Genomic DNA, 72,089 nt, shown 5'->3' with positions numbered 1-72,089 from the left:
TCACTAAACAAACCTATTAATTCCTCACTATCTATAATTCTTCACACTAAATATTTTGAAAACTTTCACTAACAGTCTCCTCTTTAAATGTGTCTTTAATAGTAAGTGAAAAATATCTAATTTATTGTCTATTTAAAACATCTTCCACTCTAATAAGACATGCAGAAGTCATTTTAAGAAGTTCTTCATCAATAGAGCATAAATTTGTTACTGATTCTAAAATGTTTGGCTTATTTAATTTTCCAAAAAAATCAGTCTGGCTGCAAAACAACCCTGCTGAGTTGGATTTGCAAGCTTAAGCTGTTTCTATAACATTTTTCACAACCTAGATACTAGCAGCATGACCAAAAGTTGCATGCTCTGATGTCACATAAAACATTTTCATCCAGGGCCCAGTAAGAAGTTTCCTAAATACTGCAAGCACAAACATTTGTTTGATTGCGGTTGTGCTACACAATGCTTCTCGAAGAGTTGCTTGCAAACTTTTACACAATACAGTTCCAGTTGTAAGATGTTGTTTAAAGTCACTGTAATAATAATACAAGTACGGAAAAGAGCACGAAGGTGATTTCCATGATATCTTGGAATAATACCTCATTGTAATTCATTAGTCCAAAAAAATTTACTAAACTTTGTGGATCACCTTTTACGACTTTATATCTCATTTTGCTTATAGCCAGAATAATCAAGGTTGCCATGCAGTCATTTCAACATAATTTGCAACTCTCATCGGTTGCAACTTTAAGATGCAAATCAAGTAAAAATATGTAGTTATACATATTTAGTATAAATATCTAATATGAAATAAAAAATATGTATAAGTATTGTATAAAAACTTTATACAATACTTATACATATTTTCATTTGATTATACTATAAAATGGTATGTAAAGATGATCTTAAAGTTTACTAATTGTTGCATTTACTAAAAGCAACAAATAGGAAACTTTAGGATCATCTTCAGTTAAGTTAAAGTTTACATTTATTGCCATTTATTAACTTAAACTAAAATTTAAGATAATGCAAGGAAACATTAAAAATACTTAGTTAACTTTATATTAAAATAAGTAAAATTTTTATATTTCAAGTTAGATATGAATTAAATAACATGTTAAGCCTTCAATTACTTTACTTTTGTTTAATCTAAATCAAGTATAAAATAAAATAAAACAATAAATTGGCCCCTTTGTCTCCCAAAAAGACATCAGGTAAAAAAAGAATTAGGTACCAAAAGTGTGACTAAAAAAAGATTGCCTGTCACAACTAGGAATTCAATGAAATTTGGCAAGTGCCTGGATAAATAAAAACTAAAATGAAAGGAAAGTTAGAAAAAAATTTGTTCATATCTTCGACATTAATTTCATCTTAGAAATACAACCAAATTTTTGACAGCAATAAAGTTAATGTATTTATAAACCACACAGTAATAAAGTTCAACTATTATAGTTTTTAAAAATACTCTATGTTGGTATCAAATTCTAAAAAGTTTTCCAACAAAACAAATCTTCACCTCAAAACAGACTTCAAAAAATGTGGCACAAAATTTTAGCACATAAGTTGGTTCCGTTCCATTTTCTTTACTATTTTTATCTAAATTCATATTCATCAACAAATTTCAAGTTTCATGCAATAATCTCTTGGTGTTCAGTTTTTATGACCCTGCAATATTTACAGCCCCTTCAAATTGAGGGAGTTAAAGCATTATATGGTCATAGTTTTAAAAAAATAAGAGAAATGCCCAAAAATTAGGGTTTTTTTGTTCCCAAGTTCCAATCACCCCAATTCTTTGCAAAACATTCTTTTTTCATATAAGCATAAACATACAAAAGTTTGGAGTTTGCACAATGCCTGTTAGTGTCAAAACTCAAACATCTAAAAATCCAGTGTACACCACTGATATATATATATATATATATATATATATATATATATATATATATATATATATGTATATATATTTTTTAAATAAATCAAATGTTATAATTATTTATTTTTTTTACTATATATATACATATTTTTTTTTTAAATAAATCGAATGTTATAATTATTTTGTTTTTTTACTATATATATATATATATATTTTTTTTTTTTTTAAATTAATCGAATGTTATAATTATTTAGTTTTTTTACTATATATATATATATTTTTTTTTTTTAAATAAATCGAATGTTATAATTATTTAGTTTTTTTACTATATATATATATATATATATATATATATATATATATATATATATATATATATATATATATATATATATATATATATATATATATATACATATATACATATATACATATATACATATCTACTATGTGTATATGGATAACAAATTGTTACTAGTTTTTCCTATCTTTATAGCATACAGCATTTTTAGAAAAAGGACCAAAGAGCAAAAAATAAAGAATAATAAAAAAAAGATTTCTGCTGCATGCCAAACCTCAATCGATGTAGCAGCACTCTATTGTAGCAGCAGGCTATCAGATAGTTGATGTATGTACTGAAGCTCCTAGCAGTAGGGTATTTAGTGTGACATCAAAGATGTTATCTAAATACGCAGTTATTTTTAAATAACCGTATGTCTATATATATATATATATTTACATATATATTTATATAATAATAAGTATATATTTATTATTAAATATATGTTTATTCAATTATTAAATATATATTTTTTCATATATAATATTGATTGAAGGCAGAAGTTTGTGTAATTTTAAGTTTAAATGTTTATTAAATCATTATTATGTCCATCAAAGAACTTCCTATATCTACAAGTACGAAATGTCACTGAAGTTGTATCTGTCAAGTTAAAACCCCCAACAAAAAATAGTTATAAGCGAACAAAAATAATTGATCGAATTCGTATTCATGTAAGAGGTGGTAGTGGTGGACAAGGTTCTCAGTCAACAGGTCTTATTGGTGGAGATGGTGGTAATGTGTACATCAAATGTTTAAATGGAGGTTCCTTATCAACCTTTTCAAATAAAGAAAATCGAAGAATTGTTGCTGGGCATGGATTTCCTGCTAAACGAAATCAAGTTAGAGTGAAAGATGGAAACGATGTTTATATTATTGTTCCACCAGGAACTGAAGTTAAATCTAGTGAGGATGTTCTTATTTCAGATCTAAATGAAGAAGGTCAGACTTTGAAAGTTGTGAATGGTGGAGCTGGTGGTTCCGCTAAATATGAAAATTTTAATGGTCAAAAAGGTGAAAAACGAAATATTGTACTTGAGTTAAAAAGTATAGCAGATGTAGCTCTCACGGGCTTTCCAAATGCTGGTAAATCATCACTTTTATGTGCTTTATCTCGAGCACGTCCTAAAGTTGCTGATTATCCTTTTACTACCATTAATCCTATGGTTGGATCAATATTCTATTCAGATAATACACAGGTTTGAAGTTAATATTTGAAAAAATTACTATTTAAGTTATATATGTATATATTAATATATATATATATATATATATATATATATATATATATATATATATATATATATATATATATATATATATATATATATATATATATATATATATATTAATATATATCAATATATATCAACCCTGGAAGTTAGGAAAAATGAGGTCGTTGTTGTTGAGGAAAAATGAGGTTTTGAACCCTGATTCAAAAATGAGGTCGGCAATAAATTGCCGACCTCATTTTTGAATGTCGAATGCCGACCCTAATTCTGAAGGTCGATATATATTTATATGTATATATACATACACACACATATATATATACATATACATATACAGGGCTCAAATTATTGCAAAAAAATCTAATCACCAAAAATTTTTTTTTTGCCCCAACCCCCCTTCCTCCTCAACCCCTAGTGCTGCTTTGCAGTAAGGGGGGTAATAATATACATTTTCATAAAATTACCCTTTAAAATTACTCTTTTAATTACTCTTTAAAAATAAAACACATTTTATCTTTAAAGAGTATTAAGTTGCTATTGTAAAAAGCTATAAAACGACAGTAAAACAATACTGCAAAGTTGTTTGTCAATATAAAGAGCTTTTGTTAATATAAAACATCTTTGTAACATTGTTTAATTGCTGTTCAATTCAGTTTACAACAATAATAACATAAAGCATGTTTAAAATAAAAAAATTAAATAAAATTGTTCTTATTAATAAATTAAAACATTATTGTGATAAAATTTTAAACTTATTTGTGCAAAAGCATGCTATATCTATAGATTAAACAAGTAAGATGAAAACAAAAAAACATTAGATACCACATTTTCCCTAACTTATTTCTTCTTGATCTAGTGTGCTATAAGTATAAATACTGTTTTCATTCAAATGATTTTTAAGTTGGTGTTTTTATTCAATTTTTTTGTTCAAATTATTTACTAATAAAAAGTGAGAGTAAAAGATTTGGTTTAATAAGTCGAATTATATTACCATAAGTTTAAGTATATGTTCAAGTTTTTTTTTCAAAAAAGTTTATTTTTGAACAAGCTGTAAAATAATTTATGTTTTTTAATTTAATTTTTTATAATTTAATTTTTTTTTCAATGTTTGCAGTAATCACTGGTTTAATGTTTGCAATAGAATGTTTCTGCTTTTGAAACTGTTTTCAAGTAATAAAAAACAATAACACCTTTACAAATAATATTTAACTATTCAAAATGTTTACGATTTAAATAAAACTTTCTTCCTCACTTGCATTATCTTCTAAATTTGATATTGATACTGTAAGCTATATCTATGTTTGAATTTCAGGAATGATCCTCACTATCCCACTGGGCATCATGGATGTCACTGCAATTAAATTTATAAATAATGTCAAGTTCTTTAAAATTTTAAAATTTTTTGTTAAATTTCAAATTTCATTCTTAAAATTATTCAAATAAGAGAGTTTTAGAACACTGAGGTTCTCTTCGAATAAATTTCTTTTAAAAATTCCTAAAAAACAACTAGCATATTTATAGAAAGTGTTTAATCTTTAAATAATTGAAAATATAAAAAAAAATTTATTGCGTCTTTTATATTCTATTCGTTCTTTCTTATTAAAATAAATTTACCAAATTAAGTAAATTTAATAGTTGAATAACTTAACTCTAGTAACTTAACTGGTTGCTTTGGTTTAGTTTACAGGGGACGACAAATTGTTTTTTTTTTAATAAACGTTGACGTTCGCATCTTTATTTATTGACGAATTTCTAATTTAATAGGTATATGTCAGATAAGGGAGTTTTATTTTAAAATAATTTTTTTATTTAAATAATCTCTTATTCAATTATAAAGGAGATTTATTTTAAAATAACTTTTATTCTAGTTAATGAATTATTAGATATATCAAACAAGCTTATTGAATTTATTCAATTTTTTCTTATTTCAATATAATATTTCATGCATTTGCAAAGTGCCTGCAAATTAATGATAATTAAAGGCTGTTTTCCACAAGGTGAAAAAAATCTAGGGTTCAGAAAATATGCGCATATCTGTGTAGACGTCAACGCCGATGTCTGCGCAGACACTTTAACGGAAACGAAAAATTTAAATTATCTGAATCAAATGTCTGAAATTATTTTTGCATAATTTAATTATGCAAAATAATTTCAGACATTTGGAAAAACTTGTAAAAAGTAGATTATTATGATAGTTATCTACTTTTTACGAGTTTTTCATTACTTATCTGTTTCTTTTTGGTTCGAGCTATGTATAATCAATCGATATAAACTTTGTAAGTGTCTTTACTACAATTTAAAGTTTTCTAGGCGTAATTAAGAGGCATCACATCTATACAATGATTCTCAGCAACTTCTGACTACGTCTGATTCACCGACGCAGCGTGTACATCCACCAATTAATGAAGAGCTCAAAAATGATATTAACACGAAGCTTGATAATTTTTTTTCCGTACGGGTATATTATTTTGTTCAGTCGAATCGGAGGTCTTTAAGGATTTCGTTAAGTCACTCAATCCATTGTATGCATCTGTCATCCCGAATGCTAAAGCCTTATCAGGATCTCTGCTCGACAAACAATACACAAAATGTTCTACTTCTGTAAATGAAATTTTGAATTCTGAAACAAACTTAACACTGATGTCTGACGGCTGGACAAACATAAAAGGCGATCACATAGTGAATTTATGTATTAAAGCGCCCAATCAGAGGCCTTTTTTTTACAACTCAATAAATACATCCGGAATCATTCAAAATTCATCTGCAGTTGCCGCGGCAATCTTGCAAGTTATTGAGAAGATTGGCGCTCCTGTTATGAAATCAGTGTGGAGGATCATTGAGGAGAAATATCCACACATCTCGGCTAGCGGATACGGAGCTCATGGAGTCAACTTGCTTGTGAAGGACATAGTTTCTACAACTGAGGCCATAAAAACAGTCAAAGATGCAGAGAAAATCATCAAATATGTGAAAAATCATTACATCGTGAAAGCAAAGTTTGATGAAAGAGGTATTGCAACAAATATTTCTCATTGTCCATGCCTGTATCTACACGATGGTTTAGTTAATATAAATCAATGAGCAGTCTCCAGCTATCAAAATAGGTTCTTATTAAGTTGGTAGAAGAAGAAAGTAAATTACTGAAGGAAATTCAACAAAAAAATACATTTGCTGATGTTATGGCGTTGATAAAATCTAACCCATTTTGGGGCCGTCTCTCTAAGCTTGTCAAAAGCATTGAATTTCCTTCCAACGTGATCGGAAAAATTAGAAATTGATGAAGCTCCATTGTCTCTTGTGTATGATTACTTTGCTGATGGACACAAATGACAAGACTGATTGCATTCTTGAAGAAGGTGCAATTCTCAATGAAATTAAATGTCAAGAAATCACAGAATAGACGATAGCATTATATTTTTTTATTACTGTAAGAATCTTTGTTACTAATCACTGAATTTATGATAAAGTTTAAATATTACTTAAAACATTTTTTAAGTTTAAAACTTTTTTTGTTGATTTCAAAAAATCGTCTGCAAAGCAGTAAATTTTGTCGGTGCTGACGTCTGCGCAGACAAGTTACACTGTCTGCACATATCTGCGCAGACAGTCCGAACCCTAAAAAAATCGCATGAAGCGAATTTTTTTTTCATGATGAAAAATGCCGTTTTGATTTCCACCTTATTTTCACACTAATATTTTGTTATCAATAAAAAATAGCAGCTATAAGTTTACATTGTATGCTTTTGAAAAAAAATATATATATATAAATATAAAAAATTGTTTTTGATTTATACCTGTATTGTATTTTTTTCAAATGTTTAAGAAAATAAATGCTAACTTCTTATAGGAACACTTCTATTGAAAAACTGTTACTGCAAGAAGTAATAGATGGTTAAACTCTGAGAGGAAGATAAACCTACATGTGAAGTGAAACTTTCTTTTTTTTTTGCTACAGCAAATTGATCAGCAATATTAGCAAAAATGTTTTATCTGTGCATGTTTATCGATGAAAAAATCTTGAAAAAGACTTGTGGAAAATGACCTTTATGATATTCAATAACTTTATGATTATAAATGGTTATCTATATAAATACAAAATAGTGAACTTTTCCTTATTTAGTTCACTAAATTTATTTACTTATAAAAATGTATTAACTTGAGGAAATTAAAATAAAAGGGAATAAAAGAGAAATAAAAATAAAATAGAAGTTGTATTGACTTTTCTTTTTTTAAACCTTTGATAAGTTATTATATTAAGTTATTATTAAATACTTAATATGAAATTATTATATTTATTATAAAATTTTGCAGGCTTTAATAAAAGCATGTAAAAACCATGCTAAAACAAAATTACTTTCTTTAATAGCATACTTGTTATTTAACTTAAAAGTAACACAATTAAAGTAATTCTGTTTTATCAAAAGCGATTCTGTTTTAGCTTGGTTTCTTTTAAAGCCATTGAAAATGCGTTTCAAATTTTAGTAACTAATCGTTTTTTATTATAAATAAAAAACTATCAATTAATTGTAAATCACAGTAATACTTTACATAGTAAAAACTTTATATATATATATATATATATATATATATATATATATATATATATATATATATATATATATATATATATATATATATATATATATATATATATATATATATATAGTTCAAACTTTAAAATGTGAACTAAACAACCATAATTATGTTTTATATTGTAAGAGGATGTTGGCTTTAAAAATTAGCTTTCAAAAAATATATTTAAGGTTACTTTAGTCCTTTGATATTATCAACAAAAAAATTATTTAAAAATGTGTCTAATTATGTAATTTTAAAAATAATCATTTTATGAAAAAAAATTATAAAAATACATATCTTTAATTTTTAGTTAAAAAACACTTTGCTATGTCTGGAATAAGACTGGAATAAAATTTACTAGTTGGGTTATAGATAAAAAAAATTATTTTCTCTAAAAGTGCCGTTAAAATCTGTATTTTTTTATTTTTATTTGTACTCACTATGTTCTTTAGGTAAAAGTTGTTGATCTTCCTGGTCTTATTGAAGATGCCCACTTAAACAAGGGTATGGGTCATCGATTTCTGCGTCATATAGAACGAACCAAACTAATTACTCTTGTGATTGATGTAAATGGGTTCCAATTAAACTCTGATGTACTACACAGGACACCATTTGACACAGTGTTATTACTTCTTAAAGAACTAGCCTTATATGAAGATCTTTTATTAAAAAGACCTTCATTTATTGTGTTAAACAAAATGGATTGTTCGGACTCAAAAATGAAAGCAGATTTGTTTTTGGAGCAGCTTTCGTCTGCAACTATTAATCATCCATTTTTAGAAAATAACAATTTTGCTGAAGTTATTTTAAACAATTTAAAAAGTTTTTGTGAAAATGGTTTTGAAAAAGTTTTGTTTATATCTGCAAAAGAACAAATAGGATTGGAGACTTTAAAAACAAAACTTTATGAAAGTTTACCAAAACATACATTAGATTTTGATGAAGAAGACACATGACATGTATCTTTTTTTTAAAAAAAAAAATAATAATAATTAATGAAAATTTAATAAACGTATCTATTTATATTTTGTGTTATATTTTAGTCTGATTTTTTGTTTGATTTGTAGGTAATAAGTTATATATTATTGTTCTAGGCTTAAATTATGAGTAAAAAAGTTTTTACTGATAATTTAAATCGATAAATATCAGTTTACTGGTACAATTGAGAAACATCAACTTTTTATTAATATCAGTTTAGATCAACTGCAAAGATTAGTAAAGAAAATTAATGGCTTGGGCAAATACAAGACAAGCATGCATTAATCCCATTATTGTTTATTTTTATATAAACAATATATATTGTTTATATATATATATATATATATATATATATATATATATATATATATATATATATATATATATATATATATATATAATGATTATTTTACACGCACATATAAAAATATGTCTTTGTATGATACTAAACTGATCAACGCAGGTGATGCTCTTGATGTTGTCTTGGTGAAGCCAACTTAGAAAAAAAACTTTGATATAAACTTTAAAATGTTGACATAAATTCTGAATTCACAGGCTGCAAAATTAAAATAGTTTTTATTTATAATCTTGTGAGAGAATTTTTGCTTAGCTTGTCATCTCTATCTCTGATTTGGGTTTTTAATAAAGAGACTGATAACAAATATTTTGTTTGCTTTATATGTCTTTAAAATGCAGAAGAAACAAAGGAAGCCAATAAGTTGTTTCAAGCTAATAATAAAGTGGCAAACCAGACATCATAGGTTTATCAATACAATTCCAATGAAGATTATTTGATTTTGATCGTCTGTTTTAATATCTGATTTTGTTTTTGGTGTTGGAGAAGAGGTTAGAATTAGTAGAATATTTCTAGTGTGAGATGTATGCTTCTCTTTGGCAGTATATGCTACCCACTTCTCTACTTTCCAGCTCACAACTTGTATCCTTTAATAATAGTTTTTTACTCATTTTTTCTCAGTTTCTATTTAAACCATAAATAAGCAAATATATAGATTAAAAGGAACTATTGCTTCTTTAGATGTTTTGATAAAAGTGAATTAGCGAAAAGTAATCTTTGTATATAAAGGTTTCAGAATATTTGTATATCAGTATAATAACTAGTTATTTATTTTATTTGAGCAATACAGTTTGAACAACACAGAGGTGCTGAACACACAAACCTTAGCTGTGTTAAGTGGGGTGTTAGCTTTTCTAGAAAAAAGATATTTTTAAAGTTAATTCTTCAAAAAATATTTCCTTATAATAATCTTATATTTATTATTCATGATATCAAAAATAAATAAAAGAGCATAAAATAAAATAAAAAGTAGTAAAAAGTAGATAAAGTTCAATTGAAATACAAAAAACAAAAAAAAAACATTAGATTCCTTCTTAGATCAATGATGCTGATGGGCTTTCTAAAGAAATTAAAATTTGTAACTTTGAAAAAAAAAAAAATATGTATTTTAGTCTTAGTTCTAAAGTGTCTACACCAAAAAAAAATCACAGACATTCATACCATTTAATATAAACTATTAACCTATAAAATGATAATTATTGAAAACTATAGCTAAGAATATTTAGAAATACAACACTGTGTAGTACTAATTAAATTACAATAAGCTGGCTACACATTTAAAATTTGTTTAAATACCTAAAAAGAAAAATACCTAAAAATTAAATTATGTGTGTACAAACTATTAATAATATAGTTACAGAAAGTACAATAAATATACATAAGTTAATAAATACACAATATATATGTATAATGTCATTGGTAATCAAAAAGTGTAATTTGGTCATAATAAACTTGTTTATTTGTGTCAAGTTTTAACTGTTCTATGAACATAGTTTTTTTAAGTTTTAACTCAAACTTATAATAATGCCAAATCTAAGATCGAAAAGCATTTTCATTAGCACGGGGATGTTTATAGATAGGACTTTTGTCCCTTGTAACATTCAGATGTTCGCATCTTAAGATGGAGAATATTATTGCCTATATAACAGGAATAATAGTACTGTATAAATTATGTTTAACTTAGAAAAATTTCTTATAGAGACTTATATATAATTGGAAAGATAATTTTGTCAGCTTTTTAATGACTTACACTTTAAAAAAATTTTTCAAAGTGTTACTCGGATGCCCCTCTGTCCCCCTACTCCCTCCAACTACCAGTTGCCACAATTCATGTTCAAATAAAAAATAAAATAGCCTAATATTTATAAGAAACACAAAATAATCAAACACAATACTTTTTTTAATATGTATATATATATATATATATATATATATATATATATATATATATATATATATATATATATATATATATATATATATATATATATATAAAGGTTATAATTAAATATGTTGCTGTCAATTAATCTTTCATATCCGAAAAGCATTAAGAAAATGCCTTTCTTCCTCTTCAATGTTTACTTCCGCAATAATATTTGGATCAGTATTTGCATGATCAGATGCCACCATTTTGTCATATTTATGTTTCCTGATCTGTTATAGATTGAAACAAGATAAATGAAGGAGCTCAAAAAAATAAATAGCTCCCTTGCCAATATTATCAGTTGAAATGTTTTCCTGATAGAATATATTTGCAGTAGATTTCAATTCATTTGAATTTTTTAACTTCGTAAAAGTTGTAGTTTGGTGAATGTGTGAGCAAATAATAAGTAATCAAAAACAGTTATTTGTGTTTACAATATTCTGAATTTTATAACATACTCTTTGATCTGTAGCATTATTTTGTTTCAATGTTTTTAAAAATGGTTGCCTTAAGGCAACCTTTTTACATACTAGAACACAACCTCCTATTTACATACTAGAACACAACCTCAAGTTTGTGTTCTAGTATGTAAATGATGCATCAAAAGACATGGAATATCAGTATCATCCAAATAAATTGTGACGGACTCAATGTTGTTAATCTCAAGCTCTAGCTTAAAAATACTTGTGTCTGCATCACTGGGACAGCAAATAACTTTGAAACCATTATTTTGTAACTTCATTTTGTAACTGCTAAAAAGTTGACAAAACTTTCTTTGTTTTTGTAGTTAGTAAAAAAAATATTTCTGCTGGACATGGATTGTGATCATTGGTATCTACTATTTGTAATGTCTTACCAGATCACTTCTGGTGGGTACTATCTTTAGTGGACAGCAGATAACGTCAAAAATGATCATGTCAACTTGTAAGTTTTGAGAAAAATCTTTTTGGCTTCTAAAAAATCTTGCATTTAGGATACATAATGAGTTCCATAGCCTTAATATAAGCCATGTTAAACAGTTCTTCTAATGCTTTTAAAATTTTTTTTCTTTTTTTTTGCATTTTAAGTCTTAGTTGTATGGGTTATGTTTGATTTTTTTCAAATATTTTTATTATTGTGTATAATAAAAGTGTCCAATTATCAACCAAACCTGAGTCCAAAATAACAAGTTAATCTCCAACTATGAATTGATTATGAGCAAAAAATCATGGTTGTGTTTTAAAGTCATCGCATTTCATTCTTCCAGGATACATTTCTGTGTTTGTCAACAGATTTATGTGGAGATAATAGTATGCATCACTTCTGCACATCAATGTAGTGTTTTTGTCCACACCCTCAACACATTTTTAGTCAATCCTACTAATAACCCTACCTCTACCTTTCAGTGACTTCATCAGAATCTGTTCAATTGCTAGATCTGTCCCTATCCCTGACCAGTTTTTTCCGGTTCTTCTAACAATGTGATTGCCTGCCATTAATTGTTCATAAATTACAAAAACCATTAAGATGATTTTTGTGAGTTTGATGAAAGAGAATCTAGCCAGATCATTACTTTCTTGAACACAAGGATCTTGTGAACCATAAATTTCTATAAAATGTTTCTGCTCACTATCATTTAAATCATCCCAAAACTTCTTTAATATAAGTGAATTTATTGCTGATGCACATAAAAAAATGGCCACGTACAGCGCGTCAAAATGCTTTTCCTGTTTGCATGTGTCCTACTATTAAAGAGGCATATACACTTTCGAGAGCGCACATAAAGCCACTCCTTTTCATCATACATTTAATCAAACCTAGAAAACTTATAAGATAATGGAAACCTAACCAGCTTGAATGTTTTCATTAAATGAAATAAAAATACATTTTAAATCTGATCATTTTTTTTTTAATATAAGCTATAGAAAGCTGTTTTAAAGTTATTTAAAGGTAGATGGGTTTCTTCAGTTTTTAGAATGTCCTCCTTAGAAGGATATGCGTTGGAATTGTGATCATGATTTTTTATGACATTTTTCAAAAGGTTTGCAGCTGTTAAAATAACATGCTCCCTCTTGTCATTTGCATTTGTTTTTTTTCTTGATATTATTTTTCACTTAAAATGCATCTTACACTATCCAACAGAATTAGATTACTTCTACCATCTCTTTTGGCAAAGTCTAAAGACTCACCATAGATTTCCTTTAACTTTATTTTAGTCATTTTTATTGAATGTGTTATCATTCATTGACATCATTTTTGAATGAAATTGACCTGTACAACTCTTCTGACAACGTGTACAACGTGTACGTCTCTTCATAACATTATTAAATGCTTTACACATTATTAAATGCTGTCATTTTGTCAATGTCCAGGAATTCAATATTTTGTTAGGGGGGCCATCCATAAAGTATGTACGCAGCCATGGGGGGGGGTTCCCAAACGGGTACAAGGAGGTGTTAAAGACAGTGAGTATGTACGTGGTTTGACTATCTCTCCTAAACTTGATTTTTTTTTTTTTTTTAATTATTTAATTTTGCATGTGTAACAAATCAGTATTGTGTTTTTTTTCTGACTTAAGTCACAATTTTCTTTAAATTTCTTTACAAATAATGAGGAGAGAAGAAAGAAATCGAGCGACAATGATTCCAAATAATATTTTTTTATTTTTGCAACTTGATTTGATTAGTAGTAAAATGAAAAGCATAAAGGCGTCAAATAAAAGCAAACTTTTTTTGCATTTTTTTTTTTAATTTGCTGTACCCTAACTGGTTTTTATCATTTCTCTAAAAATGTTAAAATATTTTGTAACATTTTAAGATTTAAATAAGTACATTAAGCAACATTTTTTAATTAAGTACAGAGAAATGTCAAATAAACTAAATGTTTTTTTATTTTATTTATAATGTTTTGAAATATTTATGCGTTGGGGAAGGAGAGGGGGAGCTTTATTTTGAAAAAAAAAGCATATGTATGTGGAGGGGGGGGGGATCATTGAAAGCGTACAGTAGAGTGTCTCAAAAATTTTTTTTTTTCAAAAATCAAAATAAAAGGGCATATAAAAGTTGTACATAATAAGTAAGTTTTCATTTCATTAAAGTTTATTTATTTTTCAATTGTTAAGTGACTTTTTTCAAATAATTTGTTAAGTGTAGATAATTATAATAAAAAACTACACGTGTATGCTATGTATGATACGCTTTTTTTTTTGCTTGGCAAAAAAAGTATTTTTTTAATATTATTATTTGCTGTTACGAAACAAACTACAGTACTTTAAGCTATATTTTATACTATAAATTTATAAATATATATTATTTTATAAACTATTAGCTATATTTTCAGACAATGGGTTTAGGAAAAAAATGCCACAATACAATACTAGAGCCAACTGAAGATTTGAGACAGGCTGCAAGAAAGCGTAGACAGTTTTATTTATTAGGCTTTCCAAAGCAAAGCCTTGCTCCAAATCGACTTCCAACGACTGGAGAAATGCTCAGAAGGTTTTACTGGCTCAACATTAGAAAAGAATTAGGTAACGCCTAAAAATTAGGTAATAGAAATTAGGTAATGTCTAAAAAATTTCTGAATTTTATCTGTTTTTTTTTACTTAACCATTTGGCATTTTCTTAGCATTACCAAGATGAACTGTAAAGTTGGATGTGCCCTTGCTTCTGGAAAAAGTTATCTGAAATGCAGCAAGTTAGCTGAAGGAATGTGTGAAGAGAATTGGCGACAGACAATCAGAGGTGTTTGCATTTTGAGAGAACTAGTAAACTTGTGGGGCAAAGCTGGATTCGACAACAATTTCATACTCACAGAGCAGCAAATTTGAAACAAAATTACCAACAAGATCAATGAGTACCAATCTCTAAAAAGACTCAAGATTTTAAGTCTACCAGAAGGAAGCTACTGCAAGAAAGTAAACAACTTTCTAAATGAAAGCAACTTTTTATTCCCAATTCATAAGGCCAACATCTTTAGCTTGATAAAGAGTGATCCATTGAGGAACAAAGAGGCTCAAAAAGAGGACATTGAATTTCTAAAGCACTGTCTCAAAGGACGCATGGTCAAGATGGCGGGTATTGATAACACATTTCAAAAAAATGCTTGTTTGGCTGTGGAGAAAATAAGAATAATAAAAGAAAAAATGCGCTCACAAGATGAAAAGCTCAGAAATCAAGAAAAAAAGAATAAACGGAAGGAAGAAGAACTAGAACAAAGAGAGTTTAAAGTTTCCTGGTACACAGACAGTGATAGCCTTCCAGACTCTGACAAAGCTTTTATGCCTCCAACAAAGACCTAAAAGATTTCAGGGGAAGTAAAAGTTAGTCTTCAGCTAAGTATGGATGAACTCCTAAACAATTGGATCCCAATCATGACAAGATATAGTATTGGTGTTCGACCAGGAACTTATTTATTGACATCTCTTTATAAAGCTGGTGGTATTAACATTGAGGAGTTTAAGATCTCAAGATTAACTCTGACTAGGAAAGCACACATTATAGTAGAGTCAGAAGCCTAGATGATCCGAGAGTATAACATGTACAAAGTAAGAGGCTTAAAGCTAGTGATTCACTTTAATACTAAAATTGTAAGGCAGTACACCAGTGAAGAAGCAACTTCCACAAGTCATGAGAGGATAGCTATAAGCATTTTTTCTCCTGAAGCTGACCCTTTAGATTTTCTGCTTGGTATTTTGAAAATTAAAAGCTCCAAAGGAAGCAACTAAGCTGTAGCCATTCAAAGTATCCTCCTATATTATGAGCTATCAGATCAAATTATTGGGGTGTGTGCTGACACCACAGCTAGCAACACAGGAAAGAACAATGGAGCTATAAGAAATGTTATTGTTCAAGTGCATTGTGCAAATACATTGTCAAATTTGATTGGTCTCAGGATGCACTTAGACCAGGTACTCTTTTTCACCAACTTGCAGTTGAAACTAAAGAATTTTGCACCACAGCACTTTTTTTTTTTTTTTTTTTTTTTTTTTTTTTTTTTTGGTTATTTCACCTCCCCAAGGCCTAGAAGGCCACTACAGATGAGGAGGCTACTTAATTGTGGTTATAACCCTCTCTCAACTCTATAACTCCGAAACACGAACCTTGACGAACAAGGCCGCTGCGCTGAGAAACAAGTTGAGCGCGGTACTACCAGGGACGTGGTGGGGATCGAACTCGGAACCTCTCGCTTATGAAGCGAGCGCTCTACCACTACACCACTACCGCATATAACTTCAGAGAAACACTTTCCAAAGAGGAGACTACAAGTATCTTTGCCAGCTACTGGCTTAATTCCTGGGTGCAGGTATATCTAATTTTTTCTTTAAGCAGCCAGGAGCTCACCATGAGGCTAGGTTTATGAGTGACTGTCTTTACCTTCTTGTTCTGCAGATGATACAAAACTATCATCCAAATGAAAAACAGTAGAGCCTGCTACTCTCAAGAACATAAACACTGCTACAAATTATATTGTGTTTTTCCATGGTCTATTCTCTCTGAAGAGTCCTATGGCAACTCAAGCTCCTTTAAATGACCTAAGAGCTTTTAAGATTACCAGCTCCAAATGTCAGATGATTACAAAGCCTATGCAGAGATTGGGAAAGTTCTCAACAAAAGCCTTCTACGGCACACTCGGTATATAGCTCCCCAGCTTGTAGTTTTGTCTCTTGCTGACAGGGATCTAGATACCGACGTTAAGAACAACATCCTTAACAAATTGTTGTCTTTTGCTGCTCCAGAAAAAGAATATATGGTGCTTGAGAAACCTGGAATCCAGCCAGTTGTTGTTCTAATGTCATCTCTTGATGATTTTGTCACTGAGTAAAGTTATCTTCTCTACTTTTTCTCCTGGAAATCACTAAAGAAGAGCTTTTGCTGTGGAGGGAGAAAGGTATAGCTGCTTGCAAAAGTGAGAGAGCCCCTAAGTCATTTGTCAAGTTTTCGGCTTGTGCAAATCAGCTTGCAGTGATAAATGATAGGGTAGAATGTCGCATAAAGCTGATCCAAGACTTTATTGGAAGGACACATAACGAGGATAGACTTCAGGATACTCTTCAGGTAATTACTAAACATTATTATACAGACCTGTTGTGTGTAATTTGTTAGGGGGAGGGGGTCGTTTTTGAAAAATTAGGCAATTTAGAATAGCAAACACACATCATGCTTATTTTTAATAGCAAATAAAGGAAGTCAATTGCATACACCTAACAACCACTTACCCCACCCAATGTACGCGCATGCTATGCAAAGTCTATATTTTTTTACGCAAAAAATATTTTTTTACGCAAAAAATATTTTTTTGCGGCATATTTCAATGGTGGAAGAAAGTTTTGCTGATTTTTCTGTAGGTACTTTTTCAAATTGAAAGTTGTGGCCTTAATTTTTACTGTCATGCATACAATCACCATCACAATAAAAACATTGTGTTTTGAAGTCAAGTCGTTCCATTTTGGCTATAGTAATAAGTTCTGTCTTGTTGTTGATATTTTAAGATTGATTTTTCAAGAAATTTTGACAGGATAAATGGATGTAATGTAATGGATGTTTGCTTTTGTTCAGTTTGAGCTTATCAACTTTGTTCATTTCAATATTCAATTTACAGTTGGTGGTGTACCCTATGGTTTTTTCTCAGTCAAATCAGTAATAAAATCTGTTTCAGTCGCCCGCAGAGCAACTGAAACAAATTTTATTTCTGATTTGAGTTGTCTGCTATGATAATCAGTAGTCCGGTGTAAAAGTTTTTTATTGTATTTTTTTTATTTAAAAAAATTTAGTTTGTGCAAAGCCGTGTACTTTGTTTTCAGTAAGCAAATTATTAGTTTGTTAGCAAAAAAGCTATAAAAAACAAAACATTAAACTTACAACTACAAAAGTAATAACACTCTAGTCACTAACTGCTATATAAAAGTAATAAAACTATAATAGTGTTATTACTTTTATAAAGCACTTATAATATTTAAAATTCATTCTTTGTTCAAACAACATTAGTAATTTCAAATTTTAATCTAAGTAGAAAAGCATCTAGAATAAATAAAGTGGATATTTAAATGTTATTAAAAATTTTTTTTTAAAGTTTCAGTCGCTCTAGGAGAAAAGAAGTTGTCCCGTGCCACTAAACTACCATGAGGGTATACCACTGACAGTACAGCTGTTTCAAACACAATGATAATTAAAATATTTTTTAATTGTTGTCCCATCAGCTAGAATTTCAAAGAAAAGTTCAGTTTTATAATAAATTAAATAGTTAAGCTTATAGCAATACTAAATTTCTATTGTTCAATTACTCAATAACGTATTTATATATATGCTATTAAACTACATTTTTTTCTTTTAACAATGAAACTAGGATATCTAAGATATCTAAGAACACTGTTTCATGTTTCTTAATTTTTCAAATATGATGAAAAAGCCTACATTTTTATTTTAATGCACCCTTTTTTTTTGTACTTAACTCAAAAAGCGTGATAAGTCTCTAAAAAAGTCACTATCTGTAGTTTGTTAAATGATTTATATATAAGTCTCTAAAAATTTTTTTCTAGGTTTCACTATTTTTTGGCCAAGTTCTACAGTACTATTATATAGATAAAACTATTTTTATATAGGCTTTACAGGTTTCCATAATGTCATTTGTATGACAAAGAAGAATTAAAGCAATTTTCTAAAACCAGATACCTTTTTAGCATTACTCTGTTTCGCAGATCTTTTTTATTGTGATATTACCTCTAAAAAGGTTACTATCTATGTAACGGTACTATCTTTGGTTTATGAGCTTCTCCTTTAACTACAATTAAATTGGGAGTTTTATAATAGACTTTTTCTTCTGTGTTAGTCTGTGTGTGTGTGTGTTCACCAGTAAATTTTGATTCTGCGCCATTTTATTTATATATTTAAAACTAGTTATAAGCTCAACATTAGACTGAAGACAATAATAATAATAATAATAATAATAATAATAATAATAATAATAATAATAATAATAATAATAATAATAATAATAAACACATTCAACTTTTATGCCATTTTTCAATTTTTTGTTTGTTTGCTTGTTTTAATTTTATTTTTTGTCATATTGCATAAAGAATGATTTTATCATTTTGGTAATAGTATTAATTAGTTATAATAAATTTCAATAATGGCTGATGCAAAGCAATTGGAACAGTTATCTCAAGTCCTTCAATATACATTATCTGCAGAAAAATCAGAGCGCAAACAAGCTGAATCTTATCTTGAATCAGTAGAGAGTACTGCAAATTATGGTGTTCTTTTACTGCAGATTTTAACTGCTAGTACTGCGTCTGATGTTATTCGAACAGCTGCAGCTGTTACATTTAAAAATTTTGTCAAGAGAAACTGGAGAGTTGTAAGTTTTTATTTGGTTACTACAATAAATTCCATATAAATCCTTAAATTTGTTTGGGCATAAAAATCTTATATATGTATTTTAAATGTATTGTATTAAGTTTTTTACCATGTTTTTGACAAAGATTTTTTTTAGCATCTTATTTTAATTCAAAGTTTAAACTTTTTAAATTATTGTTATTAGAATTTATATGTATTATTTTTCTGGTATATAATTATTCTAGGTTGTTTTTTTTTATCAATAGTCTGTTGTTTATTTATATCTTTTTATATCTTATATATAAATTATTTTTAAATAAATAATTTTCTTATAGATTACATTTTTAATATTTATATATATAATTTTCTTTTTTTAAATAAGAATACATAAGAATGAAACTAATGACAGTTAGAATAATCAAATATACTAGCAGTAAGCAACTTAATACAAGTTGTCAGTAAATAAATCAAAAATAAAAAACTAACTTGATATATTATCTGAAAGTTATTATAAAATACAAATTTATCTATATATAAACTATTTATCTCACCTCACTTTTAGTTAATGACTTACAGACTATATAACATCAGTAATTAAATCAATAAAAGCTAAAATAAAATAAAAATAAAGACCTAAAATACCTAAGAACTTAATAATAACATAGAAGGTTCCAGTTATTTGTCCCTATATTAATAAACCATTGATAAAAAGAGAGACTGACTGTTTCTTAGGCACTGCATTAAAAAAAAATTTGAAAAGACATACAACAAATCATTATGGTTTGTTAAATAATTTGTTATGAGCATGACAAATGTAATTTTGTAAATGACACAACATAGTAGTACAAATATAGCTGTAAAACATAAAACCATAAAACTGGTTTTGTAATGATACCAGTAAACAAAATTATTTTTACTTCAATTATTCTGGTTTCTTTTTAACTACTGATTAATTAATACAGTAAATTTTAAGTCATATATAAATTTACTAAATTAAAATCAATTTTTAACAGTTAACAAACTAATAAATCAACGACAAAATCATCTAAAAAAATAAGAATTAGATGTTTCAAATTACATTAAAAAAAAATTTGCATAAAAAATACATTAAAAAATAAATAAAAATAGAACAGTTCAAAGTTTACATTAAAAAAAAAAAGTAAAGTAAGACTTATAGTTATAAACTTAAATATCTAGTGACTAATATTAAGACTATATTAATTCTTTAAGGAATATTTCCTTATAATAAGCATAAATTTATTAGTTGTGTTATCATAAAATATCTGAAAACAATTTGAGAAATAATAATAAGAGCATAGTAAAAAGTAGATATGTGTAAAGTTGTAATTCAATTAAAATACAAAAAAATAATACATTAGATTCTTTCTTAGATCAGTTATGCTGATGGGCTTTCTAAAAAATTAAAAAGATGTAATTTCAACATGGATAAAAATCTTGCTCTATATGTTGCTAAGCAACACCACTTTTTAAAATCTTACTCCCATATTTACTTTGTGATATCCTTACTTACTTTCCTTTACTCCCATATTTAGTTTGTGATATCCATATGGAACGATATATAGTTATTTTGCTGCCTTGATGTCATTTGCTATCACAGTTCTCCTATTTCGGGCATTCTATATCCAATGAGTCTCTGCAGCTGGCTTTGAATATAATGGCCTGGAATTTAAACTCAAACTTAGAACTATCTAGGTATCTTTACAAACCAGCAAGTTCATTGTCTAAAATGCATAACAATGGTACTTAGGTAGAATGATGTCATCATTGGAACTTTCTAGAGTTTCCTCCAAAAAGAAATGCAACTAATAGACCAGTCAAGGATCCACTTTCTCTTTATGTTTTTCCTACTCGACTAAATCAAACTGGTTAAAGGCACTAACATAGTTTAAACCATTGTTTGTAGTTTTTGCATCAACCTGAGGATTAAAAAAACCAAATAATAATACCAAGTTTCAATTGACGACAACATTTTTAAATTGTTAAAATATTTTCTGGAACAAGAAACAGTTGTCTGTTGGTAGTTTTTGAAATAAATTGCTTCTACACACTCTCTCGTTTATACTAAACTCCAAATACAGGTTGGACCTAATGTCTGCAAAGATCTTTCCAGGGTTCATATTGTACCTGGAAAACCTGGAAAATTAGTTAATTTTAGCTAATTTCATAGAAAACCTGGAAAAGTCAGGGAATTTTTATTTTAATCAGATAGTCAGTGAATTCTGATTAAGAAGTTACTTGTGTTACAATTAGGTGATTATGTTTTTGTTGGTGCTACCCATTAATTTATTTTGACAATTAAGAAAATACCATACAGTGTTTCACAAGAAGGCGTGTGATTGATCGGCATTATATGGCCACACAATTTGACCACGGCTTTTTAATTTTTTGAAAATCGTAATAAAAATGCGCTAAAAACCTAAGCAAATACTTAAAAGACAATAACAGCAAACTAAACTAAAAAATAAAAAGAAATCTTAATGAAAGAGACAAAATAAACAAGTAAACATAAGAAACTAAAACTCCTAATAACATTTATAAAATAAAAAATAAAAATAAATCTTAATGAAAGAGAAAAAATAAACAAGTAAACATAAGAAACTATATGTGTAATTAGGAGTTTTAGTAACTCTTAATTAAATTACATTTGGAATAAACAACTTTGTATTGAAACTTGCTCAAAACTGTCAAAGCTCAGAAAGAATGATGCAGTTATTTTAAAGGATTTTGAAAAATTTAAAATTCAATACATGTATATTTTGATTTCAACTGCTGAAAAGTTATTTAAAAGATGTCCTCTTGATTCAAAAAATTTGCAATGAATTGTGGGATGTTTTCATTAGTTATGATCAAAAGTATAAATGCTTCAATGATTTTTACTTCAAAGACATTGACATAAAAAAGTATCCAGAGTTGTTATCTGTCATTAAGTTGGTTCTGACTCTGAGTCATGGACAGTAGGGTGGAGTGAATTTTAGTTTTTTTTACAATTCGTTTAGCCTGGGTATGCAAAAGTTGTCTATTCATTTCAGAAATACTCTGGAAAAATATCAATGCTCTGGGAAATTATCTTGAGGTTCCTCAAGACCTTTAAAATTTTAATGGGTCCCTAATATTATGTAAAAACAATTTTTTCAAAAGTATGTCATGTTGGGTCTCAAAAGAAGCAAAATTTTATAAAAATTTCAAAAATAACAATTATTTTATAAAAAAATTATTTGAAACTATAATTAAAAAAAATAAACTTTTTTCATTTTTAGTTTAAAAGGTCATTTTTTCTGCAATAAACTATAAAATAACAATTTTTTTTTAAAAAAATAATTGTTATTTTTGAAATTTTTTATAAAATTTTGCTTCTTTTGAGACCCAACATGACATACTTTTGAAAAACTTTTTTTTACATAATATTAGGGACCCATTAAAATTTTAAAGGTCTTGAGGAACTTCAAGATAATTTCCTAGAGCATTGATATTTTTCCAGAGTATTTCTGAAATGAATAGACAACTTTTGCACACCCAGGCTAAACGAATTGTAAAATAAACTAAAATTCACTCCACCCTAATGGACAGGCATCAATTGAACTGGGGTTTAGTGTCAATAAGGATGTTGTTACTGACAATATATCAACAGATGGTATTGTTGAGCAGCACCTTATGTGTAATTTCATCCTTACCAACAACTTCAACCCCCACACTCTCCATATTAGATCAGAAATGAAGGCTGCTTTTTAATTTGCACATCAAAATACCAACTCTTGGTTGATAAAGAGAAGTCAAAGAATAAAAAACATGCAATGCTAGGTCAGAAAACCATTATTTTGTCTGAAACTGAAGAACTAAAATTTCAAATGGGTTCTCTTACATAAACTTCATTGATGCTAGAAAAAGAGTTTGTCCTGAGTGTGGAACAAGCTGAAAAGAAAAAGAATATATCATTGGTCAGCAAAGTAAGTTCTTTAAAAAGGAAAAATGATGAGAAAATAAAAGGCATTGCTAGGTTGCAAGGAATATTGCTATGGAGGAAAAGAGAAAGAAACTGAATTAACAATTGATGCTTTTTGAAAATTAGTTAAAATAGCGGTAATGAAGGTATAGCTACAAATAGTGATAACAAATGACTAACACAAAGTAGTCTGTTATATGCATAAGATGTTGAAAGATATTGTTTACAATTTAATATTTAACATATGTCCACCGGTAAATTCATATATTCAAAAAATGTCTTTAAATCAACTCCTTAAATAAGGATAAAACTAAGCAAGATAAACACAAATGATTAAAATAATGATTGAAAAAATGATGACTAAAAATTGTTGTGGCAGCACCGGTTTTAACTAGGAGAGAAGAGGGGGTGGAGGTACTCAAAAACATACCTCCCCCTCCCCTCCTCCGATGTTGCCAAAAAAAAGCAGTATCCGCTTGTTTTTTGGCAACATAAACTCTGGGTTCTTTAATATATATATATATATATATATATATATATATATATATATATATATATATATATATATATATATATATATATATATACATATATATATATATATATATATATATATATATATATATATATATATATATATATATATATATATATATATATATATATATATATATATATATATACATATACATATATATATATATATATATATATATATATATATATATATATATATATATATATATATATATATATGTATGTATATTCATCTATTAGGCTGGCGCAGATGTATTTTTAATACATTGTTTCCAGTTTAGGATGTTGAATGCTGGATCTTCTTGACTCAATGCATGGGTTTGCTTGTGTCACTGCTTTTATGACTAGGCAACTCATTCTATTATCTCCTTATGAGGGTACAGCTCTAAAACTCAGTTTTATGGTTCTGAGGCCGGCTGGTAGTCAGGTTTCCCGAACTCTGTGGTAGCTCTCAGAGAGGCTGATTCCATCAACAGCTTAAAAATATCAAAGTATTAACAGTGCCATGTTGCGCATAGATGGTGTCCCTGTTTGTACTTTTGTTGTGCTTTGCGGAGGCCACATTTGGAGCCCTTTGTTACGGCTTAGGGTTTATTAGTAGTAATGAGGCATTGCTTGGGCTATTAAATGGTGTCCTGAGTACTATCTATGCTTTGAGTCAAGTTCTTCAATCTAATTTAAAAATGAATAAAGTACCAAAAACTATAAAACACAAAAAACCATCATCATCACCAAGTTCTCTAAACCTATCATTCACTAATATTCGTGGTCTTCGAAGTAACTTTTCTTCTGTTGAGTCTTATCTCTTGCAAAGTTCACCAGACCTACTTGCTCTTTGTGAGACTAATTTGAGTTCAGCTGTCTCATCTTGTGATCTTAGTGTTGATGGTTATCTTCCTCTGATTCGTAAAGACTCCAATAGTCACATGCTTGGCCTGGGCATTTACATTCATAAGAATTCACCTGTTTGTAGTGAAACTAGGTTTGAATCCACAGACTATTCTTTCATGTGCTTTCATTTAGCACCACTTCACTCTATTGCCTTTCTCTTTGTTCTATATCGCTCTCCTTCATCTCAAGACAGCACTCTTTTTGATGTTATTTCCGATCATATTGACCAAGCCCTCTCTCTTTATCCATCAGCTAATATAGTTGTTGTCGGTGACTTTAATGCTCACCACTCTGAATGGCTTGGCTCTAGTGTCAGTGACTCTGCAGGCATTAAAGCCCACAACTTTTGCTTTTCTCAATCCCTAACTCAAATAGTCAACTTTCAAACTCGCTTTCCTGACAACCCTAATCATTTACCTTCTCTACTTGACTTATGCCTTGTTTCTGATCCTAGTCAGTGCTCAGTTTCTCCACATTCACCCTTAGGTGCTTCTGATCACAGTTTGATCTCTCTAAAACTAATATCTCATTCTTCTTCATCACCTGAATCCCCCTATTATCGAACCTCTTACAACTACAGTAAAGCTGACTGGGATTCTTTCCGTGATTTTCTTCGTGATGGCCCTTGGGTAGAAATCTTTCAACTTCCTGTCGACAAATGTGATTCTTACATAACTTCGTGGATTCAGGCAGGCATGGAATCTTTTATTCCCTCTTGACGATTCCAGTTCAAACCTCACTCTCCTCCATGGTTTTCCTCACACTGTGCTGCTGCGATTGCCAATCGAAACCGTTACTTCCATATTTATCAGCAAAACAATTCTCCAGGAAACAGACGTCTGTTTATTACTGCAAGAAACAATTGTAAAAAGGTTTTGTCTAACGCCAAAACCCGCTATTCTCAGGTCATGAAATCTCGTATCTCATCTCAAAAATTAGGCTCTCGTGACTTCTGGAGAATCTTTAATAATATCAATAACAAGGGCAAATCTATAATTCCGCCTCTCTTGTATGGTTCAGACTTTGTCACCTCACCTAAAGACAAAGCCGAACTGTTTGCTAAAAACTTTTCATCAATATCATCTCTTGATTCCACTAATTGCGTTCTACCTGATATTGCCAACAAACAGGTTGATCCATTGCTTGACATTCATATCACTCCAGCATCTGTATCTAAAGTGATTTCCTGCCTAGACTCTTTTACAACTTGTGGCCCAGACAACATACCTGTTATTGTCTTGCAGAAGTGTTCTCCGGAGCTGTCGTCTATACTCTCAAAACTATTCAACAAGTGCTTATCAGAGTCTTGTTTTCCAGGCTGCTGGAAAGCCGCATCTGTTATCCCTATCTTCAAAAATTCTGGGGAGCGATCTGATTTGTCTAACTACCGTCCCATAAGTCTTCTTCCTATCATAAGCAAGGTTTTTGAATCTTTAATTAACAAACACTTAATTTCTCATCTGAATCTAATAACTTACTTTCTGACCATCAATATGGATTTCGATCTTCTCTTTCTACAGCTGATTTGCTAACAGTAATAACTGACAGGTTTTATCATGCATTAGATGAAGGTGGAGAGGTTAAGGCCATCGCTCTTGACATTTCAAAAGCGTTTGATAAAGTTTGGCATGCTGGTCTTTTTCATAAGCTTTCTTCTTATGGTGTATCCGGCAACATCTTTAAGATCATTGAATCTTTCCTTTCCAATCGTAGCATAAAAGTTGTCCTCGATGGACAACACTCTTCTTCTTATTCTGTAACTTCAGGGGGTCCTCAAGGTTCTATCCTTGGCCCTATACTTTTTTTAATTTACATTAACGATCTTCCAGATATTCTTACATCTAAGGTGGCATTGTTTGCTGATGATACTGCCATTTATTCTTGTCGTGATAAGAAACCAACACCTTCTGATTGCTTGGAGGGTGCTTTTGAGCTTGAAAAGGATCTCACTTCTGCTACAGCATGGGGCTCACAGTGGCTGGTGAACTTTAATTCAGATAAAACTCAATTTTTTTCAGCCAATCGTTATTGCAATAATTTAGATCTTCCTATATTTATGAACGGTGATGTACTCGATGAGTCACCTACTCTTCATCTTCTTGGATTAACTCTTACTTCGAATCTTTCTTGGAAACCATATATCAAATGGGTTGCAAAATTAGCATCTGCTAAGGTTGCATCTCTTTATCGAGCTCCCCACTTTCTTACTCTGGATTCTATTCTCTATCTCCATAAATCTTAAATCCGGCCTTGTATGGAATACTGTTGCCATATCTGGGGCGGATCTTCTAATGATGCCCTTTCTCTTTTAGACAAGGTGCAAAAACGCATTGTAAACATAGTTGGACCTGCTCTTGCAGCCAACCTCCAACCATTATCACATCGTCGTAATGTTGCTTCTCTTTCTCTTTTCTACAAATACTATAATGGGCACTGCTCTAAAGAGCTAGCGTCTCTTTTGCCATCTACTAAAATTCATTCTCGTATTACTCGTCATTCAATTAAGTGTCATCCTTTTTCTGTGATTGTTCCTAAGTGCTCCAAAAACGCTTATTCGTCTAGTTTTTTTCCTTGAACATCAGCTCTTTGGAATTCGCTTCCTTCATCTTGCTTTCCTGATTCATATAATTTGCAATCTTTTAAATCGTCCGTCAATCGTTATCTTGCTCTACAATCTTCATCTTTTCTCTTTCAGTAACTTCCAACTTTAATTAGTGGCTGCTTGCAGCCTTGTTGGAAGCGAAGATGTTTAAAAAAAAAAAAATATATATATATATATGTATATATATATGTATATATATATATATATATATATATATATATATATATATATATATATATATATGTATATATATATATCAGGCCTTGTTACGAGATTTTGCTGCGTAACAAAAACGCGTAACGCATTTCAAAGTAACTCAACTCAGCAAATATATTTTGCATCGTTAGAAGTTATATTGCTTCACTAGCACTTTTTCAAGTACCGCATTGTAATTAAAGTTATTTTATTAATGTGTTAAAAATCATACAAACAGTTTATTTTTTCTCACTATAACAAAAGTTACAAATAAAATCTAAGTTCTTATTTGAAAAATCATTTTTATTATTTTTTTCAAATATGAACTAAATTTTATTTTGAAAAAAATATTTTGTTCATTAAATGTAAAATACTATTTGATTATTTTCTTATAATTGTACAGTTGGTTTTTGGTTATTTTGTTAACTGTTAATAAATTTTTTCTTATTTATTTTATAAACTCTTTTTAATAATGTTTTTAAACAATAGTTTTTTTTTATTATTTATCAGTTACCCATAACATATTCTTGATCATAATTTATTTTCATAAATTAAACGAACGTCATTAAAACTTTACGTTATTGAATTAACAATAAACAAAATATCTTAATAATAAAATACTTACATCAAAATAAATCGTGCATTTTTTAAACCATTATGACAAAAAATAATTTTCATATTTTAAAGGAATTTTTTTATTTAATTCCTTAAGATAAAATTTAAGACACTTTATTTTCTTTAACCAATTTTTAACAGCTACAAAAAAATTATTAAACAAACTGTTTCTTTAACAAAAAATCTATTAGTTTACAATTGTGGTTAAATGCTCTACTGACGACTTTATTTATGAATAAACGTCACGTAAACGATATCAAAAGATAATTTAAATATTCTTAAAGATAAAAGTTTTTGCGTAACGCAAAACTGCTGAATGCATAGGCAAATCGCCTTTTTGCAGGCAAAATGCGAACTGTGTAACGCTTCTTAACAAGGCCTGATATATAGATATATATCTTATACTGCTTATTTAGGTCAGTCTGATATCATACTGAAATAGCCTGCTGATGGGGGCTTCAGTACATACATCAACTGACAAATAGTCTGACTCGCAGTGGAGTGCTGCTACATTGACTGAGGGTTTGGCATGGGGCAGCAATCTTTTATTACATTATTCTTTGTTTTTTTTTTCTTTTTCTCAAAATTTATATTTGATTAATGTAGCAAAAATATGGTAACAATTTGTTACATAAATATGCTATAGTAGATAATTTGGAACATTTTAAAAATTTGCTAAAAATTTAAAAGATTTGTTTAAAAATTATTTTTTACAATCAAAATTTTAAGTATAAAAATTATATGCATAGGTCATTTATTTTTTGAACCACTGAATTTGTTTTAGTCATTATTTGTTGTTATTTTAGCAAAAAATTCTATTATTCTTTATGGAAAAGACAAGTGAAATAACAACAGAAAAACATGCTCAGATAGGATTTTTGCATGTAAAAGAATTGACACTGACTGCTATTGCTGCACATTTTAAAGCTTGCTCACTATATTTCTAACCATTTAGCTAATTGTTTGAAAGCATATAATTAATTGTTTGAAAAATACTAAGTAATAGCATGATTATTAACATATTTTGATAAAATAACTAATTTAATTAAAATCATGTTTTTTTATACCATGTTCCAAACTTTTGATTGTGATTGTGTGTGTGTGTGTGTGTGTGTGTGTGTGTGTGTGTGTGTGTGTGTGTGTGTGTGTGTGTGTGTGTATGTCTATATGAACCTCTACTATGAAGCTTGCACTCAATGAAGACCTTCGCTACTACTCATACAAGCATCCAGAGGATGCAACATTCATTTCGCATGACAAAGCCCGAATTCCAATGCCAGGGTTCTTCAACACCTGTTCCTGCAGACTTGCGAGGAATTCTGCTGTACGAACGCAATCAGATCGTCTGCTAGGGATCTTTCTTCTTACTACATCCTCGTAGTCACCATTGCAAGTCTCTAGTTCATACCTGATTGTTTTTACTGTGTTCAGGGAGCATTGGGCAGCAGTCAAAATATCCTTATTTTGATGGCCGGCATGAATCATCATGATGCAAGTTATTCTCTTCCATGATTCAGGTGGGTTCCAGTCATCCATCCTTTCTGACATCTTGTATATGAATGAAGAACGGTTTAAACTTTTAAATGACCTGTAGTGTGTATTAATACCTTTAATCTACAAAAAAATATAATCAATTATAAATATGTCAAATTTATCCCGAACACCCTGTATATATATATATATATATATATATATATATATATATATATATATATATATATATATATATATATATATATATATATATATATATATATATATATATATATATATATATATATATATATATATATATATATATATATAGAACTCTTATATGTTGTGAGAAAATTTTTTCCGTATTTTGTTGACAAAAAGTAAAAGTTAAAATGCAAGACAGGGTTTTTTTTTTTTTATTAATTGATAGACTGCCTGCCCCAAACAAACCCTCAGTTGATGTAGCAGCACTCCCTTGTGAATCAGGCTAAAAGATAGTAGATGTAGCAGCACTCTGTTGCGAGTCAGGCTATTTGTTAGTCAATATAGCAGCACTCTGTTGCGAGTCAAGCTATTTGTCAGTCGATATAGCAGCACTCCGTTGCAAGTCAGGCTATTTGTCAGTCGATGTAGCAGCACTTTGTTGCGAGTCAGGCTATAAGATAGTCGATGTAGCAACACTATATATATATTTATATATATATATATATATATATATCTACTTCAGCATTTGTATATATCTGCTACAGCATGCGGTCGCACCCCTTGTTTGTCCACGTCCAAAGTAATTTTTTTAGACAAACTGACTACGGCAGTTCGCATACTACAACTTATAAAGCGTTTCAATAATTTGCAGCAAAATGCTTAACTTATCTACTGAGAAAAAACAAAACAATCAAGTTTAATTAAATAAACTAGAAAAGTTAATAATTAAAAAAAAGTTAATAAAATGTTTTTTTTATAAAATATTTATACAACTTTTGTATTCTTTTTTTTAGTCATTGTTGAAAAAAACATCTTTTATAACGATTTAACAACAATTGAAAGTTTTGATATGCAATTTTTTCATGATTTTTATCAGTCCATACAACTAATTTGCTATGTACGCTAGAACTATGAAAAATTTTGTTAATTTTTTTTCTTATGTTTTTTCATTTTGTACATCTTTTTGCTTTTAAAAATGTTTTTGCTATATTTGACGTTTTTTTCTTAATACAAGAAAATAAGAAAACAAATCGTTATTTATTTGTAAAATATTTTATTCGAATAATAAATTTTCTAATGACGAAATAAGTCAAATAAAAGAGTAACATGGTTTCTTTTATAAATGTATTTGCAACACTTGATGCAGGTCTAAATTTGTTTCTTTTATATTGCCCAATTTCCAATGTTTTCACAAATTACTAAAGATTATGAACATAACTGTTCATAATCTTTGAAAACTGTTTGAAAAAATGCTTAAAAAATCCAAAACTTAAAAAAATTTTTTAAATAAGCTCCTAAACCTTTTGTTAAAAAAGTTTAGTAAATTAACAATGCACTAGCCCACAAGCTTTTGGAGCATCACCAATAACAATATTTTGTTAGGAAATAAACTATCAGGTTTAAATACACAATTTGGATAATCCTACAAAAGTGCAGATTATGTTGGTATTAAAAACAGCCAAATATTTTATATTCAGATATTAGTATTTTTTATTTTTTTACTTGAACAACTAGTTAAAAAAAAAGTTTTTTTTTTTTTTTTTTACAAAAAATAGCAGTTAGTTTTTTTGATTTCCTGTGCATTGATAAAAACAGAAAAGTTCAGCAAAAACATTTGAAAAATAAATTTAAAATTGTTTCTAGCGTAAATTATCAAGCATTTCCTTAATATACTGACTGAAGTCACGAAAAAATTGTATATCAAAAAGTATTTTTATTTTTGTTGTATTCTTATCTACTTTTTTCCTAGCCTTTATTTTTTTGCCATTATTTTTTTGATAACAGTTTTCTTTTTTTTAATATTCACATTTTTGTAACTTATTTTATTTAGATTTTCTATTTCGTATAGTCTTCGGTTCTTTAAGTATTGCTGTTTTATTTTCTCTAATTTCTTATAGCTTTATTTTGCTGCAAATTCTTAAAATGCTTACTATATAAAAACATGGTCAAGTTGTCTAAAAAAATTTACTTTAAGTGGGCGAACAAAGCTCTAGCAAATGAATATTGATGTAGGCACATGAAAGTTTATTTAAAATATACATTTAGTACTAAAATTAATTTAAGTCATTTTTATGCTTCCGAAAGTTACAGTTTGTGTTGCCTGATAAAAAAGTATCATTGTAAAATGTTATTTTAACCATGAATTTATTTGCATAATTGGAATTAATTTAGCATGAAAATAAAGCTAACATGTTCAAATTGTTGTGGGTCAGATTTTATACTTGAAATATTTCAAGGAAATAGCAAAAGAACTTTGCAATTTTCATGTAATGTAAGTTAGCAAAAATATGATAAAGTTTTGTTTTTTCTAAAATTAAGTTAAAAAACTTAAGTTTTTTAATAATATATGCAAAAGAGTATTAAATGTTACGTTTTTACATTTAAATAGTTAAATAGTTAAAAAAAGTTGCTTAGTTAAAGCACATTTTTATTTTAAATTTGTGTAACAAAATTTTTTGTTAACAAAATGAATTACGTCATTAAGTAATTCTTATTTCGTTGCGTTAGTTTGACAAGGTTGTAACTGAAACTTTTTATATAAGGAGAATATAGAAAAAAAATCTTTAATTTTTAATGTTATATTAAAATTATTCATATTATTATTATTTTTTTATTTGTTTATGTATTATTACATTGGTTGACATAAATATACATAAATAAATAAAAATAAGAATTATATAAATATTTTTATTTAGACATTTAAAAAAAAAGTTCATTTGCTATTTTCCTAATATTAAAAAAAATCAGTTAAAACCTTTTTTATTTTTGTTTTAGTAAAACAAGTTATTGGTAAATGCAATTAAAGGGGGTCATCCATAAAGCACGTTACCCTTTATTTGATAATTCTTAACCCCTTCCCTCTTGTCACAAATGATCACATATACATAAACCCCCTCTTCCTCCTAATATTTAAATAATAATATTTGAAAAGATTTAAATTTAAATATTTGCAGCATTTTAAAAATTCAACCTAATGAAAATAAAGCAATACGCATAAACAAAATAATTTAAGTAAAAACTGACAATTCAAAGATTTTCTTATATAAATGACTCAAATAAGTATTAATAAAGTTGTCATAATAAAATTATCATTAGAAAAATCTTTTCGATTTGATAGCTTTCATAAATGTTATGAAAAATCACTTAGAAAAAGTTTTTTTAAATTTCCTTTGTTAATTATTTTTAATGAATGAGTTCAATAATTTTGCGATTCTTTTGTTATGTAACTCTAAAAACTAACTCTTAATAATAGATATAAAAAATCAACGATAATAATCAACGATAATAATCAACGATAATAATCACTCGGTAATATAAGTGATGTAGCGTAAGTTAAATATATCAAAAAAACAAGTTTATTTTCATTAGCCAGTCACCTCTAATAAATTTTTATATATTTTTTAAATTGGCATAGAGTTCTCAACATTTTGTAAAAGTTTCTAATACAAACCACTTAACTGATTTGCAGAAATCTGACCTAAAAGTGGAAGCAATTTTTTAACCTTGTTTTCTGTGTAACATAAGTTAAATCAGGGTTAGGGTTAGGCATTTTCAGTAATAAGTTTGCTCTCTTTTTTCAGTAATAAGTTTTGTAATAAGTAATAAGTCTAGTTTTCTTTCTTCAGTAATAAGCTCGCCCTCTATTTTATTCTTCAGACTAACAGCTTTCATACAAAATTGCTAAAAGTTTAATTTACAATTTAAATATGCAAATATTTGAATAAGTTGTTGCGCTTGTAGCGTAAGTTAAAAATGGAATTGCCCATATATATATATATATATGTATATATATATTATATATATATATATATATATATATATATATATATATATATATATATATATAATGTTTCAATGTCATATCTTGTTGTACGTGAATATATATATATATATATATTTGAATATAAAGCATAAAAAACAGCTGCGTACAAACTAAATTTATTCTTCAAAATATTTCGATCTGCTTTTGCATAGATCGTCATCAGACATAAAATATAATACAAAAAAACCGTTACAAATATTACTTAAAAATGTCAAAGAAGACATTAAAAAGAAGCCATAAATGATTACATAATAACGTAAATATAAAACTATCAAATATTATTTGACTCCTTTTTTTGGATAATTTTTTTAAACAGAGGTCTTAAACTGTTTGTAGAAATTTTAATGCTATAGTCACGGTTGAGAAGTATTGGAGCATGTTTTAATTCTTGGTATGTTGAGGCGTAATTAATTTCAAGTGATTCTCTAACTTTACGTTCATCGTACTCTGATTTTATTGCTAGAGTTTTCGGATTTGACCAATCAAACATGCCATTACATTCTCGACCATATTCGGTTGCACCAGATGCATCCCATTTACCTTTTAAATAGTTTTTTTGATGTTCAATGCGTCTCGTTAAAATCTTCTTTTGGCAGTATATACATTGGTTTCACCAATGTATATACTGCCACAAGAGCATGTGAGTTTATAGACACCGAGATTGCTATTTGGAATTAACTTAGACTTGTTGTTGCATAAGATGTTTTTTAATGTAGGTGGTGTAGTAAATATTATTCTGACGTTGTAAGGTTTAAGTTCTTTTCTTAGTTTTGGACCTATTCTTGGGAGCCATGGAAGTTTAACTGTATATTTAAATGTTTCTGTTTTATTATAGTTTATTTTAGAAAGGTTGATTCTTTTCTGAATATAGTTCTTAGCAGTTGTTTCAAGCTTTAATCTATTTTGTCCGCTTTCTGCAAACATATTTACTAAAAACTGTATTTCATCATCAAGATATTTTTTGGAACAAATTTTAACGGCACGAGATAAAAAACCTTTAAAAACACCCATAACTATTTTTGGATTAAGTTTTGATGTATTTTTTATTTGTATATTAGTGATAGCCGACTTTCGATAGATTTTGAAGTTATAGTATGAGTTATTAGTATTGGTTACAGTTATATCCAAGAAGTTTAACTCCTTTTTATTGTTTTCTTTTTCTGAAGTATATTTTATTGCTGGATCTTGTTCATTTAACAACTCCAGAAACTTATCATGATTTTGTATTGAGTCGAATCTTGCATGACTGTCATCTACATACCTTCTGTAAGTCTTTGGCGAAAAATGACCAACCTCAGCAATAATAAGAGCTTTTGCTTCCAAATGCTGTAAAAACGCTTCGGCAACTACGACCATTAAGGACAAACCTATAGGTCCCGAATTCGGTATAGATCTTATCTCATTTTTGTATAAAAAATAACATTGGTTAAGGCAGAGCTCGATCATTTCATGTATATCACTAAGAGTTAGTTTGGTTCTTTTTTTAAGATTATCAATATCGTTGTTTAAAATATCAATAATCACAGGAATCGCTCTGTCAATTGGAATGGAGGGATATAACGCCACCACATCAAAAGAAACTTGAATTTCACTAGGATCAATTAACCAAGATTTTGCTTCGTTGGCAAACGAGGAGGAGTTTAATAATCTTGTTTTGTTTTTGTTTAAGGTTGGTTGTATAATTTTTACAAGATGCTCTGATGATCCATATGGTGGGGTACCTATAGTATAAACGACTGGCCGCATTGAATATTTCTTTTCTGGCTTGTGAGCTTTTATGACCCCATATAAACGTGGAGGTACGCAGTCAGAAGGGTACATTTGAAAATAAGTCTTGTTATCTAACTTTTTTTGTTTTCGTAACCTGTATAATAGTTTCTGGAATTTAGTCATAAGAGTTTGGGTCGGGTCATGGTTGATAGTTACTGAGTGTTTAATTTCCTCTTCCAATTTATAAAATGCGTCCTCTTCGTTTATAAGTACAAATCTTGTTCCTTTATCAAATGGATAAACTGCTAAACCTTTCATTTTTTTCTTCAAATTATTTAAAGATAATCTTTGTTTATTTGATAAATTATCGGGTAATCTATGTTTTATATTTTTAATAAGAATTTTACTCACGTTTTGTCGAATCTTTTCTGCATCAGATTTTTTACTCTTTTTTTCTAAATGTAAAGCAAAAGATTCGATTGGTGTTAAAATTTCCATATAAGGCAACTTTTTAAACGACGGTGCAAAATTTGGTCCAAGATTCAGGAGATTTATTGTGGAGGTGTCTAACTGAGTTAAATTTAAGATTCCAGATTTAACTATATTTTTATTCAATCCGTTTGATTGTTTTTGGTTCTTGTAAGTCATTTTATAAAGTTTTTCAAACTTATCTTTTAAATGTTTCTTTGTAATTTCGTAATGATGTTTTTTCGATTTTTCAGTAACATTTTCAATAATTTTATTGTGATTAGGTGTCAAAATTTTTTTATAAATTATAACAAATATTTTATATAAGATTCTTACTTGTAAAAAATCTATATTTTGCTTTATTTTGTTTCGGGCGTGTATCAATAAGTTTCTTTGATATTGTTTAGTAATATTTTCTGCTTTTTTCAATTTAATTGGTGATCTTACTTTTAACAATGGTGGAATTATATGATTGGAAACGCACCTTTGAAGAAAGATTAATTGGTTTTTCGATATTGCATTTCTAATTTGTTGTTGTTTAAGTTTTACTGTAGCGTTATATGTCTCCTTGCGGTAGGAATTAGTAATAAAATGTTTCAATGTCATATCTTGTTGTATGTGAATATATATATATATATATATATATATATATATATATATATATATATATATATATATATTTGAATATAAAGCAAAATTTCTACCCAAGGGCCATCACGAAGAAAATCACGGAAAGAATCCCAGTCAGCTTTACTGTAGTTGTAAGAGGTTCGATAATAGGGGGATTCAGGTGATGAAGAAGTATGAGATATTAGTTTTAGAGAGATCAAACTGTGATCAGAAGAACCTAAAGGTGAATGTAGAGAAACTGAGCACTGACTAGGATCAGAAACAAGACATAAGTCGAGTAGAGAAGGTAGATGATTCCGGTTGTCAGGAAAGCGAGTTGGAAAGTTGACTATTTGAGTTAGGGATTGAGAAAGGAAAAGTTGTGGGCATTAATGCTTGCTGAGTCACTGACACTAGAGCCAAGCCATTCAGAGTGGTGAGCATTAAAGTCACCGACAACAACTATATTAGCTGATGGATAAAGAGAGAGGACTTGATCAATATGATCAGAAATAACATCAAAGAGAGTGCAGTCTTGAGATGAATGAGAGCGATATAGAACAAAGAGAAAGGCAATAGAGTGAAGTGGTGCTAAACGAAAGCACATGAAAGAAAAGTCTGTGGATTCAAACCTAGTTTCACTACAGATGGGTGAATTCTTACAAATGTAAATGCCCAGGCCAAGCATAATAGGAAGATAACCATCAACACTAAGATCACAAGATGAGACAGCCGAACTCAAATTAGTCTCATAAAGAGCAAGTAGGTCTGGTGAACTTTGCAAGAGATAAGACTCAACAGAAGAAAAGTTACTTTGAAGACCACGAATATTAGTGAATGATAAGTTTAGAGAACTTGGTGATGATGATGGTTTTTTGTGTTTTTTATTTAATTAGATTGAAGATCTTGACTCAAAGCATAGATAGTACTCAGGACACCGTTTAATAGCCCAAGCAAATGCCTCATTACTACTAATAAACCCTAAGCCGTAACAAAGGGCTCCAAATGTGGCCTCCGCAATGCACACCAAAAGTACAAACAGGGACACCATCCATGCGCAACATGGCACTGTTAATACTTTGATATTTTTCAGCTGTTGATGGAATTAGCCTCTCTGAGAGCTACCACAGAGTTCGGGAAACCTGACTACCAGCCGGCCTCAACCATAAAACTGAGTTTTAGAGCTGTACCCTCATTAGGAGATAATAGAATGAGTTGCCTAGTCATAAAAACAGAGACACAAATAAAACCCATGCATTGAATCAAGAAGATCCAGCATTCAACATCCTAAACTGGAAACAATGTATTAAAAAATACATCTGCGCCAGCCTAATAGATGAAGAAGGGGTGCGAGGCTGGTCAACAGATAGAATCTGTTTACCCCTTAAGTCTTTGCCTAGGAGGCCCAACCAAGAGCCCCAAGGCAGAGGGTGTTTTAAATCGGAGTTGGCATCTCCTAGCCTTTGCCTAAAAAGGCGTATCCTACAAGGCAGCAGGACATAAGTCTTTGATAAAGTTTGGTATGCAGGACACAAAGTCTTTGATAAAGTTTGGTATGCTGGTCTTCTACATAAGCTCTCTTTTTACAGTGTATCAGGTAAAATCTTTAACGCTAATGATTCCTATCTTAGCAGTCACAGTTTACAAGTTGTCTTTGATAGACAGCACTTCTTCATTTCCTGTGACTTCAGGGGTTCCTCAAGGTTCTATCCTTGGGCCCCATACTTTTTTTATTTTAAATTAATGACTTCCCAAAATTTCTCACATCTAAAGTGGCATTGTATGCTGATGATACTATCATTTTCAGCTCTCGAAATTAGGGTTGGCATTCAGCAATGCTGACCTTATTTCTATGTTTTATCATAAAACTTTTGTGTCAATTTTTTTGCCAACCTTTATCAGATCAAAGTCAGCAAAATATTGCCAACCTCATTTTCGCTAATTCCGAGGGCTGAAATTTTTTTTTGTCTTGATAAGAAGCCAACACTCTTTGTTTGCTCTTCCTATATTTATGAATGGTAATTTACTCTGAGTCATCTACCCTTTGTCTTCTAGGATTAACGCTTACTTTCGATCTTTCTTGTAAACCATATATCAAACTAATCGCAAAATTAGCACCTGCTAATGTTGCATCTCTTTATCATGCTTACCACTTTCTTACTCTGTATTATATTCTTTAACTCTATAAATCTCAAATTCATCTTTCCAAGACTATTAATAACAAAAAACCAGCAGACTTTGAAACTTCAATGCAGAAATATCACTAAGTACAATTCGTGACTTCAATTTTTACCTCTAGTACTTAACAACAGAGATGGTACCTGTTGCTCTATGGAGTAGTTTGGTGCCAGCACATGAACGTTGCCATCTTGCAGACAAACTTCATGCAGGAAAGACTGATTATGTTTTGATTATGCCACAGCTCATATTTGGGACAGGATTTGGAATGCAGAGATTTCTCACTAACGACATAATAATGTTAACACGATTTGCAGATCTTATTGGACTAGGTTCATGGTTTATCTTTCACAACCTTCAGTTGAACTCAGCGTTCTTGATGCATGATGATTTTTGTAATTTGTCAAACTTAGCCTCATTTAATGCATCATTAGTCAACCTGAATGCCATTAACATTATCAATGACTGAGCTGAGAGGGAAGTTCTCAGTGTAAACTTTCTGGCCTTTTCAAAAAGAGAAGATTATTAGCAGAATGTTCTGCAGGTGGTTGGGCTAGATTGTCATGCACAGCGTGATCCCCATAAATCATAGAAATGACTGGAATTTACCTTTATTTTGACCAATATCAGTGTAAGAATGGTGTAAACTTCTGTTTGATTCACTTTTTAGAATGTTTTTTTTTTTTGTATTGCTTGTGTTATAAAAATAATAAAGCTATGGATATAATGGTATTGCAGTTGGTATAAACTATGTAAAATGATAAAAGTTCAACACTGGCGTACCCCCTAAATTTTGTCCAATTCTTTTGAAACTTTGCCTCAAATTATTTTTTATGCTAAGAAAAAAAAAAATGAATAGAAGTGAGTTAAACAAAATAGATATATACACACACATGACCAGAATACATATATATTCTTTTGTTTAAATAACATTTACCTCTAAATATTGTTTGAATTGCTTCCAAGTCTGTCAAACAAAACTTGTTCTTATACCCAACATGGGGAACCTTTAGAAGAATAAAAATTAAAAAATTTGACCACCCTAATTTGCCTATATCTATATATAAATGCATCTGCTTGAGGTAATTATATCTATTATATATTTTTATAAATACTACTTATCATCCTGATTGTGCATAAAATACATCTACCTAGTAGATGTATTTTATGTACATTCACAAAAATATAATCCTTATAAGTAGATGTTGTTATATTTATAATATAAGATTGATATTATTTGAAAGTACTATAATTGCTTTATTTATAATATAAGATTGATACTATTTGAAAGTACTATTGTTACTTTGTTTACAAAAGTTTTGAAAAAAACTTAAATTGTGATTTATATATAAAATTTTTAATTTTGATTTTTTTTTTTTTAAATACATTATGAAAAAAGTTTATTTTATTATTATGTTTGCATGTTGTTGTTTTTTATTTGGTTCTTTTATTAATTTACAATATTTTTTTAGATTTGATTTTAAAGATTTAATTTTAAACTTTAAAGATTTAATTTTAAATATTTTATCAGACTTGATTATTTAATTTTATTAAATTTTTGAATTTAGAATTGATTATTTAATTTTATTAAATTTTTAAGATAGAAGGTGAATCATCAAAAATCAGTGATGTTGACAGAGATTTGATAAAAACAAACATTGTCCAATTAATGTTGAATAGTCCATCATCTATTCAAAAGCAATTAAGTGATGCAATTAGCTTTATTGGCAGAGAAGATTTTCCAGAAAAATGGAAAAATTTACTTGGGGTAAATATTTGATTTATTAATTAAAGTTAGTTGACTTTATGTGATAGTTCGAAACCCACTTAGTAAGGTTTGAAAAGTAATACCTCTTCCTTTGAAAAGCATTTTATAAAAAAAACTTAAAGAGTGTTTTATATAATTTATATAAGTATTTTAAATTTGTTGTTTAAGAAAAAAGATATAAGTTTTAGTTTGTTTTTTATTTTTATTTTTAATTTACCTCCTCAAGGCCATAGAGGCCACTACAATCGAGAAGGCTACTTTAGTTGTGGTTACAACTCTCTCTCTCAACTCTATAACTCCAAAACACAAGCCTTGACGAACAAAGCTGCTGCATGAAGAAACAAGTTGATCATGGTACTACTAGGTATGTGGTGGGGATCGAACTCATAAATTCTGGCTTATGAGGCGAGTGCTCTACTACTACACCACATTTCATTTGTATTGTTCATTATAATAAGTAACGGGTAGTTAATGGTTAAAAAAAAAGTTTTGAGTTTAGTTTGTACTTTTCTATATGATTAATGGTTAGATGGTTAATGGTTAGAAAAAAGTTTTGAGTTTAGTTTGTAATTTTCTATATGATTAATGGTTAGATGGTTAGAAATAAGTTTTAAGTTTAGTTTGTACTTTTCTATATGGTTAATGGTTAGAAAAAAGACTTTTTTAGGAAAATACAATGACTTTATTTAAGCTTCACAGAAAAACATGGATAAAATATATATTGAGTTAATATATATTAAATACATATTATATATTTAAAAAATATAAAGTAATATTATAATATATGGTAAAAAGACATGCTAAAAACTTGTTAAGCAAGACAAAGCCTGTAAACAAAATTAAATGCTTATGTTCAATCAATTGCTAGAAGAATATTGTGGGGAAAATACACTCTTTATATGCCATATCTGGGTCAGTTTTATAAAATTTTTGAATTGTTTTCTTTTAACTGCAGTATTTTTTTTTTTTACAAATTTACTTTAAAAGAGAAGACCTCATTGGAAGAAAAATACCAAATACAACAATAGTATTCCATACAAGGACAAATAAGAGATTTGAAGAGATAGAGAATAGAATCAGTAAGGAGTAAAAGGAGTAAGAAAATGACAAGCATGATTAGGTTAGGGTCAGGAATAGGGATAATTATAGACAAGGATAAATATTTGTTTTTTTAAGTCTCCTGTTATATGTTTTCTCGCCCTTTAACTCTCTTATATACTTTCTAGTAATATCTAACCTTTATTATAGTTGTTGTATTTCCAGGAAAAATTAATAATCAATTTATCACAATGTAATTAGGTAAAATTTATTTAAAATACAAAAAAGAAAAGAAACTTTTCAGAAAGAAAAAAAAAATTATTTGAATTACAAAATGATCAAAAAGTAATTGCAACATGTATGTTTATTTCTGTTTATAAAATTTGCTGTATATAAAATTTTTCTGCATATAAAATTTGATTTCTTGTGATATCAATTCAATAGTTTGATTTCTAAGACTTATACAGAAGCTGCTTCACTAAAGATTTAATGATATATATAGGCTTGACTAAAGATGGAATGACTCTTGTGTTAGGGATGAACATGTTTCAGGTTTATTCATTTGAGAATCACCATGGTCAATTTTGTTTTAGGCTCCTCAGACTCACTGGAAACAATCATTTTGTTTACTAGGTTTTTTTGTAAATTGATGTATCTGCTTGGCATTAGTTTTCTTAGAATTGGCTTTAGCATCAGTAACTAGCTTGATATCAATTCCGTCATCATTATTTGTGTTTTATCTTTAATCAGTGAGGAAGTTACTCTACAATTTTTAATTTTCTTTAAAATAGTTAAAATGGTTCTATTTGCATATATATATATATATATATATATATATATATATATATATATATATATATATATATACACACACACACACATACAGGGCTTGTGATGAAGCGAGCGCGATTGCGCTCCGCTCTTAAAACGCGCCCGTAAACAGTATTTTTAAACGTTCAAGGCGCGATAAACAACGCTCGTTCAGTTTATAACGAGCGTATAAAATAACGCTCTTCCAATAGTTCGGGATTATTTTTTTATTTTCATAAAATATTTGAAAAAGATTTTTTATTAAAGATATTCTATTATCAAAGCACTGATATAAAATATAAAAAGCGCTACGTTGTTTTCTTTTGCACTAACTTAATGAATAAGCAGATTGAAGTCGTTAATAGTCATTAATTTCAATAATGGAATGTGCACGTGGAAACACAATGTGAATACAAAAATGCGCAAATAAAATAAGAATAGAAAATTAGAAAACCATTATAAGAAAATTGAAACTGCAGAGTATTTTTAATCTTGTGAAAATATCAAGTAAGATTTATTTGATTTATTGTTTGTAATATTCCACACATCGTTTATAATGAAAATAAATATTAATAATAGAGTAACTTTTAAAACTAGTTTTTGTTCATAGTATAGGTTTTTTATTAACTATTATTTATTTTAACTCAAATTTAAAACGATTCTGTTGTTTAGAATGTTCGCAATCAAGGATATTCGAAATAGAAAGTTGATAGAATATAGCTATAATATAGATACATAGCTATCTAAAAAAATTAAATAATTAATTGGAATAAAAAATATCAAGAAATATGAAAACCATTAACCGTTAATTAAGTTACAGTGTAACATTTTAAAATACATATATCAAAACAACGAAGCAAAACTAAGTCACTAAATTATACTTCGATACTAAATCAATAAGAAGTTGCTTTTTTGTTTGATAATATTTTTTTATAACATAAATAGTTAAAAATAAAATCGCGATCTGACAATATACAAGAAGTTTGGAAGTATAAAAATCTACTTCGTTGAAGTAGTTTCATGAGTGTGATACTAATTCAAATTTTTTGACAAAAGAATTATGTAACAAATAAAAAAAGATAAAAAAAATAAAAAGCTTTTTATGAGCATCGCCTTCAGCAATTTTCATGATTGCGCTCGCCAACGTTATCTCAAGCGCACATAATCACGCTCGATGAAAACATATTCTAATTTTACGAGCGCAATATAACATGCTTGACGATTTTCTTCATCACAAGCCCTATATACACACACACACACACACACACACACACACACTATAAAGTCTTTAGATAACAAATTAACCTTCTTTTTGTTACATTAATTTGTATGGCGTTTTTAGAAAAAGAATATATGTATGTTTGTATAAATATATACACATAAATGTATATATATATATATATATATATATATATATATATATATATATATATGTATGTATGTATGTATGTATGTATGTATGTATGTATGTATTTATGTATAAATGTATTTATGTATTTAATATTATTTGTTTATATGTATGTGTTAGTATAGAAATATTTAAAAATATTTATGATTAAAATTTTTTACATTGAAATTGTTTAAGGATCTTACTCATTATATGAAAGTGAGTGATATAATGGATCTACACATAATAAATGGAGTTCTTCAAACAGCACATTCTTTATTTAAAAGGTTATTTTTTTGTGCCATTCTTTTATAGGTTAAGTTTTTATGTTTTATTATATAATTAAAGTATATTTTCAGTTATAACTTTATTTTTGTATTAGTTTTTGTATTTTATTTTGAAATGTATATATTTTTTGACAACTTCAAAAAACAATTTAAACTGTTCATTTTTTATTTAAAATGTTGGTTTCATAGTCAGTACTTTCAATCAAACAAAGCGAGTATAATTTAAAATTAGGAAATTATTTATGTTGAATAATTCCACATGAAAGTGTCAATTAAATTTGTAGCAACCATAGTGTAGTGGTTATATTTCTGACTTCAGAACTGGAGGACTGTGGTTCGAAGCTGACTCATATATATATCATTGGTAAGGAAGGAGACATGAATTTCCTGGTTAAATGCTATTTCATGGTGCTCTGTGGTAAGACCATTAGCACTTCTTGGAGCACCTAAATAACTGATTTTAAAAAATAGTTATAATTTTTAGGCTGTATATAAGTATCCGACTTAATGGAGTTCAATCCAAATAATGTTTTAACTATTATCATGTGATAAAATTTTTTTGTAATTGATTTTTCGTAATGGCTGAAATTTTAAAGACTAATAAATGCATTTTTTAAGGATTTTTTAACTTAAATTTTTTTTCCATAAAAAATACCTTCCCAAGGCTCTAACAAGGGCTCCAACTGTAAAACAACAAGGGATACTACAATATTGGAGGCTACTTTTTAATTTTTTACTTTATTTTATATTGAAACTCTCTTTCAACTCAAAACTGAGTTTTCCAAAGATGTATTTGAATTACTTTTGCTGAGTCTGTTAACTTTAAGAGATTATATATTTTTATATATGCTTCATTGATAATTGATTGACATTCTGATCTGCAACAAAGTTAAGTGTGTCAAAGTATTTTTTAGTTAAAAATGTTTATTTAAAATCTGGACAAATGTATTTTGTTTGGATATAGTTTAAAATAAAATAATTTAAATAAAAAATTTTGTTTAAAAAAAGTTTCAAAAAATTTTTTTTTGGACATAATGTGCTTTTACGATAAGGACTTATAATTTATATTTATAATAACTTATAAAATATGGTCGACACCATGAATATTGGACATTCTAAAAAAAAATGCGGTTTTAAAAAGTTTTTCAAGATCCTTAATTGTTAATGGTTTCCATGATAATTTTATAGATATGAATATAAACAAGTTTTAAAACTAAGATTTTTAGAATTTTTTTTCTCTTTTTATCCTTACCCTTATCTCTCACTCTTTTTTGCCATTTAAAATGTTTTTTCAAAAAATGATTTTATCAAATGTTCAAACAGTTTGTTTTACTTTTATTTTTGTTAAAAATGATTTTTGGCAACTTCACTTCTTTTGAGGTCTAGATTGGCATACTTTCAAAAAATACAAATGAAAAATGTATATATGAAAAAATTTTAAACAATTGTTTTATAAAACTATCAAATAATCAAGGGTCTGGAGCATCAAATACCAAAAAAATATTTCACACGTTTTGAAATTTAGTTTAATTTTATCATATAGAACACATTAGGGTAGAAATCTACTATGTAGATTTTAAAAACCTATCAATTTATAGAATTGAATAAGTAAATAACTCATTTAACCAGGTTATTTAAACTCATTTAACCAGGTATATTTTGGGGTTTAAACTTCCATGATGCAGTAGTGTAAAACTTAAAGATTCTGTCAATGTTGGATATATATTTTTCTTGTACATTTTTATTACAAGAAATATTAATAAAGAAATAAAATATTTAAAAATAAATAATATAAACAAATAAAAGTCTGTTTTAAAAGTTAAAAAAATAATATTTGCATTGCTTTTTTTTAAAAAAACAAACAGACAAATCAAGAAAGATTAACAGAAAGAAAAAATACTAACCCCTTAAACTTTAAAGTTAATTTTATATTGTGTCAAAAGTATTTAAGTACATTGTTTTAAGCTTTTCAAAAAAACTTAACTAAATCAGTCTTTATCACATCTCACTATTATTCATTGGGTTGCTTTGTTTATTTTTACTTTATTTTGATTTTTAAGTGAACAGTACATATTACTTTTTAAAAACAAGTATCTTAAACACAAGAGTGTTTAATATATATATATTTTTTTTTACAAAGCTTTATAACAGAAATATAGATTTTTTCCAACTATCTAATATTTGATCTGCTGTAAAAAAAAAAAGTTCTTGCATGAAAATAGCAAGCATTGTATTTAACATTACATGACTGACAAATCTCTTTTAGTGAATACTGTTATTTATGAATCACTATGGGTATCCTTTTTTTAAAATTGTATTTTAGATTTCGTTATGAATTTAAATCTCAAGACCTTTGGGTTGAGTTAAAGTTTGTTTTGGATAATTTTGCCTCTCCTCTTCTTGATTTATTTGAAGCAATGATATGTCGTATATCAAGTTTATTAAATAATAAAAAAGAACTCAGCATGATATTTGATATACTTACAGTTATTTGTAAATTATTCTATACTCTTAATTATCAGGTAATTTTTGTGTTAACTTTTTAAAATATTTTGAAGTTACAAATATTTAAAATACTTTAAGATTCAAATTACTATAAAGTATTTAAAAGATTTTTAAAACTTTTTACAGGATTTACCAGAGTTCTTTGAAGATAACATGAAACGATGGATGGAACCATTTCATATGCTCATTGTGACACCTTTTGATATACTTGTTGATAAAGTAAATATTTAAACAACTTTAACTTGGTGAGATTACTCTGCGATTGAGTAGAAAAAATCTTCTTTTTTTATTTCAAATTTCTTTTAATGATTTCTAGGACTCGGACGAACCAGGTCCTTTGGAAAAAATTCGCTCACAGATTTGTGATAATGTTGCACTTTATGCTCAAAAATATGATGAAGAGTTTCAAGTAAATAATCTTTCAATATTTGTTGATTATTTTGGTGTTGATTTTGATTGTTGTTTTGAAATGCAGTTGATAAATTGAATTGTTAATTTAAAAATTCTTTCTTTTAATATTTAAGTGTTCATGTTTTTTTAATATTTAAGTATTCATGTTTTTTTAGTATTTAAGTATTCATGTTTTTTTAATATTTAAGTATTCATGTTTTTCAGGCTTTCTTACCAAGTTTCAATATTTAAGTATTCATGTTTTTCAGTTTTTTTACCAAATTTTAATATTCAAGTACATATTCATGTTTTTCAGGCTTTCTTACCTAATTTTAATATTTAAGTATTCATGCTTTTTAGGCTTTCTTACCAAGTTTTAATATTTAAGTATTCATGGTTTTCCTGCTTTCTTACCAAGTTTTAATATCAAGTATTTATGTTTTTAAGGCTTTCTTACCAAATTTTGTTCAAGCTATATGGAACTTGTTAACCTCAACTGGAAGTAATGTTAAATTTGATATGGTAATTGTTACAATTGTATTTTTTATTAAAAAGTTTTTTATTTACTTCTTTTAAATATTTGTGCAGTTGTTTATATATATATATATACAGTTATGGCCATTGAAATCCGACCACTGCTGAATATAAAGAAAAACATGCTATGCATGCGAATAATCAATTTATTTCCTTCCCTGACATCAATGATTAGTTAATTAGCTTTTAGCCAATCACATTAGCGTTTATTTTATTGCACTGTAAAATTTATTAAGCTATATATCTCATTGTAGGGTATGGATTATCATTTAACTGTCACAATTTAATTATGACTACGAAGGAAGGTCTTCGTGCTAATATTAAACTTTTATGGGAGGATGGTGCAAGTGAGCGTCAGATATCAGCAAAATTGCGAATGCCAAAATCTACTGTTCATGATATTATACAACTAATCAAAGACACGGGATCCACTGCGCCCAGAAAACGTTTTGGTAAAGCTAGAATTACTAGCAAACAAACAGACAATATGATACGCAGGGCTGCTGTGAGAGATCCAACAATATCCAGCACACAAATCAGGGCAGATCTACCTAATGACGTTACAGTCAGCACTCGAACAATTAGAAGATGTTTATTGAAAGATGCAGGTCTACGTTCTCGTCGTCCAGCCCTCAAACCGCGACTGTCTTTAAAGAACATCTGTGATAGGATCGCATTTTGTAGAGCTCACAGACACTGGTCAATAACCAAATGGCGCCAGGTAATGTTTAGCGACGAGACACAAATAAAGCAATTCGCTCCGCATAAGTCATTAGTTCGTCGCCCACCTAATCAGCGTTTTAATGCAAGGTATACCGTACCAGCTGTCAAGCAATGTCCTTCAATTATGGTGTGGGGCGCAATAGCTTTATCTGGTCGATGTGGTATTTATTTAATGCAGAAGGGACAGACTGTTAACTCCCAACAATATCTAAAAATCCTTCAAGAAAAGGTTTCAAATTTGATGGAAATTCGTCGTTGCAAAATATTCCAGCATGATGGTGCACCGTGTCACCAATCTCGTCTTGTAAAATCTTGGTTAGAGGATCACAACGTTAAGGTTCTGGGTCCTTGGCCGGGATCATCCCCAGACTTGAACCCAATCGAAAATTGCTGGGTCAAGTTAAAGTCAGCAGTATCCAGAACTAATCCTACATCACTGGACGATCTAGCGCACAAAATTCGTCAAGCTTGGATTACTGAAATAACGCCAGAATATTGTCAGGCTCTCGTGGATTCAATGCCAGATCGCATTAATGCAGTCTTAAAAGCACATGGTGGTGCCAGTAAATATTAAAAACATTGAATATGTACGATATGTTACATTATAATCATTAATTGTTACTGTTATTCTTTTATTGCTATAAGACAATTGTTTATTACTACATTAAACTAGTTTTAAGTAAAATGATACTGGTGGTCGGATTTCAATGGCCATAACTGTATATATATATATATATATATATATATATATATATATATATATATATATATATATATATATATATATATATATATTTTTAATTTTTTAAATAAATTCTGTGACTATTGAAATGCAGTTTTTTTGTGATTGAATGATAACACAATAAATAACTTTTCAATAAATTTTTTTTAAAGCTTGTTAGTAATGCAATACAGTTTCTTGCTTCTGTGTGTGAACGACCTCACTACAAAGATTTGTTTTCTTCACCAGGCACTTTACAGAGTATTTGTCAAAATGTGATTGTTCCAAATATGTTGTTTCGTGAAGCAGATGAAGAACTGTTTGAAGATAATCCTGAAGAATACATTCGTAAAGATATAGAAGGTTCTGATCTTGATACACGAAGAAGATCAGCATCAGATTTAGTCAGAGGGCTGTGTAAATTTTATGAAAAGGAAGTTACAGATATTTTTTCGCAATATGTAAGTGCCATGCTTCAGCAGTATGTACAAAATAAAAATTGGAAATCTAAAGATACTGCGATATATATTGTTACTTCCATAGCGGCAAAGAAATCAACATCAAAGCATGGTACTACAGACACTAATTCACTTGTTAACTTAGATGGATTTTTTAATGAACAAATTGCACCAGATTTAGTTTCAAGTAATATTGATGAGTATCCAGTTTTGAAGGCTGATGCTGTGAAATATGTAATTACATTTAGAAACATTGTAAGTTTAAGCTTTATTATATTGTATATTTGCTTTTTTTATTAATTTTTTTTTCTAATTTTGTTTTAGTTCATTGTAGTTAATAAAGTAATAATAATTGTTTTTCAATTTTTATCTTTTAAGTTATCAAGAGATCTGTTGTATAGTTGTTTTTCAATGACAATTTTTATCTTTTAAGTTATCAAGAGACCTGTTGTATAGTTGTTTCCTGCCTCTAACAAGATTGCTAACTTCAAAAAGTAAAGTGGTTCATAGCTATGCAGCTAATGCTATTGAAAGATTACTCACTATTAAGAGTTCAACTGGAGTGCCTGCGTAAAAAAAATTTTATTAAATAATAATGAACAATAAATTTATAATTTATAAATTATGTTTTAGCTAAAAGTAAGAGTTAATATTTTTGAATCTCATTTGTAATGATTAAATTTGTCCACAGTTTTATTAAAAAAATAGTTACAGAAAAACTTGTCAAATTTTGAATTTGTATCTTTACTTTATTTTTATTTTTATAGTTTTACTGGTAATGATCTTATGCCTTACAGAGATACTCTTTTTATGAATCTATTTTTGGTACTAGAAACTCCAGGATCTCTAGAAAACGAGTATGCCATAAAAGGTTTAAACATTTTTTTAAATTATTTTTGGTTTGAGAAAATGTTTATGCAGTAAAAATAAAATTTTTTGATAATGAAAATTTGTAATTCCATAGTATTTTAAACAAATATTTTATGTGTGAGTTTAACATATATTCTTAAATGTTTTTGAGGTAATTAATAATAGTCTGTAACAATATTAATTTTTATTAGCTATAATGCGTGGTGCGCAGTTGTTCAGTAACAATATTACAATATTTAACAATATTTTTATTAGCTATAATGTGTGTATGTACAGTTGTTCAGTAGCAATATTAATTTTTATCAGGTATAATGTGTGCATGCCTAGTTGTTCAGTTACAATATTAATTGTTATAGCTATAATGCGTGTATGCACAGTTGTTCAAGAAGGAATTGCACCATTAGTCCCTGTTATTATATCAAAACTTTCCGAAAAACTTAAAGAAGTTTGTAAGGTATTTTTTTTAATACAAATTTTAATTTTTAAGTTTTACAATTATTATGAACTGATTATGAAAACATTTAATTTTTTTGGTGTTATAGAATCCAAGCAAGCCACAGTTCAATCATTATTTGTTTGAAAGTATTTGCTCATTAATCAGGTTTTTAAATTTTTTTATTTATACACTCGGAAATTAGTGATTTTAATGCTTCAACATTTTTCAAAAACTTATTATTTACTTCGGGTTTGGAAATTTACTTTTTCAATTATTGGTTTTCAGTAATTGACTCATGAAATTAAATTAAACCCAACTTATACAATTTACATTTTTTTAAGTCTTCTGTCAACTACTTTTTTGCTCTTTAATAATATTTTTTGTTATCTGGTAACTCCTAACTTTAATAGTAGCAGCTTGCAGCCTTGTTAGGAGTGAATTAATTTTAAAAAAAAGATTAAAATTGAAAATTAAATTAAAAATTACATATTTTTAATATTACTGGTACATACCAGTAATATTAAAAATACCAACAAAAATATTTTACAATTTTATTAATTTTAATTTTAGATTGTACAATTTTAAGCTTTTTAAAAATAACTTTTAATTAACTTCAATAGTCTTAAAAAATAATCAAAGACTTTGCTACTGACAGTAAACTCTTAAAATATTAAATTCAACATAAATTTTTATGTGTGCAATTTTTTTATTTCTGACCCTTAGTTTTCCAATTAGGTGTGGTACCCTTAGTTTTCCAATAAGTTGAGGTACATTAAAGTTACTCCTTAAGAAAGTTAATTTACTATATCCAAACAAATCAACGACCATTAGGTCATCAGCTTTTTCTTATAGTTTATAACAATACAAAGTTTTGTAATCTGTTTAACGCTGGATGAGCTACATATAAAGCTAAAAGAACTGATTAGGCAATGGTTAAAAGAATAAAAGTTAGAACTAGAATGCTTAAATGAATCTTTAAGGAACTTTTCTTTGCTTTCAAGAGTACTTGTTAACCATTATACCAGGTTCTATTGTGCATCAAGACAAGGGCCATCAACACTGAGATTCAATGAAATGAAACAGCCAAATTTAAATTATTCAAAGAAAAAGTATGGTGTATTTTGCAAGAACTAACAAAATTAACCGAAAAAAAAGTTACTTTGATGATCATGAATATTTGTCAAATATGGATTTAAATTTTTTTTTCGTTTAATATTTTTAGGTATTTTTTTCATTTTAAATTAATACAGTTTGATTCAATAAATTGACTTATTTCTGCTAACCAATAATAAGTCTTAAAAAAGGCTTCTTATATGGCTTCTACAATCTGCATCAAAAGCTCTAACACGGACACTTTCCATTTACGGATATGTTTATGAGCATTATTAATACTCTGTTAATTTAAAGCTGTTGATGGAATCGTATTCTCTATTAGCTACCACAGAGTTCCAAAAATCTTACTGTTAGCAAAACAGGTTAACGTCATGCAGTAAATCAATTGTAAAAATATTAAACCTAAAGGCTTTAAGCCTTTAGGTTTAATATGCAAAGGTAAGTCTTCCGAAATGCTTTAAAATAGTAAAATGGCAGTATTGAAACTCTTTCAATTGAACCATATTTAACATAAAAAATATATATGCTGACTTTTCAAAAATTACTTTTTCAAACCATTTTTTTGTTTTTGTTTTTATGCCTTTTACCTTATTATAGAATTGGTTTAACTTACCGCAATAAAAACAGGAATTGATATGGTTAAACTTACTGCAATAAAAATAGGAGTAGAAACGGGTAAACTTACTGCAATAAGAATAGGAATAGAAATGGTTTGAAAAAGTTTTTAAATCTCTAAAACCTAAAGTATGTATGTAAATAACTTTTCTGTAATATCTATTTTAGAGGTCTGGGAAGTGTTAATCAAACTGCTGTATCAACTATAGAGGAAGCTTTGTTTCCTGTTTTTCAAATAATTTTACAGACTGATGTGACAGAGTTTCTTTCTTATGTATTTCAAGTTTTGTCCCTTGCTCTTGAGTTAAGAGGAGAGGGAGTCAAAGGACCTTATATGGACTTATTTCCAATGCTTTTAACCCCAGTATTATGGGAAAGACAAGGTAATAAATATTCTTTGTATGTTATGCCCTATTGCATGAAGAGTTAAATGAATATTTTATAAACTTACGTTTTGTATGAAGATATGAAAGTTTATTAAAAGATATATGTTTAAGTGAGATTTTAGCTAATAAGCACTTTACAGGTAAAAATGAAGTTCATTTAATCACAGGTGTCAATAAGCTTTTTATCATTATTTTTTAACATTTAGGTAATGTTCCAGCTCTAAGAAAACTTTTACAAGCTTATGTTAAGCGTGGTGCTAATGAGATTGTTTCCACCGGAACTTTGGTATGTATAAATCTTTAAACTTATTAAAATATATATATATATATTTTTGTTTATTCACCTCCTCAAGGCCAAGAAGGTCATTACAGTCTAGGAGGCTACTTATTTGTGGTTATAACCTTCTTTCAACTCTATAACTCTGAAACACGAACCTTGATAAACAAGGCCCCTGCGCGGAGAAACGAGTTGAGCAGCGGCTTTGTTCTACCAGGGACATGGTGGGGATCGAACTCAGAACCTCTTGCTAATGAAGCGAGTGCTCCACCACTACACCACTACCGCATATATATATATATAAATGTATATGTGTGAATATATATACATATATATCTATATATATATATATAAATATATTTATATATAATTATATATATATATATATATATATATATATATATATATATATATATATATATATACACACACACAAATCCTAATTTAAGAACATTACTAACATCAAAAAACTAAGCTAATTTGCCACATAATAGTCAATTTATTTAATTAAATGAAAATAATCAAAGAGATATGTAGGCGAAACAAAATTTCAAATAAATACTTAACTCAACTACATATAAAAAGTTTAAACAATGGGAAACATTATCAGTCTGCAAAAGCCTGTATTATTTGATGTTTTCTCGTTAACATAACATATAACATAATATAATAGTCCAATAGGAGAAAGATCTGGAAATCAGGGAGGCCAAATCAATAAATAAATCATTATTTGATTATTCTCTAACTTAAATAACTTTCTTTTTTTTAATGTTAACTCACTTTCCCAAAGCCAAGAAGGCCACTGCAGGCAAGAAAGCTACTAAATTGTGGTTACAAGCTGTGGTTACAAACTTGTGGTTACAAACTTGTGGTTACAAGCTGGTTACTCAGCTCTATAACTCCAAAATAGGAACCTTGATGAACAAGCCCGCTACCAGGGACGTGTTGGGGATCAAACTTATACAGTGTTTTGAAGAAAATGATTTAGATTTAAGCTTAGGATTGTTTGTAAAAAGTAAATCCCATTAACCAAACTTCCCAAAGGTAGAGCATGACTTTTTAAAAATATCAATGCTAAATGAAATACTTTTATCATTATTCTTTCTGTTTATACACTGTAACTTGTGGTATTATGATCAAAATAGCCCGACACTTTAACACTACATCCATCGTGTTTTACAGATAATACACACTGTTTTAACATGTTCAACTACTTTTCAGACAAATATTCTTCTCCTGAAACTGAAGATTTAAAACTTCAACATGTCAGTCCACATTTCCAGTCATTGATGGTCCATGTTTTATGTAGTTTTGCCCATTTAAGCATTTTTTATGATTTTTATCAAAGCATTTTAATCAAAATACTTTTATATTTATTAAATTGTCTAATAATGCAAAAATAAACATTAAAAAAAATTTAAAGCTATTGCATAGCTTATTGCATAGGAGACTGTGCTCTATCTATCAATGAGTCAAGTTCTGTTTAAACTTAAATCATGCCAAAAGTAAGCCAAAATATTAAAACATAAAAAAACATCTCCACTACCTAACTGTTTTAATATATCTTTCACAAATATTCATGGTCTGCAAAGCAAGTTGAATCTTACCTTTTACAAAATTCACAAGATCTGAATTCTGCTATTCTTTCTTCAGATCTCAGTGTTGATAGGTACTATCCTTTGATTTGCAAAGACTCCAATAGTCACATGCTTGGCTTGGGACATCAATTCACCTATTTGTTGAAAAATCAGGTTCAAGTCCTTTGACCATTCTTTTATGTGCTTCCATTTAGTCCCTCTTCACTCTATCACCTTTCTATTCCTTATCGTTCTCCTTTATCTATCACCTTTCTCTTTGTTCTTTATCATTCTCCTTTTTTTTGTACCCTTGTGGATGTAATTTCTGATCAAATTGGTCATACCCTGTCTTTTTACCCCTCTGCTAATACTGTTGTTATTGGTGACTTTAATGCTCATCAAACTGAATGGCTTGGCTCTAATGCCACTGACCTAAAGTCTATAACTTCTGCATTTCTCAATCTCTTATTCAATTAACTTTGTGACCCGTTTTCCTGACAAACCTAATCATTTACCTTTACTCCTTTGCTTTTGTCTGGTCTATGATGCTAACTTGTGTTCAGTTTCTCCTTTTTCTTCCTTAGGTGGTTCTGATCATGCAATGATCTCTTTAAATCTTTCATCTCGTACTTCTTTTTCAGACTCACTCTATCATTGGACTATTTACTACTACCCTAAAGCTGACTGGGATAAATGCGCCTCCTACATAACCTGGATTCAGGCAAGAATGAATGCTTTTATTTCTTCTCGTCGGTTCCAAGTCATGCCTTATTCTACTCTGTGGATTTTGCCTTCTTGTGCAGCTGCTACATCTAATAAAAATTTTTTTTTTTTATCTTTTCCAAAAGAATAACTATCTTGAGAACAAATGGCTATTAATTATTGCAAGAAATGGGTTAAAAGGTGCTGTCAGGTAAGCTTAATTATTCTCAGTTCACTAAATCTTGTATCTTATCTCAGAAGTTAGGCTCTAGAGGTTTTTTGGAAAATCTTCAACAGCGTCATTAACAAAGGTAGGTCTAACATTCCATCTCTCATTCATGGGACTGATCTTATTACCTCTCCTAAGGACAAGGCAGAACTATTTGCAAAAAACTTTTCTTCTAATTCAACTCTCGAATCTTATGGCCATTCTCTTTCTTCCATTCCAATTAGACAGGTTAACCCATTGTTAGACATTCAAATCACTCTAGCTTCTGTTGCTAAAGTCATATCTCAATTAAACTCTTTTATGGCTTGTGGTCCAGACAACATTCCTTTCGAAGTCATACAAAATTCTTATCCAGAACTCTCTACAGTTCTATTTAAGCTATTTAATAAGTGTTTGACTGAGTCTTGTTTTTCTGCCTGTTGGAAAATGGCATCTGTTGTTCGAATTTTCAAAAACTCCAGAGAACATTCTGACCCCTCCATTTATCATCCAATCAGTCTTTTTTCTGTTATTAGCAAGGTCTTTGAGTCTGATCAACAAATTTGTCACACCCCATATAGTGTCAAATAACTTTGTCAGACAATCAATACGGTTTTCGATTCTTTTGCTCTACGGCTGAGTTGCTAACTGCTGTGACAGAAAGATTTTATCTTGCATTAGATGGAGGTGGAGATGTTAGAGCTGTTGCTCTTGACATATCTAAAGCTTTCAACAAAGTTTGGCATGCTGATCTCACTTTAAAGTAATAGATTGGGGCTCACGGTGGCTTTTAAATTTTAACTCCAACAAAACTCAGTTATTTACTCCAAATAACCATCAAAATACTGTCGCCATTCCTATATTAATGAATGGCAACCCTATCTCTGAGTTTTCTTCTTTACATCTTTTTAGATTATCATTTACTACTGACCTTTCATGGAAATCATATATTCAATTGATTACTAAATTAGCATCTGCTAATCTGGTTACTTCTCGTTATTGTGCTAGCCACTTTCTTACTCCTGATTCCATTCTCTACCTCAATTCAACTCTGTTTGGAATACTGTTGTCGTATTTGGGCTGGTTCGTCTAATGATGATTTCTCACTTCTAGACAAGGTACAAAAATGCATTGTAATTTTTGTTGGACCCACTTTATCTGCTAAGTTTGAGCCTCTTTCCCATCATCTTAAAGTTGCATCTATTTTTCTTTTCTACAAATACTATCATGGTCACTGCTCAAAGGTTCCATCATTCGTCATTCAGCTAAGCCTCATTTGTTGTATCTGTCTTTGCATACTCTCAAAACTTTTATTCATCTAGTTTTTTTTGCCGCACTTTAACTCTTTGGAACTCTCTCCCATTGTCATGTTTTCCTAACTTAACCTTTAACTTTTCATGTTTTTTTCTAGTAACTCCAAACTTAATAGTTGTTGCTTGCAGTTGGGAGTGAATCAGAATAAATAAATACAATATATATATAATATATGTATTATATATACTATATGTATTATATATACTATATATATCATATATATTTTATATACTCTATATATTATATATACTATATATATTATATATTCACATATACATATGCATATGTACATGGTGATAAAGAGCTGTTCATGGAATGAAGTTTATTTAAAAAAATATATTTTAAATGAGAAACAAAAATAAATCAATAATAATAATAATAATAGCAATAATAATAATAACAACAACAGCAACAATATCAACAACAATAACAACAGCCACAACAACAATAATAATTACAACAACAACAACAATAATAATAACAACAACATCAATAACAACAACAACAACAATACCAACAACAACAGCAACAATAACAGCAATAATAATAACAACAACAACAATACCAACAACAACAACAATACCAATATAGTAATAATTTGTAAAGCAAAAATGAAATATGAAAATAGGAAAAATATATAAGAAACATTTTCTAAAAACGGGTAATTTTTTTACTCAACATTGGAAATTTTTATTGGAAAATTGTATTTTAACTATAAAATTTATTTATGTATTTTGAAATATATTTAAATATGTGTGGCTTTCCTACAGTGGCCTGCCATATTATTAGACTTAGCAAGTAAAAAACAAAATAACATTGTAAATATGAATTTTTTTTTTTTTTTTTTTTTTTTTTTTTTTTTTAGATTATTCACCTCCCCAAGGCCCGAGGGGGGCCACTAGAGTCGAGGAGGATACTCATTTTTTGTTTTTTTTTGTTTTTTTTTTAGTCATTATTCGTGGTGCAACCCTCTCTCAACTCTTTAACTCCGAAACACGAACCTTGCCGAGCAAGGACGCTGCGCGGAGAAACTAAGTTGAGCGCGGTACTTCCAGGGACGTGGTGGGAGTCGAACTCGGAACCTCTCGCTTACAAAGCGAGCGCTCTTACCACTACACCACTACCGCATTTTGTGGAGAATTTTTTATCATTTATGGACATTTTACTATGGATAAATATGTTTTTTCCCAAACAAATGAGCTCTTCACTGTGATACAATACATGTATTAGTTTTTCGATATACTTCTATTGTGCTTTTGACCATTTCCCGCTTGATCATCTTCCATACATTCTCAATCTGATTTAAATCCAGAGAATTTCTGGGCCAATCCAAGACATCAATGTTTTTTTCTTTCAAAAACTTTTTTAATGTTTAGCCTTGTGACATCTCGCATAAAAATGCATTTTTCTTCATTTGGTAATCATTATGCCAACAGTAGTATTAGTCTATCATTAAGAATTTCCCGATACTTATCTTGTCTCATTGTCCCTTTTACTATATGCAGCCTTCCAGTACCTTAAAAATTAATTAATGACCACACAATGACAGATGTAGGGTGCTTTTCAGTTGGCACAATGCAATCTGTGTGATATTTTTCAGCCACATTTTTCCTAACAAAACTAGATTTGTCACTCATGACTTGAAAAATGCTCTCATTTGAAAAACAAACCTAAAACACATACAAATAAAGTTTTCAGTTATCCTCTTTGAAGTTTGAGTGATAACTTGAGTGTTAACTTTGGTTTCAGTACTGGCCAACATAAAGTTAAACCGAGTTCTTTAAGACGTCTCTGGACTGTATGTTGGGAAATATCAATTCCCTGTTCATTGACAATCTTGGTCAATAAGTTGACAGGGTGTTTTTTTTGTTGTTGACAAATATCCTTAATTTTTCTGTCAGTCCTGGATGTTGTCAACCTTTTTCTGCCACAAGCGCTTTTATGAGGAGTTTGTAAAGGTACGTCAAAATCGAGTTTTTGCTTATTGCTTGTCTCAGCTATCTTATATTGTGTCATGCTTGTATTTTTTAATAATTCACAAATTTCACTTAGTTTTCATGAAAAAAAAAATTACATGCCCTCCCCATCGCTAAAAAAAGAAGATAGTACTTATCCATTAAATAATAATTTTATAAATTTTGTTTAAAAAATATAAGTATTAAGATATACACACTTTTGCACAGTGGGCCGGAATTCACTTTTAATGGACACAATTAACAACTAATTAAATATTAGCTCTTTATTTACTAAATTTGGCATGAGTACTAATATGAGGTCTGCACTTCTTATGAAAGTGATATTTTTATATTGGTTGCTATGGATACCTAATTTTGCTTAGCAACAACCTATTTTTTGAAGTTGCAGATGTTTTATGTGTGTTATATACTTTAAAATTATTTTGTGCATTAATATGAGGTTTGCATTAATATGAGGTTCTTATGAGGGGATATTTATCATTTAGTTGCTATAATTATCTAGTTTTATGGTACCTAATTTACATAGCAACAATCTATTTACATAGTAACAACCTATTTTGATAGTTGCAGATTTTTTTATGAATGCTATATTTACTTAATTTGGCATGAATACCAATACTAGGTCATACTTTATATGAAGTTATAATTTTTTTAATATAGTTGCTATGGATACCTATATTGCTTAACAACCAGCTGCTTTCCTAAGTTACACACAGATAATTAGATTTTTGAATTAATTTATATCGGATTTTCAGCTGTCCTATTTTAAATAAATATTAAATATTTAAGTAATTAATTTTAAGTAAAGATTTAGGTCATTAATAATAAAAACAAAAAATATTGCAATAAAACATTGACAATTTGAATCACATTAACAATTTATAAAACATACATATATGCATAAAATAAGAAATCATATTTTAGGTGAGTTGACAGTCGGAGCCTGAAGCAAATGACTAACTCCTTCTGAAAGTTGAGATTTTGAATTTTGAGAATTTGACATTCTCATGCTAATTATTGGTTCTGATGAGCACTAAAGTCAGCATAATACATCATAGTTAGTTTTCAAACATTTGAAATCTTTGTTTCGTGCTTCCTGCGCCTCTTCAGAGAGCATGCCAATAGACAAAACCATTCTCCTCACAACCTCATGTCCGTGTAATAATATCTTGTGCAAACTTTGTGGCATGTAATACCATGGGTAGCTCTGTTCAATCAAATGAGCCACCTAAAAGGGGTAAAAAGGTAATCAATCATGTAATTACAAAAGCTAAGTTAGCCACAGCTCAGTATAGAAATAATATTAACAAATAAACTTACCTCAAAAAAATAAGTTGTTGCTATGTAAAATTTGGTACCATAGCAACCAAATTGTACTCAATGTGTAGCTTGAACACATCTGTCTATGTCTATAAAACCAAGTGTTTTGGCTTCCTTACATGTTGAAGAACAGTTTATGACCATTCATTTGCTGCCCTAACCCGCCCCAAAATAATTTGGCACATTTAAGTAATAAAATTAAACTTTTTTATATCTATTCTAATAGATATAACACAAATCTATTGATTTATTTCACCTTAAATTGATATTAGCATCCATAACTGTGGCCAAGTATCACATTTTAAATGTTAAATTGTAATAAAATAGCAATCAATACTGTTGTTATGCAAAAATAATTAAATAAAACTGTGTAACAATTTAAACAATATAAAAAAATGTAAACTTTTCACCAAATTATTATTAAGCCATCCCAGAAAGATGATTAAGAATTATTTAACAACAAATATAATAAAATAACTGCAGAACTTTAATTTTATATATATATATATATATATATATATATATATATATATATATATATATATATATATATATATATACATATATATATATATTTATACATATATATATATATATATATATATATATATATATATATATATATATATGTATGTATATATCAGGCAACCAAAAAAGTTCGTGGGGTTTATCCTAATTGCCTATTTCTAATAAATGTATTAAGATAACTGGTTGTGGTGGGGGGGATGATTTTGCATATAAATTACATTTGCACCAACTTGGAAAACGTTGGAAGTTGAACAAATGGGTACCTTATGAGTTGAGTGAAACAAACAAGCTACAGCGCTTAACCATTTGTTCATCATTGCTTTCCCATCACAATTTAGTGCCATTTTTTGACCGGATGTTGACGTGCGACAAAAAATGGATTATGTACTGCTACAAAAAACAAACATATTATTGGCTTGCCAGTAACGATCCAGTACCGATGACTCCTAAACCAAGCATTCACCAGTAAAAGGTTTTACTGTGTGTATGTTGGACTACAGCAGGTATTGTTCACTATGAGTTGGTAGCAAGTGGACAAACCATTATTGCTGAGATATACTCAGCCCAATTGGACAGAGTTTCGATTGCTCTTCACCAAAAACAAGCAGCTTTGGAAAACAGAAAAGGTGTTGTATTCCACCAGGACAATGCCAGACCGCACACCGCAAAAATCACATGGGAAACTTAAGGACAATTTCAATGGGAGATTCTACCTCACCCTCCGTATTCACCAGACCTTGCGCCAAGCGACTATCACCAGTTTTTGACCCTGGATAATCATATGAGGAATCGACAGTTTCGAAATAGAGAAGATCTCGAAAATGAGTTAATTTAATTTTTTTGCTATCAAATTCAAGACTTTTATAAAAATGGAATATACCAGCTTGTTTCACGATGGGAGAAAGTTATTCTTGCTGAAGGAGACTATTTTTCAGAATAAACTTTATTAAAACTGCTTTGATGTGTAATTTTATTTTTTACTGTTTAATCATATCAAAATTTTGACTTCTGTCCATAGCTGGCCCACTGTGCTTTGTGATTAATAAAATATAAAATGTTAGTCACAAAATAATCTTCACAATGAGGTATTCCAATAATTTTGTTTGAAGAAAGAAACACTTCACACAACCATTCTATGCAATGCCCTGTTCAAACTGACAACATATGGTAAGAATGACAATAAAAAGTATGAGCAATATTGCCATTTATGAAATAACATCTTTGACAATGTTGCCAAAGTAAATAATAATGAACGAGGAAAAGATGTGAGGAGCAAAGGCTTTTAGTGGTGTTTTGTCTGTTTTTTTTTACTAAGTCTAATAGTATGGCAAGCCACTGTACATTTTAACTTTTCATAATAAAATATTTAACATTTATAACTTAAAAAAATAAACAAAAACAGTAAAAAAATTTGTAATTTGTAAAAAAAAAATTCTATCCCTGCCTAATAACCCCTGCTAAAATTGTTTTGTGGTTGCAGGGGTTGTAAAAAAAAACAACCTATTAACCCAGGGGCCCAGTCACTTTCTAATTGAAGGAAACCAAGGCAGAATATGTGACCACTAATTTACCAATGAAAAAATAATTTTGCTTGTTTCTTCTAGATAGAACTCCTGTAGGTTTACTTGGCTATTTTAAAGCACCTTTTTACATTAAATTTATATGGTTATGGTGGTGATAATGGTTGGTTATAGAGTTGATACATAGAATGTTAATTACATTTTTATAATTTTTATAGATGCCTTTGTTAGGAGTATTTCAAAAGCTTATAGCTTCTCGTACGAATGATCATGAAGGATTTTACATTCTGGGATCAATTGTGGAATATGTTCCATGGGCAGCCATGGAAGCAAATTATAAACAAATATTTATGTTACTTTTTCAACGTCTTCAAACATCAAAAACAACAAAATATGTTAAAGGTTTTTTATTAATCTATTGTCATGCTTGTTTTTTGTTTGCTTTTTTTTTATTTCCAAATATATTTTTTTATAGGTTTTCTTGTTTTTGTTTCCCTGTTTTCTGGCAAACACACCTCTAATGTTCTACAAACAATTATTGATGGAATTCAGCCAAAGTATGATTTTTATTTTTCTAAAAATATGTTTTTGAAAAATATTTTTTATTTAATATTATAAATAAATAACAGGTTTAAGATTATTTTTGTAGCAAGAAGAATTAACATATTTATTTGGGTGGTCCCTAATATTATCAAAATTAATTAATGAATCCCTAATATTAAAAAAATTTTTTTTTTAATATATCATGTTGGGTCTCAAATAAAGCAAGTTTATACAAAAAAGTTTAAAATAATATTTTTTGTTTTTATATTTATTAAAATTTAATTTTGTTGTTGTTGTTATTGTTGTGTGTGTGTGTTTTTTGTTTAATTGTTTTATTATGTTAGACTTTTTGGAATGATGGTTGAGAAGTTATTTGTTGCTGATCTTCAAAAGATAAGTGGCAATATTGAAAGAAAGATTTGTGCAGTTGGTGTGACAAAGATATTAACAGAAGGTACTTGTTTCTCTAAGAAACTCTTCCTTCTTAAAACAACAGGCTTTTTGTATTTAATATTTGTAATAAATCTTTTTTGCACTTTATATTATATCTTTTTTATATGCAGCGTCAGCAATGTTAACAGAGTATCAAGATAAATGGGTACCTCTGTTACAAGCATTAATAGGTTTGTTTGAATTACCAGAAGATGATACTATTCCTGATGATGAACATTTCATAGATGTCGAAGATACTGCAGGTTAATTATTTTTTGTGTAAGAAATTAAATAATGACTATTTATAAATCATTAGATCTGATGTCATACTGAAATAAGGAGCAACTGTAGTTTCAGTACATACATTGACTGATATAATGAGAACATTCATTCTTATTCTTGTGTTTTTCTTCTAAGAATGTACCTGGTAAACAATATATTGGCTTAACAGAGAATATATTGGCTTAACAGAGAATAGAAAAAACTTTTTGCCAATCATAAGTAATTATTTAAAAATATTCAAAAAACACTATGCTTTCAAAATACATATGGGAATTAAAAGATAAAAAAATTGATGATTTTATATCAAATTGGTCCATCCTAAAAACAGCACCTACATATAATATTTCCAAAAAATGTATATTATTTCTACATAAAAAATTTAAAATAATTACACATGCAAACCAAGAATGTTTATTAAATAAAAAGTCTGAATTGATTTCTAAATAAAGGTATATAAGTTTCTCTTAAAAAAACTATAAAAATATATAAGCTCTTAAAAAAACATTGTAACATTCTCATCTGAATAGACATCCTTTATGTAAAATAAAAATTGCTATCTGAATAGACATCCTTTTTTTTGTTAATTCACCTCCCAGAAGGCGGCCACTACACTTCTACAAGGAGGTTACTTAATTATGGTTATAACCCTCTCTCAACTCTATAACTCCGAAACACAAACCTTGATGAACAAGTTTTAGCAAAATTGTGGACACTGTTTAAATGATAATTAGGAAGAATAGGTGGTTTAGAACTTTTCATAGTTTTACCTTGTGCTTTTTTACAAATAATGCAATGTTTAATTATGGACAAAATCTTTTTTCTTCCCCTAATAATCAATACCTCAATCATATTTCATTCAAGGTGCTATTAATGCCAGCATAACCTGTTTTTTCCTGTGCTAGTAATAGTAACTTAGTGAATGTAGAATCGGTCTGGAGATAAATTGGGTGTTTAATATCAACTTCCACAAGTGCATTAGGTAAATGTTTATGTAATTGTAAAACACCATCGCTATCATATTTTAAATTTAAGGACTGATAAATATCAGAAAATGTATTGAGATTTTTTGCTAAAAATTGTTCTGTTTTTGTCCATATAAGTTCAGCATGCATTAATTCTTCTGCACTAATATAACCTATAGCTTGCTTTTTCTTTGCTTGATTTGATATAACAAACTTTTATAAGTAACTTCATTTGTGATATGAATTATAACAAATTTATAATTCATATCACAAATGAAGTTACTTATAAAAGTTTATTCATTAAACTAAAGTTATCAATTTTCATTACTTCATGTAAGTTTACAATTACTGCAATTGACACTCCCTCCATGATGCTTGTGTTGCAATTGACACTCCCTCCACGACGTTTGTTGATTTCAACTTTAAAACTTAAAAAAATACTAGTTCAGCAATAAAAAGGATCCAAAATAATTTTGAGGTTCGCGCCAGGGTCACCATTTAAAATCCACGATTATTGGGATTTTAATAAATCTAAAAATCAATAAGATCAAATATATCAATAGTATAAACTACAACTCATGTTAACGCCATTATACAAACTTCAAAAACTCTCATATAAAAGTTGTGCTCATTAGGGTAATAACTATTATCATTATTTTTCGTTACAAAACTGAAACCCTTTGCATTAGAGGAACAATTGTAGGTAGATGACAGTAGCAACATCAATTTTTAAAAAAATTGAAAAAGTTCCCCCACCTTTTTATTTTTTTTTTGTGCATACATCGCACAGTTTGACTATCGGTTTCAATTTCACACTGACTGTTTATATGATGTTCTATACTGCTTTTAAGCACATTCCAGTCAGCTGTTTCCATTTGTTTATAAACAAGACATTTACAGATGGTTGTTAGTTTAGTAGTTTATTAATAGATGTTGTTTATTATCTTTGTTTTGATCCCAGCTATACCGTGTGAAGTGTGAACTCGTTTGAATATTTTTGTTTTCAGTGCAAGATTGTCAATAAAATGTCTTATAGAAATTCCAGCAACAGTGTAAAGTCAAACAGGTATATTTGGATGAAGAATCTACCCTCCTTTTCTAAACAGAAAAGGGATCCAAGTATTCCATCTGTTGAAAAGCTAATCAATCTCACACGGATGCCGACAAACTGTCAAATTCTTGGAAACTTCACTTTTCTGTTCAACATCGAAAAATGGCGACTGGATTGAATCAAAATTATGATTACGGATATAGAATTGCTCTGGAGGGAAATTCTCGACTTTCCACTATTATCCAGCGCACTCATCAGAAAGAAGCTCAATAGTCTGATTGATCTATATGACAAAAATAAAAAGAAACCGTCTGATAAATTCACTGCAACACTTTCTCAGTTATTTAATGTCACTAACGTTAATGGAGAATGGAAAAGCACGGAGGATAAAGAGCTCTACCAGAGGCAAGTTAAGAGTGGAGGAAAGATTGGTTATTCAATGGTCAAACAAGCCCCTTTGGAATCAATCCACCCAAGAAAACGAATCCGACTATCAACAACTCAACCTCAAGCCAGCTCTTCTCAATCCCAACCCACACAAACACATGAAAGTGACTCAGAATCTTTGGATTCTGAAACCTCTGATTCTTCATCCGAGTCGCCAACCTCTTCCACATCATCTTCTCCTGAATGCAAACCGAAATACCATAGATCAAGTACTACAACAGCGGGTTTACTAGTACTGAAAAACAACATTTCTACACATAAAGCACATAACATTCTTGCAACAATTGCTGAACATGGTCATGATGTGCAGGTTCCAAGTCAGGCGGATGTCTGGAAACGAGTAATCTCTGAAGGACAGAAAATGAAAACCAAAATTGTTCAAAAATTTCAAAGCAAAAATCCCTATTGTCTCCAGTTTGATGGTAAAAGAATGCAAAGGGAAGAGTATCAAGTCGTTCCGCTGAAATATTTGACAACCGAAATCAAACTCGGTATTCTTAAATGTGAGAGTGGTTCTGCCGCGGCCATTCACAAGGAACTACATCAGCTAATTGATGAATACAATTCTTGGGAAAATATTTGCATGATAATCTGCGACACGACCGAAGTAAATACTGGTCGTTTGCACGGGATTGTAAAGCTCATACAGGATGATGTCTTGAGCAAGGGCTTTCAGAAGCCACAATATATTGGCTGTCAGCACCATGTGCTTGACCTCCTTCTGAAGCATGTCATGGATTTTCTTATTCAAGAGCCAACGACCAAACCAGAATTCAACTATTCCTTCAATAACAAATTAACAGAAAACTATGTCTCTCTTCAGGCTGATTACCACTTCGTTGGGACAGATGATGTTAACACAGGCGAGAACCCTGGATGGCGAGATAGTTTTATGTTTTTATATGAACTATGTCAGGCATATCGTCATTACAAAACAACTTCACATTGGCCTAGAATCAGCTGGAAGAAACTCCCAAATTTACATCGGGCAAGATGGAACTCACGTACAATATGCTATTATAGCATTATTTCTGATACCAGAGTGGCGCAGTATCCTCGCTCCAGCATGTGACTTTATCTACTACGAATGGGCAAATGCTTGGTTCTATTCGCAACACTACAATGAAGCGTCCTTCAATGAACTGTTTACCTCACTCATGAAGATAAAATGCAAGAAAGCAGTTAAGTGTTTGGAGACGCATTGGTCAGTCAAAGAGTCATTAATTGACATTCCCAGATCTAACCAAATTGCTGAACATGCTGTAAAACTGATGGAGGAACTTCATGCGAAATCAAGAAAAATTGAATTTTTGAACCTGAAGTTCATAGCAAAAACTATTTTTTAAACATTTCTTGTACACTTTGGACAAATTGCTAGCTGTTATGTATCTTATTTGTTAATAAAATTTGCTTAGTTATTACTATTACTCTTTTGAATAAAGCAAAAAACACATTTAAAAAAAATTAATTATTTTTTTCACTTTTTTCTTCCAAAGAGGGGGGGGGGGGACTTTTTAAAAAAAAATCAAAAATATATTTGAATATTCTTCAATTACTTATAAACTTTCATCGATTGCAAGGTTTCATAAAAAAAAAAATTTCTTATCACACTAGTGCTCATGCACTACATCATGTCCCTACTCATTATAGTTTACTATATTATTCTACTCATTAATTAGATTACAATTGTTAAAATGTAAACATAAATTACTTTGACAATTAACACATTTATCTACATGACAACTAATATAAACAATATTAATATACCAAATGAACAATAAAACAAGAACAATATTAGTTCACCAAATTTACATAAGTTAATAATTTCTTACAAAATGAGAAAGCAACTGCAACAAAATTTTATATTTTCTTTCAATTGACTTTAACAAATATGTTGTTATAATTTTGTTATAATTTTGCATGTGGTATTGGTATAAACATCTTAGGTAACAAATTTTAAAAATTGATTTCTAGGGAAGTTTGAATTATAACATTATCATAATGCTTGTTCATTCTAGAAAAGGAACAATTACATATTACAGATAACAATTACATTTTAATTATTTTTAGGTTACCAAACAGCATTTTCTCAGTTAGCATTTGCAAACAAAAAAGACCAAGACCCTTTCCAAGAAATTCCTGATCCAAAGGAATATTTAGCAAAACAGTTGTATCGTTTATCACATTCTCAACCTGGCAAGGTTAGTTTATAAATGGTTTTTATTTGTATCTGTAATGGTAATTTAATTTAATCAATCTAATATACTATCATTTTATAAATATAATTTAATAAATAGCAATATAGTAAACAAACAGTTATAGTAAACAGCATTAGATAATCCTTAGACTAGATATTGCTTAGTTGAAAAAGGTCTAACTAAGCAGTATTACAATGCCAGGATATATATATTTTTTTTTTGTAAATTCCAAAATTTTCTCTTTTTAAATTTATCATTTCATCGTTTTTAATGTTGACTTGGTTGACTAATGTTGATACTCAAGATTTTATATAGAATTCTTTGAAGTTAAAAATATATATAATAAAATTTTAATTTACCTCCTCAAAGCCATAAAAATCACTAGAGTCGAGGAGGCTACTTTAATTGTAGTTACAACCCTCTCTCAACTCTATAACTCCGAAACATGAACTTTGACAGACAAGGCGGCTCTGTGGAGACATATATTGAGTGCGGTACCACCAGAGAAGTGGTGGGGATTGAACTCAGAACTTCTTGTTTATGAGGCGAGCGGTCTACCACTACACCACTACTGCATTAAATGCACCTCTTGTTGACTTTATGTGTTAAATGAACAAAAAATGTCTTAAAGTTCATTTGAGAGTATTTCAAACTAAGACATTAATTTTCATTCTACATATAAGTATTGTTTATTTTAAAATTAGTATATCTATTTTTAGATATTTTATTTTTTTAACTAAAAACCCAAACTCAGTTGTTTCTTTTTGAATTGGAACATACATATTAACTAATAATGTAAAATATAAAGTTAAACTATTTAATGTATAATAACACAAAACAAAGCTAAAATTAGTAATAGTATATAATTTATTCATGTAATTTATTCATGATTCTTAAAAGTTAGGTTTTAGAGACTTGAAAAATGAAAAATATACACATAATGGAGTGGCCCACATGTAGTCCAGATCTAAACCTGATTGAAAATCTATGAGGAATACTTTCTAGAATCAGTCAAATGTCAAGTCGCATAATTAAAGTTCATTAAGAATTCAGGAAGAAATACTGAATATTAAATGAGTGTAAAACAAAATATTTTCAGTGTTTTCTTTCATGAGTTCATGAGACAAATTTCAAAAAAAAGACTCAAAAAAATTGAATACTTTTAATTTTTTTTTTTAATTTTTTATTAATTAAACATACCAATATCTAAATTTTCCAATTGTAGTAGAAGATAATAAGAAATAAAGTAGATTTAAAAATTGTTCCTTTTTTGTTAAATTAGAACGAAAAATAATGGTGAGGCTAATTCTATTTTGTCCAACAACAACAACAAGCTGTTTATTTTCCTTAAATCATTTTTACAATTTTAATAATAGTAATAACAATAATGTATAATAATAATATAAGATAACAAAATTAATAGAAGTTACAGTAATAGTAATAATAAGTATTATACAATAATTACAATGAAAAAATAATAATAACTAATATTATAATGGTAGTTATGAGCATAAAATTATTTATGATAATAAGTTAACTAATATGATAATTAATTATGATAATAACTAATTAGACTTGGAAGTTACTGGATGAGAAAAGATGAAGATTGTAGAGCAAGATAACGATTGACAGACGACTTAAAAAATTGCAAATTATATGAATCAGGAAAGCAAGATAAAGGAACGAATTCCAATGACCTGGAAAAAAACTAGAGGAATAAGAGTTTTTGGAGCATTTTGGAACAGTCACAGAGAAAGGATGAGACTTAATTGAATGACGAGTAACACGATAATGAATTTTAGTAAATGGCACAAGATGCTAACTGTTTAGAGCAGTGCCCATTATAGTATTTATAGAATAGAGAAAGAGAACATTACGACGATACATGGACTATAAACACATAGATATAAGCACATAAAACATTAAAAATAAACATGTAGAAATCATAATTTGCCGGGTATAATAATAAAAAAGAAAAAGAAAAAAATAACAAATAAAAAGTTCTGATGATAATTGTAGTAATAACTAAAAGAAAATTAAAATAATGTTTTAATAGTAAGACTCCTGTTCCATTCACAGACGCACTGATAAACAACAGTATGTTTACCATACTTCTGGGTTTTAAAAGATAGTATATTTATTTTCTCATTGTACATATTTCTAGTAGATTAGGAATGTACTAGTCTACTTTCTGTGAACAAGTTTATAATGGAAGATGATAAATTTTTATTTAAGGAGTGAAAAACAAAAAGAAGATTAGCATACTTTACTAGCGCTAGAAATGTTAGAATGTTAAGTTTTTTGAAGGACTCTTATGTATCTGATTTAATTGGTTAGAAGTTTATTCATCTAATGGAATGACGCTGAGACGATAGAAGGGCTCAATTTAACGGTCGGACATCGCCGCCCCTTTGGACTGTTTTCGAGATCTGATTTTAAGGGCAACAAACCATTGTTCATTTTTTTTGAAAAATCAAAAAAGTTGCCCTCCTCTAGCAGCAAAAAAGTTCCCCTCCTCTAGCAGGTCTCAAGAATGGTGCGAGGGGCGGTTAAAAAGAAAAGAGGATTAAGAACAGAACCTTGAGGAACACCTCACAAAACTGATTTATTACTATAATTAAAACCATTAATACTTACTAATGAATGTAAATTAGATAAATAAACATAATTTTTCCACTGTATATACAGTAATTCAAGTAATTAAAAAAAAATGATGATTTAATTTAAAAAAATTATAAAAGTATAAAACCTAACTAATGTGATATATTAAAATACAAATACTTATTGTTAACTATTAAATCAGTTAGTTAAATTAAAGGTCATTGTTTACTTTGTATTAACAAAATTGTTATTTTGTTTGACATTTTAAAATCAAAAATTAATTAATTTTTTTTTATATAAAAACTGGTTTTATAAAGCTTGTTTTTAGAAACGGTAATTTAAAATTTTTACACTAAACAAGATATTAAGTGTTATTATAATTCAGCAAAAAAAAGATTTGTATAACAAATATTTTTATTTTTAGATATCAGTTTTAGTATCGAAAGGTTTAAACCCCGACGCCACAAGATTTTTGCAGGGGTACTTAAGTCGAGCTCAAGTTCAACTTGCCTAAAGTTTTAAACAAAAATGTCCGAATTAAAGATCAACTGCCACTGTTGGATTAGATACATAACATTGCCCCTAATAGTAAATACATACGGCGGCTGTAATCAAAAACGCAAGATTTATTCAAAGTGATCAAAAAACTTGTGTTTGCTATTTCATGATTTTCGAGAAATTGTGTTTAGATAAAATCTTTTTTCGTACGTTTCTACGGAGAAACAAATCGAACGTTTAATGTCTGTGAAATGTAGTTTTTAAACATCAACTTAAAACATATTCATTAAGAAATTGGGCGATTTTTGTTTCGAACGGGATCAATTAAATTATTAACATCGAAACAATGTATTAATTATACAAATAAATTAATTTTTAGTTAATTGTTTCGAAATATTTACTTATTAGGGGATCCAAGCTATAAACTCTGCTTTTTGATATTACCAACTTAATTATTTGTTAATTGAATTGTGGGTCTAAATAAAAGAAAAAATGTCAGTAATTTTAATGGGGCAGCGTTTTTTAGTATTTGAGATTAAGCAACTCCCAAATATTTAAATGTTTCTACTTTATCAAATAATGAGCCTTTAGCTAAAGACTGCGATAATTAAAGCCTGGGAACAAAAGAGCACTCAAATTATGACATTCCTTATTCCAAGCGTAAAACCAAGTTAACAAAGTATTTTTATACTATTCTTAACTAAATTTATAACCTATTTATAATATATAACATCAATAAATTTTAAAGAATAAGCCCTTA

The 72,089-nt window shown here is 28.8% G+C and overlaps 2 protein-coding genes across 2 annotated transcripts; both read left to right on the top strand.

The window, feature by feature from the left end:
• Nucleotides 1-2,677: 2,677 nt before the first annotated feature.
• Nucleotides 2,678-9,034, top strand: LOC100212934 (GTP-binding protein 10). The gene is made up of 2 exons (XM_065814695.1): nt 2,678-3,403; nt 8,464-9,034. Exons 1-2 carry the CDS (start codon nt 2,732-2,734, stop codon nt 8,965-8,967), a joined length of 1,176 nt encoding a protein of 391 aa, XP_065670767.1. The 5' UTR covers nt 2,678-2,731; the 3' UTR covers nt 8,968-9,034.
• Nucleotides 9,035-19,320: 10,286 nt separating this feature from the next.
• Nucleotides 19,321-71,712, top strand: LOC100205364 (exportin-2). Its single transcript, XM_065814694.1, has 20 exons — nt 19,321-19,605; nt 40,453-40,620; nt 44,054-44,142; nt 46,466-46,664; nt 46,774-46,866; nt 46,964-47,056; nt 47,485-47,559; nt 49,189-49,728; nt 49,907-50,043; nt 50,241-50,344; nt 50,700-50,797; nt 50,886-50,944; nt 52,676-52,890; nt 53,100-53,179; nt 62,534-62,717; nt 62,791-62,872; nt 63,203-63,312; nt 63,422-63,553; nt 68,103-68,233; nt 71,256-71,712. The coding sequence occupies exons 1-20, from the start codon at nt 19,378-19,380 to the stop codon at nt 71,343-71,345; spliced, it is 2,907 nt and encodes a 968-aa protein (XP_065670766.1). The 5' UTR covers nt 19,321-19,377; the 3' UTR covers nt 71,346-71,712.
• The last annotated feature ends 377 nt before the right edge of the window (nt 71,713-72,089 follow it).

Source organism: Hydra vulgaris, chromosome 12 (assembly GCF_038396675.1).
Source record: "Hydra vulgaris chromosome 12, alternate assembly HydraT2T_AEP".
Classification (NCBI taxonomy): domain Eukaryota; kingdom Metazoa; phylum Cnidaria; class Hydrozoa; order Anthoathecata; family Hydridae; genus Hydra; species Hydra vulgaris.
This window is presented reverse-complemented; position numbering and strand designations above follow the sequence as displayed.

Excerpts from the sequence above, each read along its gene's own strand:
- LOC100212934 (XM_065814695.1), top strand. The coding sequence starts at position 2,732 with ATGTTTATTAAATCATTATTATGTCCATCAAAGAACTTCCTATATCTA. Across the intron at positions 3,404-8,463 it reads TCTATTCAGATAATACACAG|GTAAAAGTTGTTGATCTTCC; the intron begins GTTTGAAGTTAA and ends TATGTTCTTTAG.
- LOC100205364 (XM_065814694.1), top strand. The coding sequence starts at position 19,378 with ATGGCTGATGCAAAGCAATTGGAACAGTTATCTCAAGTCCTTCAATAT. Across the intron at positions 47,560-49,188 it reads GTAATGTTAAATTTGATATG|CTTGTTAGTAATGCAATACA; the intron begins GTAATTGTTACA and ends TTTTTTTTAAAG. Across the intron at positions 63,313-63,421 it reads GACAAAGATATTAACAGAAG|CGTCAGCAATGTTAACAGAG; the intron begins GTACTTGTTTCT and ends TTTTATATGCAG.